The 72,089-nt window shown below is 42.4% G+C and overlaps 2 protein-coding genes across 2 annotated transcripts; both read right to left on the bottom strand.

Annotated features, from left to right (window-relative positions):
- Nucleotides 1–43,488: 43,488 nt before the first annotated feature.
- LOC117553774 (extracellular calcium-sensing receptor-like) lies at nt 43,489–49,551 on the bottom strand. The gene is made up of 9 exons (XM_034227846.1): nt 49,373–49,551; nt 48,611–48,905; nt 48,233–48,522; nt 47,697–47,992; nt 46,801–46,809; nt 46,344–46,549; nt 46,003–46,224; nt 44,469–44,592; nt 43,489–44,390 (listed from the first exon to the last, which is right to left on the bottom strand). The coding sequence occupies exons 1-9, from the start codon at nt 49,477–49,479 to the stop codon at nt 43,489–43,491; spliced, it is 2,451 nt and encodes an 816-aa protein (XP_034083737.1). The 5' UTR covers nt 49,480–49,551.
- A 17,459-nt stretch (nt 49,552–67,010) lies between these two features.
- On the bottom strand, nt 67,011–71,964 carry LOC117553775 (extracellular calcium-sensing receptor-like). Its single transcript, XM_034227847.1, has 8 exons — nt 71,786–71,964; nt 71,040–71,334; nt 70,663–70,952; nt 70,123–70,418; nt 68,763–68,968; nt 68,424–68,645; nt 67,990–68,113; nt 67,011–67,912 (listed from the first exon to the last, which is right to left on the bottom strand). The coding sequence occupies exons 1-8, from the start codon at nt 71,890–71,892 to the stop codon at nt 67,011–67,013; spliced, it is 2,442 nt and encodes an 813-aa protein (XP_034083738.1). The 5' UTR covers nt 71,893–71,964.
- Nucleotides 71,965–72,089: the final 125 nt, after the last annotated feature.

A 72,089-nucleotide genomic window follows, 5' to 3' on the forward strand; every position in this document is an offset into this window, starting at 1 on the left:
TAGGTGCATGTTTGTTCATGACATCAGTGAGCTCTTTATGCAGAAAATCCCAAGCATCTTGTACAAAAGGTATTAGTTGAAATCTGTCCCAATTAAGGGCAACAACATCATTAATCAATAAATCAACATTCAATTTTTTATATTGTCTGATTTTGACTAGTTTTGGAGGTAGTTTAATTAATTTGATTTTCCATACGCAATAAACAATTGAATGATCGCTGAAGCAATCCGACATGACACCAGCTTTTAAGATTCTGTCAGGGTGTGATACCAGTATCCAGTCAAGTAGAGATTGGGTTCTAAGAGTGATACGAGTTGGCTCATTAATTAGCTGTTTAACATTTAGACTACTGAAAAGTTTTTTCTCTCTATCAGATGATTTATCCAACCAATTTTTGCTGAAATCACCAAGCAAGATTATTTCATTTCTGCAGGAAATGGAGTTGATAGTGTCAATTATATGGTTAAAAGACTCTGCAGGTGAAGAAGGTGGCCTATAGATGCTACCAATAGTTAAGCATTTATTTTCATGAAAAATGCATTCAAAATGTAGAGGCTCTATAGAAGTAGCAATTAGCTCAGTCACAAGGTCAGAGGAGACATAAATAGCCACACCTCCACCTCTGCTGCATCTATCGGATCTGTAAAGCAAATAATTTGTGATTTGTAGTTCACTATTGGAAATGTTACTATTAAGCCAAGTTTCAGAGAGTGTGATGATTTTAGGTTTATGTAGAACAACCCATATCCGAAGTAAATCAATGTTGGGCAATAGGCTCCTGATATTCAAATGAATGATTTGTATACCCTTTAATTCATCCAGTCTGGAAATAATAGCAAATAATGTTCCTGTCACTTGTTACGCATACATGCGATTCATGATTGTAAAGATTGCTAGATTCAACCATTAATGTAAAACAGACATACAAAACATTCAAACACAAAAAGAAAAATACAGAAAAACACAAAACAACCTTTAAGAAGATGTAAAACGATCCCGATATTAAACCATAAACTCCTGCAGTAGACATACAGACAGCTGTAGCTCGCAGGAGGAGACCCGCTCAAACTGACTTGGATGTTTCAAATATGAACGACAGGCGCGGACAGTTCTCATTGGCAGGTTTCTTCGATGACGTTTATATTAACCAATCAGGAGTGTTGTGGACTCATTCCAAACATGCCTGACTTGTCTGCCGTGTTTTGGCTGAATTCTATTTCAAGTGCCGTAGCTCTGGCTGTCGGCCAGAATCCGAAAACCATACATTATACTGTAAAACTAAGGTTTATTACTGTAAATTGACCAATGGAAGAAAAAAACACAGCAACATAAATAAAACAAGGATAACTGTGACTTGTTGAGTAAATAACAGTGTGTGTTTTAAACCTTGGTCCTCCCTGCAGATATTTCTCCACTTTCTATGATTTTAATTTGTTTTAATGATATTGTCAACTGTAGATGTTTACAATATAGTAAGTTAGGAATTTCATGAAAACATATTTATTTACTTTTGTTTGTTAACATTGTATATTTTGTGTTTGTGGTGGATTCAATCGAATATTGAGAAAATGATTTATGTAAAAATATTTTACTTACATTTTACGTTTTTTTTAATTTTACGCTTTTTTAAAAAAAAATTTTATTACAAATAAAATCTTAAAGTCTTATAATAGTAATACACTTTTATATTACGAGTTACATATTTAATTACAGATAAATTGCAAAAATACTGTAAATATTATATAGTAAATTTACTGTAAAAAAAAAAGGAAATAAACGTTATTTGTTGTTATTGTCAAAATACTTAAAATAATGTTTTGGGTTGTTAATTTATAGTTAATATCTGTCATTTTACAGGATTTTGCAAGTTATTTAAAAAAACATGATAATTACTATAAAAAATTACCATCTTTTTTTACAGATGCGGCTTAGGATCAAATCAAATCAAATCAAGTTTTATCTATATAGCACATTTATAAGCGATTTTTGGTCGAACCAAAGTGCTGTACATATAATAAAAAAAGCCTACAGTAGAGACACTTTAAAGCACAGATTGTTCAGAATATCAGAATGAGAAAAACGACACCCTCTATCCTTAGACCCTCACATCGTACAAGGAAAAACTTCCAGAGAAAACCCACAGTTTAAGGGGAAAAAATGGGAGAAACCTCAGGGAGAGCAACAGAGGAGGGATCCCTCTCCCAGGACGGACATACGTGCAATAGATGCCGTGTGTAAATCGAAGAGATAATACATTTTACAGCATATAGACCGAATGTTAGGAAATGCATGTGTCTGTAATAAGAAGATGAATCCACGAGGATGTCAGCTCCAATCCTGTGGAAGCCATCAGGGAAGCAGCATGACGAGACCCAAGGCAGGAGAGACAGATTCAGTCACGACTTAATCCAGAACTCAGGATAGAGGATCCAAGACACAGAACTACAGCAAGAGGATCAGCCTCGACTCCGGATCCCGGCGTAGATATAGATACAAAACAAGAAAAAAGATTTGGCTAGGTTAATCGGAACAAGAGAATACACAGACACAGACAGAGAGGGAAAAGGTCATTGGATAAAAGTTATTCTTGATAACCCTCTAGAAAGATCTCATGAACTTCCCCACTCAATCTATCAAGACCCGAGCAGTTCTAGATATAGATAAGAAACAGAGATAGAGAGCACAACAACCTATCTCTTCGTCAGATACACTCCCCCGCTTATCTAAGCGACTCTGTACCCCGTTACCCTCTACAAGACCATAGACCAGCAGAGAGAAAATGGGGGGTGGGTAAGGGTTTTTAAGAATAAACCACAAGGGTCTAAAGGGAAAAAAATATGAAATATAAGGTATATGTTAAGTAATCCTATCTACTATTCCTATATTCGAATAATATATAAACTATTTTAAAAATACTTTATGAAATCCTATGTTATGTTATAAATATTAAAATAAAGAACTAAATGAATAAATAAATAACTAAATAAATGAATAAATAGATAATTAAACAAAAGCCAGAGAGAAAAAGTGAGTTTTAAGTGTTGATTTAAAAACCCCCAGGGTCTGGGCCGACCTCACATGGAGGGGCAAAGTATTCCAGAGCCTAGGGCCAGCCTCTGCAAAAGCTCGATGCCCTCGGGTTTTAAACCTGGTCTTAGGCACTATCAACAACAGCTGATCAGACCTTAAGGCTCTGCCTGGGGTGTAGCGATGGAGGAGTTCAAAATGCAGAGGGAACAGCCCTCCAATCACAACATCCCCTCCTGACTGCAGGGCCAAAGGCTCACTGTCCGCCAGTTTCACACACTGAGGTAAGATTGATTCAACAAATCTCACTTGATCTACAGCAGCGGTTTTCAAAGTGTGAGGCGCGCCTCCCTTGGGGGACGCCAGAGAGCTTCAGGGGAGGCGCAGCGTGACAAAAAAAACAAAAAACGAGAAACAGTGAAATCTAGCTGGTTAATTTCAGCTAACTTTATGCGAGCGGCAACATGCAGTGTGCGAAAAAGCACACGTCCGATCGTCCGGGACGTGTTATTTATAATATCGGACAAATACATAATTCCATTGACGTGTCCGACTGACAAGTGAGGTTTTTCGCCCATAAATGTTAGTTTTGGTTCTGCTTGTCGATTCCTAATGTAGCAGGATGAGAGTCCTAATCCCTTGTAAAGCATATTCTCCTCGTTTGGCTCTTGTGAGCATATCACCACCAGGGGGCACCCTATAAAAGGGCAAAGGTTTCTAGCTGGCTGTCTCTTGTTTGTTGGTACCACAGTCCCGCCCCACTTGCGTGTTTGCTTCCGCCACCGGTGCAGGTATGTTGCAGTAGCATTGATCGCTTCAGGGAAGGTTCTGCAATTTGCCAGCATATTAGGCTGCGTCTCAGGTCGACTATTTTCATTTCCTCGCTCCTCTGTATCACCGGAAGTTGATTTGTCTGCGCCATCTTGAGTAGCGTCCCATGGCTCTTATTTCTGCCGGAGGACCGACGATCGAGGAGCGAGGAGCGAGGAGTGATAATAGAGGAGCAATAACTGAGGAACCACCAGACCATCCCCCGATGAAATCCTCAGATACTCGCTCCGCCCCCTTACTTTGTATCGCTCACTGATTGGACGATGCAGCGCATGCACTGATCTGATGCTTCTTGACATGAGAGCAGTAGGCTACCCCAGCGGAGTGAAGAAAATACATGAAACTCACGAGTCACTTGCTCCTCAGTCTATACTGTGTTTTGTTTAAATTAATGTATCATTTAGTTACAAATATGTGATATATCTGAACAACAAAGTGGTCAAAAATCATATTAATCATTAATTGGAAACATTTTCATGATCGCTTTTTTCGTTTATGCATTTTAAGAATGGCGTTTATCTTTTTGAGAATGAGTTCTTATGTTATTTAATGTATTTGGGTCTACAACAGATGATACAAATGTTTGTGTCAGTACATGTGTACTAACAGAGGCGGGGGTGTTTGTGAAAATAACGGGGACAGAGCTGGCTGCTGTCAGAGGAACAGCTGTGCAGCGTCATCACAAACGGACGTCGCTTCACGTGACGCTCCGGAGGAAAGGACCATGGCAAAGGACGTCCCATTGCTCTTAAAACTCATTTCCCTGCTTCTCGTGGTTTCCTTGCGTCCCTCCATGCTTCCCTGGTTGGAGGGACTAGACGCAGGGAAACGACGCAAGTGAGGGAAGCAAGGATTTAATTTAACCGACCTGAGAAGGGGCCTTAGCCCTGCTTTGCCTCACCTAGTGGAGGATCCTCCGGGTGCAGCCTGTCAACGCAGCCATAAAAGCATGAAGCTCTCCCCTCTCTGCGTCATCGATAGGAAAGCCTGATCGGTATGTGCGCTGTACGGCGATCTATTTAGTCAATCCACCTCATTACTTATATTCAGGGGTGCACATAACTTTTTTGCCCTGGTTCTCAAAGGAGCACCTGGAGATGTTGCTTGGTGCTCATCCTTAAAATGAAATAAACCGTAACTTTTGAGGGGGTCTTGACTTTATTTGCCAGACACACGGCACTGAACACACATGCAGAGGTGAACACAGAACACACATGCAGAGGTGAACACAAGACAACATTAGCACGACCAGTAATCCTACAAGCTGTCATCACTACCCTCCTGACTGTTCTCCTCACTGTCTTCCTCTCTGTCAGACATGGTAGCTGATGATGTAGGCCTACTACTTTCTCTCTGGTTGAGTCTGATTAGCTGCTTGCATCCACAAGTCAACAGCTGGTTTTGGGTCGAAAGTCTCTGTTGTCATCTTAGACAAGTGGATGTAATCAAATAAGTATGTGAACATAACCAATAACCTACCATAGCCAATAACAAATTAATGTAACTTATTTTATTTATGTTGTCCATTCATATCTTATTTTAACTTAACATTTATTTATTTATGCATTTTTTTGTATCTCTCCAGTTTTAAAGGATATGTTTGGTTACTGTCCTATAGTATACATTGGAATGATTTCAAACCTGTTTATCCCAATAATTATAAAGGAGTGCCTTTGAATATGTGTTTACATAAATTGTGATCAAAACGTTTGAGACCCACTGAGATAACTTAGACTAAAGTCAACTATCTAAACACCCAGAGTCCTTTACCTCACTGAGCTGTAGTCATCAGCCTCAGACTGGAGAGAGCTCTCCTCCACATTATTGTAGAAACATCTTCTTCTTATATCCGTTAGAGCAGCTAGCACCAGATTCTAATAACAACTGCGCCGGAACCGGTGCACCCTCCCTCTCTCCCTCGCATTTTGGCTGTGAGCTGCGGGTGCCAGATAAGCCAACATCCCCCATTTTCATCACTTACAGCGCCCATTGTACAGGGCAAATGAAACGTGTAACCGGGTTGAAAAGGGTGTTACATCTACTTAATTATGAATGTTGTTACATCAAGATCGAAAATTAGGATGAACCCCAACGGTCAAAAATGTTTTTTTCCCTCCCAGAACTGCCAGCGCAGCGCCTCCACAGATCTGGCGCCCGAGGCGAACATCAATAACGCCACCGCTACGGCCCTGAGTTCATATGCAACTCGCAAATATCTTTCTCTCTCTCCTCTCTTCTCTCTTCTCTCTTTTCTCTTCTCCCTCTCTCAATGTTGGTACGCAAATGCGCCTTTTTTAAAATGACCCGGTGCTCTTTTTTTGGTGGAGGTGCGCATGCGCACCTGCACACCAGTTATGTGCAGCCCTGCTTATATAGACATATGCTCTAGGCAGCAGAGTAGGATGTGTGTGTGTGTTGCAGTAGCCATCTGGCTGTATCATAACTGCTCAATTATACTGATGCTTGTGTTTTTATTGATTTATTTCTGTTTCATTCTTTCATGTTGTGAGTACTAAATTGCCACAACTTTGTGAGTAGTTGGCTTAAATGTGTTTAAATTACTTATGTGAAATAAAGGAGCAGGTTGGCATGACAGGAGACTGGGGATGTGGGGAGAGGACACATTCTTATCTAAACACAGAATGCCAAGTAGCTAGAACATACATGTCTAAAATATATGTGTGTGTTTAATTACTTTGTATTAATAATAATAGGGAGTTGGAAATATGAGGAGTAAAAACCATTATTTAGAGTAAAATGTGAGCAGGAGAATGCCCTTATTTGAAGATAGCTCAGATCTCTGAAATGAGTGTGCGTTTTCTGTATATGTTATGAAGGGTCCGTGCAGGACACCCAATGTGTCTGTGTTACCTTAAATGGTAAAAGAAGGGAAATGAGTGTGCGTGAAACCTTTTGAAATACCAGATGTTTTTGCTTCAAACTGAGACTGTTTTCGGGTCCTCTGCTGGCACGCGCTGATTCGCTGTGACACAGCATCTTTTGCATCTCCCAATGAGATGACCTGAAAAGATGACCAGCTGACCCAACCCCTCCTGTTTGTTTTCTTGCATGAAAGCCTGTTGAGGCCTGGTGTCCGTTCTCTTTCCTCCAGCTGCCAAGACGAGTAAGTAAGAGTTCCCAGCGGGAGGACAGGGCCGGAGTAATCCGGATTACTTCGTGATGATATTGTATTTGTACCTTTTACCATTAAATCAGCATATTTGTTATAACCTTACCAATGGTTGCTGTGAATTCTTCCTCTGTTAATCTGACCCATTCACAAAAGGATGCGCGGAGGCAGAGGGGGGCCTTAGAGCCCCCACCAAAGAATGACTGTCACAACAAGCTGAAGGAGCCTAGGAGCGTCCCAACTGCACGCCTCGGGACCCTGACCAAGCGTCGCTCCTGGACGTTTATGGAGTGAGAGTGTGTTGCTGAATTAGCAATGGTGTAGCTATGGAGGGAGAGTTACAAGAGTTGAGGGATTTAGTTGCCCAGTTAAAAGCAGACAATAAGAGGCTGTTGCAGGAACGGGCTGTGGAGGTGCCTGGTCCTAGTGCTGTACCTTAACTGCTACTGTTCCCCCTTCTAATCCTTCCAATGCCAGTGCCCCTTCAGCGGATAGACTGGATTTTGTGCCCCGAGATAGGAAACGTCCTATGTTTAGGGGGAGATCAGAAATAGGGTTGAGTGAGTGGATCGAGGAAGTACAGGCTTGTATGAGAGCGCGCCGTTTGGCTGCATCCGATCAGGCATTTTACTTGTTTGACCATCTTGAAGGAGAGGCCCGTGTTGAGAGAAAATACAGAGCAAGTGCAGAGCGGGAAGACCCTGTCTACAGTATGGAGTTCAGGGTGGTCCTCAGGCAGTGGCGCCGGATTCATTTCAGAAGTGGAGGGGGGTAAAAGTACGTGTGTATGTGACATACTTGCCAACCCTCCCGATTTTCGTGGGATCGAGACTCCCGTTTTCCTCCCGGGGTCATATTTATCCCGCATTTCTCCTGATTTCTGACTAAATCTGATATGTTTCATTCTAACATAACGCACCAAATGTTACTGTTTCCACTCGGACTTCAATACAGCTACACCATTGTTTGGTTTACATGGTAACGTGTCTCTTTAGTAGCGCGAGCAAATGAAAGTCTGAGAGGGTGTTCAGGAGGAAGATAGTCAGAGAAAACAGAACAAGAATGGACAACTCGACCCTCTGCTCACTCCTTTCCTGTAAATTAAACTAGGTCCAGCACACACATGACAGCGCAGTGGCTCCATCATTCCATCTCTTATTTTTCCCTGCTACGCTCTTGTTTGACAAGCTGAATGTTGACTGGTGTTTGACTGAAGTAAGCTCTGTGAAAAGTTCCAGTTATTAACTCGGTATTTACAAAGCTGTCATCTCCACATTTGGAGAAAGTTACAAGCCGTTTGACAGCAGCAAATCTGCATATTTCACAGAAGGCTCGTTTAGTGGTTTTGCAAAGAATTAACCACTCTCTGTTTTTGTACCATTCTGCATTGAAGTACCTTTCTCTTTGCCCAAATAAGCTTTTATTTGCCCGTCACAATGTCCCGACAACAAACCTCCATGCAGTCGGAACCAGCCTGTTTCGGTTCAACGATGCCGGCGGCAGCGGTTTTGACAGTTTATGCGGCCGCAGAGCTGCTGCTTTTGGGTTCATCTGGCTGCGCTGGTTCTATGTTTGAAGGACCAGGCTCCGGAGTTGCGGATGTCAGGGATGTGACATTCAAGTTGTTGAATTTCAGTTTAGTTTGACAGTATTTTGTTTTCTTATGCGCCGGTTCTTCTGACATGTTTGCAAGTGTATCTAGGTTAACGGCTGACACACACAGAACAATGTAGTCTTTATAACAAATAAACATATCTAAGCTTTTTTATTGGTTGTAATTTAGCCGACAGTACATGGATACATTTGAATGGTGTGACAATGTCCTATTTGATTGGATTACAATGTACATATTTTTCCTGTTATGTCTGCCTGCTTTATTTTACCTAATGCAAAGTGACCTGCTGCTCCATCGAAATCAGTCGCATTGACCCGAAGACACATTTTGAGTTGTGTTGGAAAGAGGAGATTCCTAGCTTTCTAATGATATCAGGATTGTTTTTGTAAATAAAACAAATATTAAGAAAAATATGTCACATTATATAATGACTGTCACCGAGTCATCATTTTGAGAAAAAGGCCTTCAAAGTTTCCTCTTCTCTGGATCGATCTGATTGATTATTAGCGGAGCAAATTATCAAAATAGTAACGGAGGGAAGATATTTTCGTTTGGATTACTGGTCTGGGGGAAGCTTGCGAGTGTGTGTGTATACGTGTGTGTGTGTTTGTGTATTTTTGCATTTGTGTGTATTGTGTTTGTTTCCCAGGGAAAACACTCACGAGAAACACCGGCTGTTGTTATGCCTGCAGTGACGTAAAGTTACTCCATTCTCCGCTTGTAATTAAGCCGTCGCAAGCTTCAAAGTTGTATTTATCATCTGAATTTGCCGAAACAAGTTTAATATTCTGAAAGCCAAGACTTTGTTTATTTCAATAAATCAATCAATCAATCAATGTTTATTTTAGGGCTGTCAGTCGATTAAAATATTTAATCGCGATTAATCGCATGATTGTCCATAGTTAATCGTGATTAATCGCACATTTTGTATCTGTTCTAAATGTACCTTAGAGGAATATTTTTCAAGTTTTTAATAGTCTTAGTATCATATGAGTGGACAAATATGCTTTATGCTAATGTTTATTATCATTTGAACAATGACAAATATTCTCATGAATATTAAACACAACAACCTCTGAACATTACAAATATTCGCCTCAATTCAACCTGGAACCTCTCTCATACAATAATACAAGTGTGTGTGTGTGTGTGTGTGTGTGTGTGTGTGTGTGTGTGTGTGTGTGTGTGTGTGTGTGTGTGTGTGTGATGGATCGTTGGAGCTATAGGCGCATTCACACCGCAGTACTTTTCCCACAAAGGTTCATGAGAACTCTTTTGTCGCGTTCACACCAAAAAGAGCCGGTACTAAAATTAGTTCATGAGAACCTTTTTACCCCCACGAAAGTCCCTGCTAGAGAACAGGGACTTTCGTGCGGCTCTCTTGTGAGAAAAGAGCTATATTTCTGATTTGCTGGGCGGATTGCAAACCACGCCCCGTAAAACTCCCAAAGTAGAAGCTGCTGGGAGTCCCAGCAGCTTCTACTGAAGCCAGTCCCCAACTCCGGGAACTTCCGGCCGGGGACTTTGGGCGGCAGTATACGCCGTGAAGTGGTTTGCGGCCTGCCAGTAAACCCAAAGCAGAAGAAGAAGAAGTGACGTCAGCGGCTTCATTTGCCTAATCCACCCTCAGGGACTTATTTTGGTGTGAACGCGATCTGTACTTAGTTCATGAGAACTAAAGAGTTCTCATGAACTTAGTTCTCATGAACCTTTGTGGGAAAAGTACTGCGGTGTGAATGCGCCTTATGTGCAACTCAAGGCATATGCTCGAACGGGAGCTGCATGGACGCTGCAATCATGTTGAGCACTATCCGTGCTGAGTGTGCTGACTTTTTGTACAATGTCCCACTGTCTGGCTTCCTGCATAAAGTCAAGTGCTCGGCGCAGTTGTGGCAAAATGTCGCTCCTCTGTTTTCATTTAAACAGCTCCATATCCGTTAGCGCAGCTAGTTAGCACCAGATGCTAACAACAACAATGCACGTAAGGTCTCTCTCTCGCTCGCTCGGGCCACACATACACACACCCTCCCGGTCCTCCCAACAGCCAGTCGGTGCCTGCCGGTGAGCGTGGAAGTGTGGTCTGCCACAAGCGGGCGGCAGGAGCGGGGCTGTCAGCATCAGCTTGTAGATGGTATTTTAAACTCGATGCGCTCTGAAACTACGGGGCGGCCGAGGACAAAAAATACACATGCGTTAATCGCGTTATAATAATTAGTGGCGTTAATTTTTTTTTTGCGTTAATGCGTTATTAACGCGTTAACTTGACAGCCCTAGTTTATTTATATAGCCCAATATCACAAATGTTACATTTGTCTCAGTGGACTTCACAGTTTGTACAAAATATCAGTATGACAATACGACACCCTCTGTCCTTAGTCCCTCACATCGTACAAGGAAAAACTTCCGGGTTTATTTGAAATCAGATGAAAACAAACTGACCCTGCCGTGTTATCTATGATTACTATACGCCTTACATTCATAATTTCAGCGGAAGGAGGGGGAGCGGCGCTGTGGAAGAGCAGAGTGGCGAGTGAGAGCTGTCATCTTCCCTTTACAAGCTTAAAAAATGCCTGTAGCTAATGAGATTGAATATAACAATCAAAAATAACAAAATATACACAGCTAGATCAGATCACGTTTTAGACGCAACTTTAGAGTAGAGGGGAATTATTGAAACAGGATTTGTACAGTGTTTCGTGGCATCCGCTGCTGCGAAAATGTGGGGCAGGGCTGTAAAGTGGGGGGGTCAATGGCCCCCTGGCCCCCCCGCTTGCGGCGCCCTTGTCCTCAGGTGGTGACTGGCTCACAGGTGTCTGAACTGAGTGGGATGAGAGAGATGCTAAAACTCCAGCAAGTGCAGCTTAACACGCTTACTCAAAGCATTTCTCGTTTCCAGGGCTCTCAGCTGCGCAGTCGCCCCCCCTATAGTGGCCCCATAATTTGTAGACGTTGCCAGCTATCCGGTCATTTGGCCAGAGAGTGCGATGGGGTACGTGCTGGTCCTCGTGCTCGGCCTTCCTCACCTGTCTAGCGGGCAGCGCCGTTTCACTCAGCCATCGGAAAACTAGCGCCTGCCAAATTACGGAGCCACAGTTCGGGGGGTGGAGTCACAGGCTCAGGAGAAGCTTCTAAGCTCATGTCTTCTTGTTCACATTTAGATGTAAGCATGGGTGGAGTTAAGGTTCATTGTTTGGTAGATACTGGGTCCATGGTGTCTACAATCACAGAGAGCTTTTTCCATCAGCATGTTGAGCCCTGGGGCCAGGAGAGGCTCCAATCTTGTCACTGGCTGCAGCTCAGAGCAGCCAATGGGTTGGCCATCCCTTACATTGGCTACTTGGAGCTAGACGTTGAGCTTTGTGGAAAGGTAATGGCAAGCTGTGGTGTGTTGGTGGTCAATGACCCCCCCAGGTGGTGTCTCTTTTGCAGTCCCTGGTACTCTGGGGATGAATATAATTCGCAGATGTTACAAAGAGCTCTTTGGCCAGCATGGTTTGGCCTTGTTTTCTTTGCCTCCTGTATCGGAGGCCCCTGAATCATTCATTCAGGCTTTGCAAAAATGCCATCAGGCCAGTGTGCAGGCCCCTCCTGACATTTCAGGAGGAGTAAAAGTGTGTGGAAGGAAGGCTTGTCCTATCCCTGGTGGCATGATGAAGATTGTTGCAGCCACATGCTCAGAGCAGTACTCAAGTGGCGCTGTGTTATTTGAGCCCTTGGATTTGGGTCTTCCGGCTGGATTGCTTGCCTCTCCAGCTCTGGTTCGGGTGGAAAGGGGCACTGCCTACATGCCTATTGTGAACGTAGGCTCCGCAGACGTGTTGCTGTATCCCCGCACACTGGTCGGCACACTCGATGCAGCTGGTCAACTTGCCTGTTGGTGTCACCAAAGTACCATCCTGTGTGGCCAGAGTGGCATCCCAGGCTGCCTTTCCCTCTGTGCCTGACCAGCTGGATGCTCTAGACCTGTCTTCCTTGCCTGCTGAAGAACAGGTTAAGGTACAGTCTCGTTTGACGAAGCACACATCTGTCTTTTCTGCTCACGAGGGGGACTTGGGTTGCACCACCTTGATCTCTCATGACATCCCTCTTCTTGATGACGTCCCCGTGAAGCAACGCCATAGGCGCATTCCCCCGTCTGAGTACAAGGTAGTGAAGGAGCACATCAACCAACTTCTTGAGTCACAGATCATAAGAGAGAGTTGCAGCCCCTATGCATCCCCCATCGTGCTAGTGAAAAAGAAGGATGATAGCCTGCGCATGTGCGCAGACTACAGACAGCTGAACAGCAAAACCAGGAAAGCTGCTTTTCCTCTCCCTCAAATCGAAGAGTCCCTTGATGCGCTGACGGGTGCCCGCTGGTTTTCCACCATGGATTTAGCCAGTGGGTATAACCCGGTACCAGTTGTAGAAGCAGACCGGACAAAAACGCCGTTTTGCACCCCGTTTGGCCTCTTTGAGTGAAATTGGATGCCCTTTGGACTCTGCAATGCTCCTGGCACTTTCCAGCGGATCTTCGGGGTCCAACAATGCCAATCTTTGCTTTTATACCTTGATGACATCGTGGTATTCTCTTCCACCGTGGATCAACATCTTGAGAGGTTGGAGGTCGTGCTGAGAAGCCTACAGCATGAAGGCTTAAAGGCTAAGCTCGCAAAGTGTGCTTTCTTCCAGCGAGAGGTGCGTTACTTGGGCCATGTGATTTCTGACCAGGGTGTCTATACTGATCCCAGCAAACAGGAGGTGGTAGCCAGTTGGCAGCCCCCCACTACCATCTCTAGACTGCGGTCGTTCCTTGGTTTTGCCAGTTACAACCGTAGGTTTGTGGAGGGCTTTGCCAAATTGGCGGCCCCTCTACATACGTTGGTGGCTGAGTTGGGAGGCACCAAGTCCAAAAGAAGATCAGAGCGTGAAATCGCTGGGAACTGGACTGAGGAGTGTCATAGGAGCTTTGAGGCTCTCAAGACAAAACTCGCCACGGCACCTGTGCTTGCCTCTGCCGACTTCTCCCTCCCATTCATTCTGGAGGTCGACGCAAGCTTTGGTGGCCTCGGAGCTGTGTTATCACAGGAGCAAGGTGGTAAGGTCAGGCCCATAGCTTATGCCAGCAGAGGTCTGAGGCCCACTGAATGCAACTCTGCCAACTACAGCTCCATCAGGCTGGAGTTCTTGGGGCTCAAGTGGGCAATGACCGAGAAAGCTTGGAGCTACTGAACAACGTTGGGCAGCCCAACTTGCGTCTTTCGACTTTGAGATTAAGTACCGCTCTGGTAGAAGTAATGGAAATGCTGATGCCCTGTCCCGTCAGCACCCACCAGGAGTGCAAGATCTTGAAGCCATGCTCCCTTGCACGTTGCTCCCCTTGCCTTTACGGAAAGCCTTGCCAGTAGCAAAGGCAACACAAACGGCTGTAATAGCCCTGCCTCATCATAGACAGTCTGATATGGAGGCACTTCAGCAAGCGGAGAAGGGGGCAGCGTCCTAGCAATGATGAGAGGAAGCAGTTGTCCCGGCAAGCATTGGCACTGCTCCGCCAATGGGACCGGTTAGTTGAGAGGAGTGGGGTCCTCTATCGCCAGATCTTTCACTCTGATGGGGCTGAAGCAGTTCTGCAGCTGCTTTTGCTAGCTGCTTTGGGAGAGCAGGTGCTCACTGAAGTCCACCAGAGGCATGGCCACCAAGGTATTGAAATAACTTTGGAGCTACTCAGGCAGCGATGTTACTGGCCAGGAATGTCCTCTGAAGTGGTACATTGGTGCAGCAGTTGAGATGTGTCAAATTGCAATGGACACTCAACCAGCTCGTGCTCTCATGGGACACTTGCTGGCTTCTAGACCCAATGAAATGTTAGCGATTGACTTCACTGTCGTTGAACCCACCTATAGTAGGTTGGAAAATGTCCTTGCAATTACAGACATGTTTAGCAAGTACACTTTGGCCTTTGCCACCCGTGACCAACGAGCCTCCACTGTGGCTCAAGTTCTGGTCACAGAATGGTTTTGAAAGTTTGGTGTCCCAGCCTGTATACATTCGGACCAGGACCGAAACTTTGAGAGCATTCTTATCCAACAACTTTGCAGCCTCTATAACAGGGGTGCCCACACTTTTTTGGCTGGTGAGCTACTTTTGAAATGACCAGCTCACCGAGGTCTACCAACCAAAAATAAAATCCCAAATTGCAAGGGTTGCTGAATAACACGTTTTATTTATACATGGGATAACTACAATAGGGCTGCAACAAACGACTCATTTGATAATCGATTAATCTATTGATTAATGAAACGATTAATCGACTATTCGGACTATTACTGTATGCCTTGCACAATTTCTCAAACGCTCTTATTTAGCCATCAACTTTTAGATTTAGCTTGAGGTTGTTGTAGCGACAGCAGGAAACAAACTAAGTCGCTGAGAGGCTGAGGCTGGGCCTATTTGCTGTTGTATGACACGCTAAAAAAGTACTTGCTGATATCCAAAGCTCTGTTTCGTAGTATGGTAGTTAAATGAAAAAACTCTGTTCTCAGACATATACATTGTTATAATCGAAGCAATTGTAATCTTGCGGTCAACAAAAAAGTACAACGGCCCCGTGTCACCCTCTCTTCCACACACTCACACCTCACACAGGTGAACAGGATTATAATGAGTGCCACCCATACCCATGTGACCCAAGCCAACCAATCAACAGCGATCATGGCTCCTACAGTTGTTTTAGGCATGTGGAAACTAGCAATGAAGACAAAGATGAATACTTGATTCAAAAATACATATATTATTAAATTAACTTAACAAATTGTTTACAAAATTGTCATTGCTTTTTATTTAAATTAAATAAATAATATTTCACATCAAAAGAAACAGCAATGTTTTAACAAATCATATTAAATAATCTGATGACAGAACTGTAAACAGAATAGCTGAAACTTTAACAAAATAAAGAGCAACTCAGTTACCTCTAATCATTAACCCATGTTTGTATAATTGTGTTAACTCCGTGTGTTGCTGCTAGTATACATAATACCTGACGTGGAAACGTTCCTCGTGGATGGGGCAGAGCCAGGGGCGGACTGGCCATCGGGAATACCGGGAGTTTTCCCGGTGGGCCGGTGCTGTGCGTGGGCCGGAGGGCCAAAAAAAAAAAATCCGGTAGGATTTATGCAAAAAAAAAAAAAAATCTTTTTTTTTTTTTGCCTAAATCCTACCGGCCCACATTTGTAAGTGTTCCGGCCACTCCCTGGAGTGTGTGCACCAGATTGATGCATTTAACTTCAACATTTAAAAACAAATCTTCCCGGGGGAGCATGCCCCCAGACCCCCCTAGGGGAGGTGAGGTCCACCACCTGCCCACACCCCGTGTTAAATTGTCTCACCCATATTGAGGATGTTGCCTACGCCCATGTTTTATTCCATGTGTCAGGCAAATTGGGTCCAAATGTTATTGCATCACTGATCTGTTAACATTAAAATCACTAAATATATGCTGTAACTATTTTGCTCTAGGCAACTCAAGGGCTCAGGTAATGTGATTACTATATGAATAATGGTCCAAAATAACATAAAATGCATAGGGTTTTTTGTTAAGTAACATACTTTCGTCGCCGACCGGCCGATACATGCCGCACATTAAGTGGGCCTGTCTGTCAATTAATCCCCGGGCCACTTTTTTCCCCCAGTCCGCCCCTGGGCAGAGCTACTAGAAACACAGTCGAACCCGGTGCATTTCTCCGTCTGAATGTGGTGCACTTTTGCTAAATGTTTAGACAAATTGATCATGTTACCGCCCTCACATGCTAAACACTCTTGACAACGAGCATTGTCCACCTCAAGACGGGTAACATTTAACCACACCTTGGAGCGCTTCTCTCCGCCATCCCCGCCGTGTGTTGCTGCATGGAGCAGCTGCGTGTGTGTGTAAACTGCCCCGCCCCCTCGCACACAGACGGGGGAGAGAGATCTACTCTGGATCGGAAAGATCGAAAATACACCGACCATATACCCATTTGTTTGTCTTTTTGCATATTAGAAACGAGTTGGCGACACTAAGACTGCGAGATAATGTTTGTGTAGCAATAATACATGACCTTTCTCAACTCGCTACTCGGAGGGAAGTCGCTGTCATATGCCTTGTGAACACTCCGATAATGCCTCTCCACTTTACCTTTCTTTGGCAGAGCGACGCTTGCTTTACAAATAAGGCAAATAACCTTTGAATGTGACATCACAACAAAATATTCTTCCTCCCATTCTGGGTGGAAGTGGTATGTCTTGTTGAGGAATTGAGGGAAAATTGAAGTAACTTGAAAGTTTGAAGTGAAAGTTTGATACAGCGTATTTTTGGTATATTCATCTTAATGTCCCCTGATATATAAGAAGTGTGGTTTTATATATTCATGTGTGTACTTAATTACTTTGTATTTAATAGTAGCAGTTTATATGAACAAGAAGCTGGAGATATGAGAAGTAAAGTAAACAGATATTGTTCTAAACTGTAAAGTAAACAGGTATTATCTTGAAATGTATTGAAGTGAACATGTATTATTTGGGACTGTTTTAAAGTAATCATATATATATAAGCCTTCTCACACTTACACTCAATGACCCAGATACCCTGCTACACACACATACACCTCTTTACATCAGCACACCACACACGCACACACACACACACACACACACACACACACACACACACACACACACACACACACACACACACACACACACACACACACACACACACACACACACACACACACATACACCTCCTCTCACCAGCACACACACATGTTCTTTTCAAGGTTCTTTCTGGGGCCAATATAATCTCAAGCACCAATATATTTGTGTACAATGTTTGATTGTTTGGGAAGGAATAGTTTGTGTGAAATCTTCCTTGGGAAATTAAAGGAGTGAAGTTAGGTGGAAGATAATGATTGACTCTGCCTTTGTCTACTCACGCTCTGTTCAGAAGTAATGTACCAATATATCTGTGTACAATGTTTGGTTGTCTGGGTAAGAATAGAGTTTGTGTGAAATCTTCCTTGGGAAATTAAAGGAGTGAACTCAGGTGCAAAAAGGAAGTGAAGTGACTCTCCGCCCCAAATATGTCTATATATACTGTTGTTTATTCATGCAAAATGCCCCCTGTTTCTGACTGGCTGGTCCCGATATCTGTATCGCACGGCAGTAGAGCGGGGAGCCCGGAGTGCTCTGTTTCAGGGCACTCTGTATTTCGTATTGTGTTTTTTACCATTAAAATCAGATTATTGTTATAACTTTTATGCCAGTGTTTTGAATTTATTTTATTAATCTGACCAGGCTCATCTAACGGACGGCGCGGCGCAGAGGTGAGCTTTAAGCCACCACTACTGTGTTTGCTTCTACAGAAGTGGAGGGGACAGAGAGGAAATACCCTTATATAGACATATGCTATCGACAGCAGAGGGTAGAATGTGTGTGCGTGAAACCTGCTGAAATACCAGATGTTTTTGCTTCAAACTGAGACTGTTTCCGGGTCATCTCGTCATCATCGTTTGTAAATGGGCCAATAGATGACCTGTATGGGAGGACAATGCACACAGCTCTTCCTGTTGTTTTTACAATATCTCCTGTTGAGTCCTGGTGTTCGTTCTTTTTTTCCTGCTGCCAAGACAAGTAAGTAAGAGTTCCCAGCGGGAGGAATCAGGGCCGGAGTAATCCGGATTACTTCGTGAAATGGTGTTATTGTGTCTGTTGCCATTAAATCAGCATATTTGTTATAACCTTACCAATGGTTGCTGTGAATTCTTCCTCTGTTAATCTGACCCATTCACAAAAGGACGCGTGGAGGCAGGGGGGGGCCTTAGAGCCCCCGCCAAAGAATGACTCTGCCACAACAAGTAGTGACCCCGACGCGGGTGAAAAGGGTTGTTTAGAGGAAAACACTAGCAGCCAGCGGACGGAGGGAGATGCCTGGAATGATCTCTGACAACTAACGGAGCGTCCACACAGCAGCGTGCGTTGACGCTTGGAGGTGGGCGTGTCTGAAGCTTGGAGATTTTTTGGGAGCAACGCGACCAACAACCAATCACCTGAATCTCCCGCCCCCGACATACAAAGCAATAGCAATGTTAAAACAAAGTAAACTGGATATAAAATCCCCAAACAGGCGAAAACCTACCAGTTTCATCCACTGTCTCTGCCACCTCCCTCCATGCCTCGCTCCTCCGGTTTGTATCCCGGTAGATGAACAGAGACTGATCATACAGCACCGGGTGATTCACTACCGCTACAATGAATTTTCCCTCCATTTTTTGGAATATGAGAAAATGACCTGCGTAGTCTCTCCCAGCTTACATGCGGTTTGATTGGTTAGCGCTTGTACTGGCAGATTTGCATAAACAGGATTTAATTGGCTGACGCCTCCGTTGAGGCGTCAAAAGTTGAACATTGCTCAACTTTTGACGCCAGCAACGCTCCACGTCGCTTCCCAAAATGCAGTTCGGCTAAAAGTGACGTCACCCCATTCAAAGTGAATGGGCAGAAGCGTTGGAAGCTTCAACGCACGCCGCTGTGTGGACGGGCCGTGAGGATCCTACAACTGAAAGGTAAAACAGACGCCTGTTTCTATCGAAAGTCTGTAATTGGCTCAAGCTAAATTTTAGAGTTGTCAAAGATATTTCCAAGTGTCATTTACGGTAAAGAATGCAAGGCATAGTTTAGCATAGGTAGGTAAGTCATAAATAAATAACGCAACGGTTAAAAGCTTCGTAGATTTTTCAGAATCATACGGCTAAACTCGTTAGCTACAAGTGAAGCAGCGAAGTATTTTCAGCGTCAGGTATTGAGTCTCTGGCGATTTGAAGGGCATAGCGTCTTTAGCTTAGTCGAGATATTGAGTTCTCACAGGCTGTACTTCCTGGGGGGGTCAAATGGTTGTATCGAGTCTCCATCCGTGACCAATCAGAATAATGCTTTCCAGTGTCATAGGTCGCTGCTGTTGGTATTATATGTAAAGATCCAAGCGCAGAAACGCGAACTTCAAAAACCATTGAAATTAACGGATTTCTCACTTGTTCTGTTGGGTTTAACGCCCATTCTGTTGAAAGAAATATCGCATCTTAAAAGCTGAACAGAAAGCGTGGAGGATATATTTATGTGCTTATGAATAAATACAATATATTATTGAACATAGAATAGCCTTAGTCAGATAAAGAAATGCGAAGTCATAATGGAAGGATACCAGAAAAAAAGAAAAAGAAAAGAAAATCCCCCCTTTCTCCACATTGCTCTAATTGCTGTGCAGCAGCCCGGAGCCAGACTGCTTGCTCTCATCTCTAATGCCTGAAAAATGGCTGCTGAGCGTTGAATTTAAAACAAGGAGTGAATAATCAACGACTGATCGGAAGTTGGAGTGAATAACATTGAAAATTAATAGATCAATGTGGGATTTGGGGTGGTAGATATTTAAATAAATAAGAAACTATAATTTGTTGTTTTTAGCATAGTTTTTGTGGGACACAGTTACGTCACATTGGGTTTTTTATGAGAAGTTGAGAACTGATTGTTACTATTGCATTGCATTGTGAATTTCGTGGTATTTGTCATTAACTGAGAATTGTACTTAATTATATTTCAGAGGAATTTAATTACATACGGTAACGTTGAGGGAAAGTAAAAAGAGGGTTGTGTAACTTTGTCAGTCAGAGGGAAGCTGTTAATGTTTAAACATTACAGAGGTTCTGCACAAGACTAAAAGCCATCTCACACGGTTTGATAACACATGGAGGTGATTGATGAGAGAAGCTTGTGGACAGCTGCAGGGCCCAGGGAGAGAGAGAGAGACAAGGAACTATGATCAATAGTTGGAGTAAAGATGTACACGAACAATGAGAGTAGATTAAGTTGTTTTGTTTTTCATGCTTTTCACCAAGGCTCATTTGAGTGGTTATTGTTTTAAGGCGAGACACGGCAGGCAAAAACATCGTTTTTCAAGTACTGGTCAATTTTGAGATTTTGTGCTATTTTGATTCCATAACATGTTTTCTTTCAGGCTTTTGGAAGCAAAACGTACAAAATACACATTTAAGTGTTTATTTTACTACAGTTTGTCTATTTGCGTCTGTAGATTTCTCCTAAATTCACCAAAAGTTAGCATTCTAATGTAACATAAAATACCGCGACCGCTGTGTGCACCATGTCAACAGAGGTATCGCTGGAAAGCTGTGTCTCTCCTGCACAATCTCATCGGATCCAAATATGGTCATTTCCTTTGTATCAGCAACCAATCGTGAAAGCACAAAGGGGTCTTAAACCAAGAAACGAAATCTCATTGTCTGGTGTCAATTTCTGACAACGTGATTCGTTCAGATGCGTCACGTGGTGTGCTAAAACACTTCCTGGTTAGCTTTCAGCTAGAAATTGAAATCTCAAAATGGCAAAAGAACGGCGAAAAAAACGTTCACAGAGAAGATGACAACAATTGTCACTTGCACGAAGCAAGGTTATAAAAAAAAAATGACCCTGAACATGAAATACCTTCACGGAGTGCGTCGATGCGCAAGCTGTCATCCAAAGAACAGGAGGGTTTAGCTAGCGCCTCACTGCAATCTTTAAAGGTCGTTTTCTCAAAATGAGTTTTTTCTCCTACTCTGAGTTCGAAATTTCAACTTCAGTAGCACGTAGAGACACCAAACCTTCCAGTTATATTCCTATCAATATTATGAAGGCTTTTACAGAAGGGTTTGTTCATATATAATTCATAGCCTGAATTATACAACATTGTATACCTAAAAACATGGCGAAAATGGATATTTTAGGGCTGTTGACAGTATTTTCTGATTTATGGAGTGATAAAAAGAGATATCCAATATCCCTTCTGTAAAAGCCTTAGATACTAATATGACTACAAAATTAAACAATAATTTGGAATCTGGCTATATCAAAAGTTCATATTTCGATTCCTGAAATGTGTTAAAATATGTGCATATTTAATGAGATAATGGATAATTTGCATATTTAAACATGCTATTTCAGAAAACTTGTAATACAAAAGACAATTGCCTTATTGTAAGTAATTAACTGGAGACATTTCTAGCTGATACCTTTAAGTTAAAAAAAATACCCTATTCACCTGGGGTGTCTCGCTGTTGTTTTGTGTTATATTGTGTAAAATATAATGTACCCACACGCATGTGGTTTATTTGTCACAGTTCATTTTAAAGTCAATCACCTCATGGCTAGATCTCATCTCTGAGAGTCCATTGTGTTAATGAGTAAGAGGTCCTTTTGTTCTTCAGGCCACATGTTCAGGATGATCAGCATCCAAGTTATTTGACCCCATGAGGTCAAGAGTCATTCTGTTAGACCACAATCTTGTGTAAGACAAATCATTGTTCTTTTGTCACATTTTGAATTACATAAGATTTCATTTTGCTAAATCAATTTATCTATAAATGTTGTAGTTGGAGTTTGGTGTTTGCTAAAAATGTTAGGAACGACATAGGCCTACACTTGGGTCAAATTAAATTACTGTGATCTGATTAGTGTGCTCTGCTGTTACGGTTATCTGAGAGAACCCAAACGCAGGACACGGCAGTGTGTTACAAAGGTTGTATTTGGAGGAGATCATCCGGCTGGAGAGTATCCACTGGAGCGTAATCCACTGAAGAGTATCCTCCGGAGTTTTAATCCACTGGAACGTAATCCACTGAAGCGTAATCCTGGAGCACAAGAAGAACAGGTAAGAATATATTCAGGTGTAGCGAAAATAGTCACTATACTTTAAGAAGGCTGAGAAGGCTAAGAGTTTTACCACTGGGGTTTAACAACGATCTGGCGCTGACAGGTTGTGGAGCCTCCGCTGATATACCATCCGTAATGGATGATGGGAATCAGGTGTGTCGCAGAGGAGAGTGCTCAACTGTTTGCAGCTGGTGGAGATTTGAGCTGGGAGCCAGGAGTGACAGGCACCACGCCCACACAGACAGGGAAAGGGAAAACACACACACAAGGAAGGTGGCTGGAGAATGCAACCACCACAGTACCCCCCCCTTAAGGGACGCCTCCAGGCGGTCTACCAGGTCTACCAGGTCTTCCAGGGTTATCCCGGTGGAAGTCCCGTATCAGAGATGCGTCCACGATGTCTCGCCGGGGAACCCAACACCTCTCCTCTAAACCATAGCCCTCCCAATCCACCAGATATTGGAATCCCCTTCCACGGCGACGAACGTCCAACAATCGCCTGACGGTGTAGGTTGGATGATTATTGATGATGCGGGGGGGTGGGGGAACACTCACTGGAGGAGACAAAGGACTGCTGGCAACAGGTTTCAACAGAGATACATGAAATGTTGGATGAACCTTCATGTGTGAGGGAAGTTTGAGTTTGACTGCAGATGGATTAATAATGGAGTCGATGATGAAGGGGCCGACATACCGTGGGGTAAGTTTCTTTGACTCTGTCTTGAGTGGGAGATCTTTGGACGAAAGCCAAACACTCTGACCTGGTAAGTAGTTGGGGGCCTGGGTCCTGTGGTGGTCTGCGATGAGGCGGTTGCGGGCAGCGGAGCGGAGCAGGGCTGCTCGGGTGTCCCTCCACACCTTACGACAGCGACGAAGGTGGGCCTGAACGGAGGGAACAGCAACTTCCTCTTCCTGGGCTGGAAACAGAGGTGGTTGGCAGGGAGTTGTGGGCATACTCGATCCATGGCAGATGTGGGACCCATGATGAAGGGTTCTTGAAAGCCACACAATGAAGGGCCGACCCCAGATCCTGGTTGGCCCGTTCTGTTTGCCCGTTCGTCTGAGGATGATAGCCAGATGACAGGCTCACCGATGCTCCCAGAGCCTGACAGAAGGCCTTCCAAACGTGGGAAATTAACTGGGGGCCCCGGTCAGAGACGATGTCAGTGGGGATCCCATGAAGTCGAACTACATGGTTGACCAGAAGATCTGCAGTCTCTCGGGCAGTGGGAAGTTTGGAAAGAGCCACAAAGTGTACCATCTTTGAGAATCTGTCCACAATAGTTAGGATGATGGTATTTCCTTGTGAAAGTGGAAGTCCAGTAACAAAATCCAATGCCACATGCGACCAAGGGCGACTAGGTACTGGCAGTGGGCGAAGCAGTTCAGCGGGAGGCTGGTGGGAGGACTTGGCGCGGGCACACACTGTACAAGCAGCAACAAAGGCCCTGGTGTCTTGAGCCATGGAAGGCCACCAGAAGCGTTGTTTGAGAATGAACAGTGTGCGATGGACACCAGGATGACATGAGAAACGAGAGGTGTGTGCCCACTGCAGGACCTTGGAGCGAACAGGGGTAGGCACAACAAGACAATTAGCTGGGCAGTTACCTGGGCTAGGCTGCGCTCGCTGGGCCTCCCTGACCAATGACTCAATCTCCAAGGTAACAGCCCCCACCACGCAGGAGGCAGGCAGGATAGTGTCTGGACCGGCAGCTGGTCCATCGGAAGCGAACTGGTGAGAGAGGGCGTCAGGCTTGAGGTTCCGTGACCCTGGACGGTAGGTGAGGGTGAATGAGAAGCGGCCGAAATACAGGGCCCATCGAGCCTGACGGGAGTTAAGGCGCTTGGCAGATTGGATGTACGCCAGGTTCTTGTGGTCCGTCCATACAATAAAAGGGAGTTCAGCTCCCTCCAGCCAGTGCCTCCACTCCTCTAGGGCAAGTTTGACAGCCAGCAGCTCTCTGTTACCCACGTCATACTTCTTCTCAGCTGGGGTTAGGCGGCGAGAGAAAAATGCACAAGGATGCAATTTTTGGTCTCGTTCCAAGCGCTGGGAAAGAACTGCTCCTACCCCGGTGTTGGAGGCATCGACCTCCACAACGAACTGGCGAGAGGAATCAGGGTGGATGAGCACAGGGGCAGTGGTGAAGAGTCTCTTTAGCTCTGAAAAGGCTGCATCGCACTCTGGGGTCCAGGAAAAGCCAGTTGTGGGGGAAGTGAGTCTGGTTAAAGGACCCACCACTCTGCTGTAGTCCCTGATGAAGCGCCGATAGAAATTGGCGAAACCAAGAAACTGTTGAAGCAGTTTGACTGAGGTTGGTTTGGGCCACCCCACCACCGCTTGGATCTTCTCAGGGTCGGATCTAAGCTTTCCTTCCTCAACGATGTAGCCCAGGAATGAGACTGTGTTGACATGGAATTCGCAGTTCTCCGCCTTTACAAAGAGTCTGTTCTCCAGGAGTCTCTGCAGCACCTGCCTGACATGGATAATGTGCTCCTCCTTGTTACGAGAGAATATGAGGATGTCATCCAGGTAGACAAAGACTGACCGGTTGAGGAGGTCACGGAGCACATCGTTCACCATTGACTGAAAGACTGCAGGGGCATTCGTCAGTCCAAAAGACATCACCAGATACTCGAAGTGACCGAGTGGTGTGTTAAAGGCCGTCTTCCACTCGTCCCCTTCTCGGATTCTGACGAGGTGGTAGGCATTGCGGAGGTCCAGTTTGGAAAAAATGGTGGCTTCCTGGAGGGGTTCAAAGGCGGAGTTAATGAGGGGTAGTGGGTATTTGTTTTTTACAGTAATGGCATTGAGACCCCTGTAATCAATGCAGGGCCGCAGTGAGCGGTCCTTCTTGGAGACGAAGAAAAACCCAGCACCGACCGGGGAGGAGGATGGCTGAATGACACCAGCAGCCAGGGAGTCATGGATGTAATTTTCCATGGATTTTCTCTCAGGGCGAGATAGGTTGAACAGACGTGAGGAAGGCAGAGGGGCCCCGGGAAGGAGGTCAATGGGACAGTCGTAGGGTCGATGAGGAGGAAGAGAAAGAGCTCGCTGTTTACTGAACACCTCTCCTAGGTTATGATATTCAGTGGGAACAGATGACAGGTCAGGCGGCTCGATCTTGAGTGGTGGAGAGGCGGCCTCTGCTGGCGGTAGGGCAGACTGCAGGCATGAGGATAAGCAACAAGAACTCCAACTAATGATTTTGCCAGTTACCCAATCAATCTGGGAGTTGTGAGTTCTTAACCAGGGATGGCCCAACACTATGGGGGCCTGAGGTGAGGAAATTAGGTGAAACTGAATAAACTCACGATGGTTTCCAGACAGAATGAGGTTTACTGGCTTGGTGCGGTGAGTGACTTGGGCCAGGAATTTTCCATTTAGAGCATTAGCACTAAGAGGTTAATCTAACACTTCGCAGGAAATTCCTGCCTGAGCTGCAATGTCAATGTCCAAAAATGCTCATCCGCCCCCGAGTCCACTAAGGCGAGCAGGGGTAGGGACTGTTGGTTGCAGCAAAGCATGGCTTCTAGCTGTGTTCTGGGTCGGGGGTTGAGAGAGGAGGAAGGGCTCGCCAGAATCCCCACAGCTACTGACGAGCCTGACCTTTTGGCAGACTAGGACAGGAGGAAACGAGATGACTGGTTTGGCTGCAATAAACACATTCCCCAGCATGGATCCTTCTAGCACGCTCAGATGGTGAGAGGCGGGCCCTTCCCACTTGCATGGGCTCCTCTCCATGGGATGAGGCTGAGTAAGGAGTCGGGAAAGATCGGGGAATAGGGGTAGTGGCAGTTCCAATTTGGGGATCAAGTGAGAAGTCGCTGGGATTGGAGTGACGGCTAGTCCTATCCCTACGTCTGTCTCTGAGGCGATTATCAATCTTAATGGCTGTGGCAATTAAATTATCCAAGCTACCTGGATCATCCCTAGCCGCTAGCTCGTCTTGAATTGCTTCGTTCAGCCCCTGAAGAAAAGCATCCTGTAGTGACTCGTTATTCCAGCGTGAGTCGGAAGCCACTGTTCTAAACTCCACTGAAAATGTGGCTACACTACGGGAGCCCTGCCGGAGAGAAAGAAGGCGCCTAGCAGCATCCCTCCCCCGTACCGGGTGATCAAAAACTTTTTTCATTTCGGAAATGAAAGTATCATATGACCAGCAAATGTGTGGCTGGCTCTCCCTAACAGCTGTAGCCCAATCTAAAGCCCTCCCCCTCAACAGGCTCATTACATATGCTACCCTAGCCCCATCTGTGTGATAAGTACTAGGCTGCTGCTCAAAAACTAACGTACACTGGAACAAAAAGGCTCTACAGTTACCCAAATCTCCAGCGTATCGTTCAGGTGTGGGAATGACAGCCTCTCGTAGCTGATGGAGGAGTGCGGCAGGAGGGGGGGAGGGGCTGTCGGCTGTGCAGCGTGCTGCGGAGGAAAAGCCTGTGAAGTGAGCAGTTCTACCTGCGTGCCGATCCTTTGCACATTAACGGAGAGGTTCCGGAGAGTCTCCAATGCCTCACGGAGAACTGTATCATGATGCCCCACGAGAGCGCCTTGACTGGCCAGGGCTTGGCAGAGTTCGTCCGTAGTTTTGGCCTGGTAGCCGGTGTCCGCTGGGTCCATACTGGCCAGATCGTTCTGTTACGGTTATCTGAGAGAACCCAAACGCAGGACACGGCAGTGTGTTACAAAGGTTTTATTTGGAGGAGATAATCCGGCTGGAGAGTATCCACTGGAGCGTAATCCACTGAAGAGTATCCTCCGGAGTTTTAATCCACTGGAACGTAATCCACTGAAGCATAATCCTGGAGCACAAGAAGAACAGGTAAGAATATATTCAGGTGTAGCGAAAATAGTCACTATACTTTAAGAAGGCTGAGAAGGCTAAGAGTTTTACCACTGGGGTTTAACAACGATCTGGCGCTGACAGGTTGTGGAGCCTCCGCTGATATACCATCCGTAATGGATGATGGGAATCAGGTGTGTCGCAGAGGAGAGTGCTCAACTGTTTGCAGCTGGTGGAGATTTGAGCCGGGAACCAGGAGTGACAGGCACCACGCCCACACAGACAGGGAAAGGGAAAACACACACACAAGGAAGGTGGCTGGAGAATGCAACCACCACATCTGCAGGTTTACTATTGTTCTAACCAAGCAGTGGGATTTTTAAGTACAGGGAGGTTCTTTCATAGTGTGTGAAATATGCGATGCTGGAAACATGTGGTTGTTGAAAAACTTAGTTTGAGTAAATATGTCACAATGGATGAAACGATTATTAGAGGGAGTTTTTGTAATATCATTAGTAGACATTCATTGTGTTGTTTAGATGGCAGTTAACTACTAACACCAATAGTATGATTAGAAAGAGACAGAGTGGAAAGGGTTGGATTTATTTAACCTCAGTGTGCTAGAATTTCTAATGCGTCCCGAGACCTGGACTCTCTCTCTCTCTGCCCGTCAGACGGCTAAGACCCCGATCCGCTGAGCAAACAAAGGCCTATCCCAACCAGGAGACTGCTCATTCTTAATAGACCAGACAGAGAACCAGAGCTGAACCAACAACTGCATCCAGAACTATCTCCACCTGTGGCATCCAGAACCAAACAGCTTGCTGACAGGCAGAGATCTACTCTCATCAGTCCCTCAAGCAGGGCATGAAGTTCCAAGCTGAGCCACGAGATTTGGCACAAGAGCAAAGTGTGGGACATGAGAGCAGAATCCGCCCTCCATAAAGCAGCAAAGAGACTGTAAAGGAGGAGATGAAATGCAAAGCAGTACAAAAACCACGGCATGATGGAGGCTGCAGATGTAGCTGGGCAGATGGCTGCCTCAAAGAGTTACAGCTGATGGATAAAGGGGGAGGAGTCAGAATCAGAGGAGTTGGTCGAGCAGAAGGTGAGGTGGTGAGGTGGCCGGGGTCGCGGATTGAGATAAACCAGAGGAGAGGGGAAGGGAATCAACGGGAATGAGTGAGTTTACACATAAACACACTTATTATAAGCGCACATTTGAAGAACTTGAATTTACTTGATAAATAAATGAAGAAAAAAGTTGTATTAACCATGAATTAATCAATTGGCAAATTAAAAATAGCAGTACAGAGGAAACTATTAAAGTAAAATGAGAATCATCCTAAAACACACTGAGGGATAAAGGGGGAGACATGACAGAGTATAACCATATGCTTCAATCTTTTCATCATGTTAACAAATCATTCTTCAAGAGATTTGTATTCGCCTGTGAATAAAGTACTGATCTCATTTGTTACAATATTGATCACCATTAAAAGGGTAATTTTAGGAACCACTCTATAAGACAAATATTTATTTGTATGGATAAGGCTAAAGGGAGAGCTGGTGCCAAGCCAAATATAGTATTCCAATCTATAAAGTATTGATTTCACCATTGTGCCATAGTTATTACCATAGGATAAAGTAGGGAGTAATTGTTGCATGTTCGGACACCCGGGTTTCCACACACTGCTAAAGAATTTAACATTGTTTTTAAGTAGACCAGAATTGAAGATAAATGTGTATAATGACTTATGAAAAGCTACACAGGTCCTAGTAATGGTTTGACTCAAGATAATAATTATATGCACAAGTTTCTGAAATAGATCTATTAGACATTTTAATATAGATTAGGTGTTAATAAACTGCAGTAGTAGTACAATAAGGAAGTGACATTTTTTTTGGCTAACACTTTTCAGGGAATGTGGGAAACAGCTGGTCCGATGAAAGGTTAGAGATATCTGGAAAATTATAGTTGTAATCGTGAATTAATAAATGATGGCGCTCCATATATACAGATTTTTGTAGACAAAGGATACTGGCCTATGCTGAAATATCAAAGTCTCTGCAGAGCACGACACATGGCCAAAAAGACTGAGACCAACTGACCTTTGACCCTGACCGACAGTGTAACTTGAGAAGGCACTGTCAAGGACTGACTCTGGGGTGTACCTGACCAAACTTGACTTTACAACCTGACAGTGTGAGTGTGAATGTGAGTGTATGTCTGCATGTGATCAGTGCAACTGCATGATTTAAAACAATGACTAATCAAGCATGCTTTTGGACTAACACATTCTGGGGCTCTGTGGGCAACGAGAGGTTTCCTACAATTCCACAAAAATTGGAAAACCGTAGGCCTACAGGTGACCCATTTCTAATCTATTTGATATTTCACTCCCACAGGAGGTGGCAGTTTGCAGAATGTGAAACTCAAACTAAAACATGAAGATTTTGTTTCTTTTAGGACTGAATGATGGAGAGAAACACTTCATTTCACTGAAGTGTTTACTGTGGAAATGATGGATGTACATTAGGGAAAAATGTTTGGTATTGTCTTATAATCCATTATTACCTGAAGGTTTTCTTCCCATACAGGATTTTGGTTACACATGAGTTCATGTGTAAACAGGGGGAGTGTAAACTTCACAATCTACATTTTTCATTTAGGGACTGAAAGGAACCTGCTGCCCCAACTCGATTGTTCAATCTGACCATTGATTGACAGTTTTAGAATTGACCTGCTCCATATCTGGGGATAAGATACTGTTTGATGAATGTTGACATGTCTCTAATATTGATTGAGTTATAACAGGTAACACAGATGCAGAATCAGTGGCCAAGGGGCTACTGTGAGAGATGTAATTCCAGAATGGAATACTGAAGAAGTTGACCTGTGATGATGAAACAATTGTGTAATATTTCAACAGGTATGAAAGTAACTGAGGTTTAAAATGTAGAAAGAACATATTACAGTTAAAGCTAAAACATAGTAATGTAATGAGACAGAATTTAATTTAGACAACATCATGTAACTAGCCTGGTAAAGAAGTAAAATCCATAGACTTTATTGTTTAGGTCATTATGGGGATATACATTTCATCTAAATTCATAATAGAAAGACATTTAATGACAGTTTATTGGAATTCTGTATTCATTTTTTCAGCGTGATAATATCTAAGCACTGACAGGTAAAAGCAGTATCACCAGGTAATCATTCACTTTGTTAGTATCGTGATTTTGGTTGTTTTTGAATCCATAACATTAGTGTGTTTCTTTACCAGAAACATTAGCAGTTCATATTATATTTAGATTTTAAATGGGATCTCCAGGATTTCATTTAAAAATAAACACAGATGCTTGTCAGAAATTCAGAGCTATTGAAATATGTTATTTAGTTTACCTAAAGATGTTGGGGTTCTTATTTAGTTGGCACAGTCCAAGTATTAAGATTCTGAAGCTGCACTGGCAGATAGGAGGTCTACAATTCATTTAGAAAACAGCTCGTACCACGGGAGCCAGTGTGCGGCGGGGAAACCACCTGCTAGGACCAGGGGACGACATCAGGACGGACGTGGCCCTCGCAGAGGAGGTCGACTCGGAAGCTGTCATCAGTGGACTGGACGAGAACGACCTCAGAGACATCCTTACAGCAGACTACTCGGAAGCGCTGTCAGCGGGCTGGGGGACTTGTCGAGGCAGCAGAGGAGTCTACTTCTCTCTGATCAGTTCCACCCGTGAAGGGAAAGCTGCATCTCCCCCTCCCTATCAGCTGTCCTTGTTGGCTATTCCTCCGAGGGGGGGGCTGATGATTCACCACAAGGAGACTGCTTTCTAGCACTCAGGTTACACCTCTCATGGTTCCTTCACTGCCATGGAAAGTGGTGTTCTGTTCCCAAAGATTTCAAGTACTTTGGGTTTCAGTTTCTGATAGATTTATACAATGTTGGGAGACGGACACAGTAGAAAAGAATGACAGGGGATATGTTTCAAAATGCCTTGTGTAAATGTATCTCTTGAGAATGAGATAAAAAGGGGGAAATGAGGGAAAATTGAAGTAACTTGAAAGTTTGAAGTGAAAGTTTGATACAGCGTATTTTTGGTATATTCATCTTAATGTCCCCTGATATATAAGAAGTGTCTTTTTATATATTCATGTGTGTACTTAATTACTTTATTTACTGTATTTAATAGTAGCAGTTTATATGAACAAGAAGCTGGAGATATGAGAAGTGGAGGGGACAGAGAGGAAATACCCTTATATAGACATATGCTATTGACAGCAGAGCGTAGAATGTGTGTGCGTGAAACCTGCTGAAATACCAGATGTTTTTGCTTCAAACTGAGACTGTTTCCGGGTCATCTCGGCTGGCGCGCGCTGATACGCTACGAAAGCCCATCGTTTGTAAATGGGCCAATAGATGACATGTATGGGAGGACCATGCACACAGCTCCTCCTGTTGTTTTTACAATATCTCCTGTTGAGTCCTGGTGTTCGTTCTCTTTTTCCTGCTGTCAAGACGAGTAAGTAAGAGTTCCCAGCGGGAGGAATCAGGGCCGGAGTAATCCGGTTTACTTCGTGAAATGGTGTTATTGTGTCTGTTGCCATTAAATCAGCATATTTGTTATAACCTTACCAATGGTTGCTGTGAATTCTTCCTCTGTTAATCTGACCCATTCACAAAAGGACGCGTGGAGGCAGGGGGGGGCCTTAGAGCCCCTGCCAAAGAATGACTCTGCCACAACAGTCTTTAGCTTCTTGCTCGGTCCCGCACTCATGTTGTTGTTTCTCTCTTGTTCGTCTCTTTAATTTAATTTGAGTTTTCCCGGCACTTGACTGATTTTGTATCGCTTTGCATTCTGGGTTAACAGACTGGAAAGCGTTAAGTTGCTTTTTCTGTCAATCAAGTAAACTCCTGAATTAAGTGGCAGGGAGGCCGAGGGAGGAGGGATCAAAACCTGTTTTGTCTATTTTAACGGAGCTGGATTTTTTTTTTTTATGAATGACTCGCGATCTACCAGCATTGCCCCCGCGGTCGACCGGTCGACCGCGTACTGGGCACCTCTGCTCTATAACATCGAAAAATCTCGCACTACTCCCTACCATCCGGCGGTCAATGTGAACGGTTCAACCGAACCCTTCACAACTTGTTGCGTACTCTGGCTGTGTCTCGGAAACGAGATTGGAACTCCTGCTTGCCACAACTACTGTATTCTTACAACACTACTCCCCATCGGTCAACTGGGGAATCTCCATTCTTGTTAATGTTTTTACAAGAGCCAAGGCTCCCAGTTGATTTTCTGTTGGGTAGAGTCCCTGATCCAGTCGGTGGTCCTGTCCATGAATGGATTCAGGAGCATCAGGCAAAATTGTAAATTGCCTTTGAAGGAGCTCAAGAGGTTAAAAACTGCAGCAGAGCGCAGAAAGAGGTGCCATGACCATATGTCAAAGATGTCCCATTGAACGAGGGCCAGTTAGTTTGGTTGCAAGATTGTGGTGCAAGAGGGCACCATAAGATCCGGGATATTTGGAGTTCTGTCAGGTATATAGTGGTAAAAGCACCAAAAGGTGGTTCGGTGTACACCGCAGTCTGTTGAAAGCTGTGGTTGGAACACACTCTGCAGATGATGTCCCTGTCCCTCTCTCAATTCCTCCTGACTCACCAAAGTCAGATGGTGAGCTTTCCTCTGATGGTGACCTATGGGTTTCAAGAAATGAAGCTCCGAATCCTCCTTCAACCAGATCAGCTGTGGTGACCCAAGAAACCCTTTGGTTGCTGTTTCCTACGGTGGCCCTGAAGTGCAAGACACCACAGCATTTTACAAAACACAACAGCATTTCAGAAAACACTACAGCATTTCACAAAACACAACAGCATTTCAGAAAACACAACAGCATTTCAGAAAACGCCGCAGCATTTCACAAAACACAACAGCATTTCACAAAACACAACAGCATTTCACAAAACGCCGCAGCATTTCACAAAACACAACAGCATTTCACAAAACACAACAGCATTTCACAAAACACTACAGCATTTCACAAAACACAACAGCATTTCACAAAACGCCACAGCATTTCACAAAACACTACAGCATTTCATAAAACACAACAGCATTTCACAAAACTCTACAGCATTTCACAAAACACAACAGCATTTCACAAAACTCTACAGCATTTCACAAAACACAACAGCATTTCAGAAAACGCCACAGCATTTCCCAAAACACCACAGCATTTCACAAAACACAACAGCATTTCACAAAACTCTACAGCATTTCACAAAACACAACAGCATTTCAGAAAACGCCACAGCATTTCCCAAAACACCACAGCATTTCACAAAGCACTACAGCATTTCACAAAACACATCACCATTTCACAAAACACTACAGCATTTCACAAAACACAACAGCATTTCACAAAACGCCGCAGCATTTCACATTGGACGGAAAGGGTATTCCTTTAGGGAGAACACTTCTTGTTTATGATTGGACAGAGCCAGCCAGAGAAGCACTGCTGTGATTGGTTGTTTTTGCTGCCAGTCAAGAAATGACGCTTCGTGATTGGTCAACGCCCGACAGCGCAATATGTCCCAACCGGTCCCGTCCCAACACATCAGCCGTTAGCACACACTCAGAGCTCACAGCTCCTCATATCTGTTCAGAAACTGGACAAAAGTTAAACATGTACAAACCACAGACTGTCTGTGTCATGGCGAATACAGTCGCTGCTTTATTTATGTCTGTATGACGTTGTTGTGAGTGTGGACGGAGCAGCTACAGGTTAGTTTAGCCTGATGGATCCGATTCCATTCAGAAAACACGCATTTTAAAAGCTTTTCGCCTGCCGTCTTGTCTGCAAACTTGTCAAAGCGTTAATTCATGGTTTTTACTAACCGTTATCAGTATGTAGTTGCTTCGGCATCACTTTGAAACATGTATCACCATTAAATCACGGTCAAATATGTTCATTTTGTTGTAGTTGGTATCTCCCATAGATTTACATGGAGATACGCCACGCCCCCTCTCCAGCGCGTCTTGTTTGAATGACAGGAGCAAACACAGCTGACAGCCGCGTGAAACTCGAGTGATTAGAGCGATGCGAATATTGAGTAGTCTACCATAGTATTTACATGGAGATAAGCCCCTTAAAAACCATGAATTAATCCATCCATCCATCCATCCATCTTCTTCCGCTTATCCGTGGTCGGGTCGCGGGGGTAGCAGTTCCAGCAGAGAGCCCCAAACTTTCTTTTCCCTGGCGACATCAACCAGCTCTGACTGGGGGATCCCAAGGCGCTCCCAGGCCAGCGAAGAGATATAATCCCTCCACCTGGTCCTAGGTCTACCCCTTGGTCTCTTCCCAGCTGGACGTGCCTGGAACACCTCCCTAGGGAGGCGCCCAGGTGGCATCCTAACTAGGTGCCCGAACCACCTCAACTGGCTCCTTTCGACGCGAAGGAGGAGCGGCTCAACTCCGAGTCCCTCCCTGATGACCGAACTTCTCACCTTATCCCTAAGGGAGACACCAGCCACCCTGCGGAGAAAACCCATCTCGGCCGCTTGTATCCGCGATCTCGTTCTTTCGGTCATGACCCATCCTTCATGACCATAGGTGAGGGTAGGAACGAAAATGGCCCGGTAGACAGAGAGCTTTGCCTTCTGGCTCAGCTCCCTTTTCGTCACAACGGTGCGGTAAAGCGACTGCAGTACCGCTCCCGCTGCTCCGATTCTCCGGCCCATCTCACGCTCCATTGTTCCCTCACTCGAGAACAAGACCCCGAGATACTTGAACTCCTTCACTTGGGGTAAGGACTCATTCCCTACTTGAAGTGGACAGTCCATCGGTTTCCTGCTGAGAACCATGGCCTCAGATTTGGAGGTGCTGATCCTCATCCCAGCCGCTTCACACTCGGTTGCGAACCGATCCAGTGAGTGCTGAAGGTCGCAGACCGATGAAGCCATCAGAACCACATCATCTGCAAAAAGCAGTGGTGCAATCCTTAGTCCACCGAACTGCAGACCCCCTCCCCCATGACTACGCCTCGAAATCCGATCCATGTATATTACAAACAGGATTGGTGACAAAGCGCAGCCCTGGCGGAGGCCAACCCTCACCGGAAATGGGTCCGACTTACTGCCGAGGACCCGGACACAGCTCTCGCTTTGGGAGTACAGAGATTGGATGGCCCTGAGTAGAGACCCCCTCACCCCATACTCCCGCAGCACCTCCCACAGTAACTCCCTGGGAACTCGGTCATACGCCTTCTCCAAGTCTACAAAACACATGTAGACCGGATAAGCGTACTCCCAGGCCCCCTCCAGGATCCTTGCGAGAGTAAAAAGCTGATCCATCGTTCCACGACCAGGACGGAATCCGCATTGTTCCTCCTCAATCTGAGGTTCGACAATCGGCCTGACCCTCCTTTCGAGTACCTTAGAGTAAACTTTCCCGGGGAGGCTGAGTAGTGTGATGCCTCTGTAATTGGCACACACCCTCTGATCCCCCTTTTTAAAAAGGGGGACCACCACCCCGGTCTGCCACTCCTTCGGCACTGTTTCCGACTTCCACGCAACGTTGATGAGACGTGTCAACCATGACAGTCCCTCAACACCCAGAGCCTTCAGCATTTCCGGGCGGATCTCATCCACCCCCGGGGCTTTGCCACTGTGGAGTTGTTTGACAACCTCAGTGACCTCCCCCCGGGAGATTGGTGTTGATCCCCCGTCATACTCCAGCTCTGCCTCTAACATAGAGGGCGGAGTTGTCGGGTTCAGGAGTTCCTCAAAGTGTTCCTTCCAACGCCCTAACACTCCATCAGTTGAGGTCAACAACGTCCCATCCTTACTGTACACAGCTTGGATGGTTCCCTGCTTCCCCCTCCTGAGGTGTCGGACAGTTTTCCAGAACAACTTTGGTGCCGCCCGAAAGTCCTTCTTGATGTCTTCTCCGAACTTCTCCCACACCCGCTGCTTTGCCTCGGCCACGGATGAGGCTGCTGCCCTTCGGGCCTGTCGGTACCTTGCAACTGTCTCGGGAGTCCCCCGGGATAACAAATCCCTGAAGGCCTCCTTCTTCAGTCGGACGGCTTCCCTGACCACCGGTGTCCACCAGGAGGTTCGAGGGTTACCGCCCCTTGAGGCACCTAGGACCTTGAGACCACAGCTCCCCGCCGCGGCTTCGGCAATAGAGGCTTTGAACACCGACCACTCTGGTTCAATGTCCCCAACCTCCACAGGAATGCCCGAAAAGCTCCGCCGGAGGTGTGAGTTGAAGGCCTCCTGAACTTGGGCCTCCTCCAGACGTTCCCAGTTCACCCGAACTACACGTTTGGGCTTACCAGGTCTATCCAGAGGCTTCCCCCGCCACTCGACCCAACTCACCACCAGATGGTGATCAGTTGACAACTCCGCCCCTCTCTTTACCCGAGTGTCCAAAACATACGGCCTCAGGTCCGATGATACGATAACGAAATCGATCATGGACCTTCTGCCTAGGGTGCTCTGGTACCACGTACACTTATGAGCATCCTTATGTTCGAACATGGTGTTTGTTATGGCCAATCCATGACTAGCACAGAAGTCCAGTAACAAACCACCACTCCGGTTCAGATCAGGGGGGCCGTTCCTCCCAATCACGCCCCTCCAAGTGTCTCCATCATTGCCCACATGTGCGTTGAAGTCTCCCAGCAAGATTAAAGAGTCCCCTTCAGGAGCCCCATACAGGACTCTTTCCAGGGTCTCCAAGAAGGCCGTATACTCTGAACTGCTGTTGGGTGCATAAGCACACACAACAGTCAGAGTGTTCCCCCCCATAACCCGCAGGCGTAGGGAGGCGACCCTCTCGTCCACTGGGGTAAACTCCAACAACGAAGCACCTAACCGGGGACTTGTGAGTATCCCCACACCCGCCCGGCGCCTCACACCTTGAGCAACTCCGGAGAAGAATAGAGTCCAACCCCTATCCAGAAGTAAGGTTCCAGAGCCGACGCTGTGTTAATAAAGCATTAATTCTGTGTTTACTCCTGTCATTCAAACAAGACGCTGGAGAGGGGGCGGGGCGTATCTCCATGTAAATCCTATCAGAATCGGATCGATCAGGCTAAACTAACCTGTAGCTGCTCCGTCCACGCTCACAACAACGTCATACAGACATAAATAAAGCAGCGACTGTATTCACCATGACATAGATAGACAGTCTGTGTTTTGTATATGTTTAACTTTTGTCCAGTTTCTGAACAGATATGAGGAGCTGTGAGCTCTGAGTGTGTGCTAACAGCTAACAGCTGATGTGTTGGGCCAATCACGAAGCGTCATTTCTTGACTGGCGGCAAAAACAACCAATCACAGCAGTGCTTCTCTGGCTGGCTCTGTCCAATCACAAACAAGAAGTGTTCTCCCTAAGGAATACCCTTTCCGTCCAATGTGAAATGCTGCGGTGTTTTGTGAAATGCTGTGGTGTTTTCTGAAATGCTGCGGCGTTTTGTGAAATGCTGCGGTGTTTTCTGAAATGCTGCGGTGTTTTCTGAAATGCTGTGATGTTTTGTGAAATGCTGCGGCGTTTTGTGAAATGCTGTGGTGTTTTGTGAAATGCTGCGGCGTTTTGTGAAATGCTGTGGTGTTTTGTGAAATGCTGCGGCGTTTTGTGAAATGCTGTGGTGTTTTGTGAAATGCTGTTGTGTTTTGTGAAATGCTGTTGTGTTTTCTGAAATGCTGTTGTGTTTTCTGAAATGCTGTTGTGTTTTGTGAAATGCTGTGGTGTCTTGCACTTCAGGGCCACCGTAGTTTCCACCATCTGACGAAGCCTCCATTGAGGCTGGCCCTTCGGTAGCTCTCGCTGCCATGCCAGAATTGCCTTCCTCCCGGTTGGCTATCCCTCCAGCCACTTGCCCTGATTCTAGCGCAGCGACATTGCGACGGACAGCACAGTCAACCGCTGGGCAGCATCCTAATGTCCATCATCTCCCGAGAGCGTTGGGAGAATTTGCGCCTGTGGCCGAAAACTCTCCTGGTCCTGTGTCTAACTCCGTGTCGGTTATCTTTAGACCTTGGAATTAGGTTGGCTAACATTGGCTTGGATTCGTTCATCGTCGGGGCGACGATACAAATAGGGGGGGTAGATAGTAGCAGGATGAGAGTCCTAATCCCTTGTAAAACATATTCTCCTCGTTTGGCTCTTGTGAGCATATCACCACCAGGGAGCACCCTATAAAAGGGCAGAGGTTTCTAGCTGGCTGTCTCTTGTTTGTTGGTACACAGACCCGCCCCACTTGCGTGTTTGCTTCCGCCACCAGTGCAGGTATATTGCAGTAGCATTGCTCGCTTCAGGAAAGGTTCTGCAATTTGCCAGCATATTGATACTTAGCCCTAGTGATGGCGAGATGAAGCCTTATGAAGCTTTTAAGCTTTCCAGCCAATTGGTTCGCAAAAGGGTTCATCTCATGAGGCTTCATCATGGGCTTCATTTGAACACAAACCCCCCTGTTGGTCAAAGTGTGTAAAACAGGCAGATTGGACATCTCAACAGTGTGCTCTCTCATACCTAGTTCCCAATGAGTAAAGCCTTAGAATACCTCTAAACAACGAACATTAAATCATATTTTCATGTTAACAATATTGTATTTATTCCAGTTTAATGATTGTGATTGAAAAGGAGGCTGGTACACATTGCAAAGAGGGATTTGTATTCCTTAATAATATTCATAAACGTAACCATGTTGTAGCCTGAGAAAGGCTAAACCATATCAAAGAATACATGTATTAACTACATTATCTAATTTAGCTGTAGCTTTTATAAACAACAAAAAATACGTATTGTTCAGTCGTTGAACCAGGGACCCTGCGGTCATGAGTCAACTGTTTTCCAGTTGAGCCACAGCACACACACTAAAGCTCCCTGAAAACACTGCAAGATATGTATTCCTGTATTTATTCATGTTTTTATTGATGTTTTTATTCCTACATTTATTTATGCTTGTATCTATTTATACTTATGACATGTTCCGACCTCTATATAAGTGAGGGTCTGAGCTCTCTTGATTCCATCGTGTCACCGGGCCCGGGTACAGGAGGGGTAATATGGTTCTTGTTATACATCCATGGGTATTATGAGCGTTATGGTTCAACGGTTCAACCGATCTGAATCACTTCCTGAAGCAGTCACGTGGTATCGACAGGCAGCGAGGCTTCGTTTGTCATCGATGACGTCACTGGCCCAAAACGATACAAGCCTCGATACATGCTTCACATAAAGCTTCGGGGATTACTCGACACACGCTCCGAAGCCTCGGCGCAATTATTTCACACACACATACGGGTTTTGGGCCGAGGGCGACACCGTACTTCCGGTATCAACCATTTCACACGAGGTGCATACAGAATATCATAGTCGATTGCCTTAATCAATATAGTCAACTCAAAAATACCACATATATGCATTGGCATGATAATATTATTGTGACAAGTGGGGTATTCACCTGGTGTTTCCAGAAGATAGACGTAGATGCAGCCAAAATCGACCGAAGGCCACTTTTGAGGGTCGTAATTCCATACATTGTACATCCAACAACCCACACAGCTCTAGTTTACGCTGGTAACGACCTAGAGCACACCCCTCAAGTCCAGAGATGTAATCCGAAGACATGCAGCGATTTATTCGGTCGTTAATTCAGAAAAAAACCTAGTGCGCTCTGCCTGGCAACATAAGCTAGCTGTTTATATTAGCATTACCTAGCATTGCCAGGATTTTTGCACCTCCAGAAAAATGGCGTCTTTATAAAAAAATATATGGCGCGCGTTGCATTGTGGGTAGCTGTGACGTCACTGTGTGTGAAAGAATACGTAACATCACTACTTAGCCCTGCTTTGCCTCACCTAGTGGAGGATCCTCCGAGTGAAGCCTGTCAACGCAGCCATAAAAAGCATGAAGCTTTCCCCTCTCTGCGTCATCGATAGGAAAGCCAGATCGGTATGTGCGCTGTATGGCGATCTATTTAGTCAATCCACCTCATTACTTTTATTGATATTAACGCTGTATTTGTATTTATTCATAAACCTAGGGCCAATCCAATGGTTAAGGTTCAAAACTGGCCCCGGTAATGGTACAAATCTCAACCTGTCGTTCAATGGACAGCTTCCCCCCCCATCTATGTATATACTCGCATTTTAGACTCTGTTACTAACTGTATATCTGTAGACTTGGTATGTCTTAAATGTCCGGTTAGGATGTATTAGAACGAAATCTAAAATGAAAATTGTAAATAAGCAATCTGTATGTAAAAAACCACCTGTATGTAAATTGTAAATAAGCCATCTGTATGTCAAATATGTCTTATATGTCTTAAATGATATGATGAATTGGAAATGGGGGACCCTGATGTAAACAAGACGAAAGTCTTTCTCTGGTCTGCATCCCCTTAACAATTGTATGTTTTGAGCTGTACTGTACCCAATATACAAGCTGTTAATAAACTTTTCAATCAATCAATCAATCAAGGGACATCTGCGGTTTTGCATCACCGGAGAAAGTGTGTTTATCGGCAGTAACGTCACAACTGCTGTTGATCCTGCCTAAATGTTTGGGCTACCACTACCACATTGTTGCTTCTGATTGCTGCTTCTGGCCAGCTTTGCCTACTGCGGAGGCTCGCTCACCAGTTAAAGTGCTGCTTTAACTGCACGCCTTCCTGCTGCCTTGCTTGGGCTGACACTGGAAGTGCGGAAGTCACTAAACTATGGGGCTAACTCCCCCTATAACTTGTCCTTACTTTGGCCAACTTGATTTAAATTAGTTTGTTTATTTTATTCTAGTTAATTGTTTATTTTGTTTAACTGAACCTTTTCTCTTGTGATTTGTTTTATTGTTATCATCTGCTTATGAGAACATATTTCATATTGTTTTATTGTTATCATCTGCATGAGAACATATTTGATATTGTGTTTGTTTATTACTTTGATTTACGTATTTATCGCCCATTAACTGTGTTTCACTTTTTGTTTCCCTATAGTTACTGAGAGCTGAAGGTGGTGGTGCTGGTGTCCAAGGTGGTGGATTTCCTCTCTTCTTTTGTGTGTGATGTGCTCCCCCGGGATTTGATTTCCTGCACGTATGGCTGGGGTGATTTAAGTTTGGTTTGTTTCACTCACTCGTCGACCCTATCCCCTCACCGGTAAGCCTCAGCCCCTAATTAATGTTTCCCCTTTGTGCTACAGCCCTGTGACATTTTAACTATTGACTTGTGCTAAATAAAATGGTATATTTTTGATAAATTGAAACCACGTCTCCTGCTCCATTAGTATTCTATGTGTCCTCTCTATAACTGAAAAACGTGTTAATATTTCCTTGGGTGAAACTCCCAAGGTGGCGTTGTCGGAAATGTGAATGGTGTAATCAAACCAACTTTAATAAATACATTCACCTATCCTCCCCTCTGCGGCTACTGCCACGCGGGCGGGACGTGTACCACAGTGGCAGGGTTGGGAACATAGGTTGGGAAGCAAAACTCGGTTCCGAGTAAGAACAAATACCAATTGTCCAGTCCCGGGAATAATAAGAGTTGTGAGGACGGGAGGCGGAGGCTGAGCCCCGCGGACCGTAGCTCTCTCTCTCTATGCTCCGTATCAGCTGATCGCTGCATGGTGCAGCTCGGCGCCTCTCTCTCTCTCTCTTTCTACACACAGCGGATCCGCTGCCCGTTTAACAGCCTCATCTTTGTCAACCTTTCTTATGTTCTTTCTTTAACAAGTAATGAAGGTTATTAAGCGTTTTAGCTCCTGTGTTTTAACATTGACCGCCATTTCCTTTATGAAGTAAAGCAGCCTCCCTGTCTGTGTCCTCGATCTGTCCTCACATCCCTGGACCCCCAGACTCGGAGGAGCACAGGGATGTCAGTATTGTTTATGAAGCAGGGTAAAAAAAGTAAATTATTGAAATGAAAATACTATTTATTTACTTTTACAAACAGTGAGTAGCTGGGCAGCTGCAGCATGTATATTGCAGGACATGTGTCGTTGTAATCTGTCTCAAAGGCAGGTTGCAGTGTAACATCAGAGACTGGGACTCAGCACGATAGATTCAAACACAGAGACGAGACAAGAAGAGAGAAACAGTCGGAGTAATTTCAAATGGCTTGCTCAAAAAAGAGAAAGGTAGACGGCAAAAACAGAGCATTTAATGAAATGTTCTCTTACAGGAATTCTTTGAAATGCAATTGAATGCTCTTGCATTAGCAACAACAACAATAATAATAATATGCAATAATAATTGGGAGGGGGGGCGCGGCTGTTCTTATGTTCTCTGAGGGGAGGCTCACCTTCCCACACTTTGAAAACCCCTGATCTACAGTATTCCCAAACTCCTTTGTTTCTCCACTACAGTCTCTTCTTAATTCGACACACCTCTCTCTTAATATAGTTATTTTGCCTACTTCCTATCACACTTTTTGGAACATTAAAAACAACTGGAGAAACCAGGTAACAAATAAGCAGCCAGGCAGGACCTCCGGCAAGGACAAATTGTAGTGTACATAATGACCCCATAAAGGCCCATACATATTTGGTTTAATCAATCACAATGAAAAACAATTAGATAGGTGAAGACTACGGACGGCTCGTGTGAAATGTGTTTGGAGATTGACTATTAATAATGTGATTAATTATTAAATGAATTTCAAACAATAGTGTTAAAAGGTTTTTAAGCATCTATTACTAAGACTGGAACAATTCCATGGTACTTTTGAGAATATACATTAAAGGATGATACAAAATGTACTTAATGAAATTCCATTTGAACAATTGCATTTTATTTTAATTGTTGCCTTTTAAGACTCAGATGATTCAGAAATATCAGATTTATTTTAGACCAAACAAACCCAGACCTACCACCTATGGGTGGCTACATCATATTGTAAAGCTAATGTGCATTTTATAATGGTGTGTATGGTGTGTCCCAAAAGACGCATTCTATGAAAATTGTTATATTTTAAATATAATAAAAATATACAAAACTCATTTTAAGAACTTGTTGAAGGATTTGTGGACTATGGGATGTTGTATTTTCCTCTTTGGCAATAATGTTATAGCAATTCAGCCAGCTTTTCTTACGATTATGCAGTATTTAATATTTTTTTGGAAATGTTTATCAAGTAACACACACGGTCTGAATGTTGACTTTATTTATTCACTTTATTTGATATTTTCAGTAACTGATAAAAATGTATTGTAAAATAGGGTATTATTAGTAAATTCACAAAATACAAAATACAATTAGTAAAATATTGAGCATAAAAGACACTCCAATATGAATATTTAAATCAACAAGGATAGCATATTTGAATGTGCACAGTATAAGCTTTATAAAGCCATCTACAGTTTTCTACAAACCCCTGCTCATTAAATATTTCTTGGTGTTTTTCTCTGGCTTAAACAAAATGATAAAACATTTTGGAGCGAATATACACGTAATTAGTCCAAAACTGGAGGCCAGAATGGCAAATATCTCCACAGCCACAGTATATTTCCCAGGAGAGCTGACATATGCTGGGATAAATGTGATCCAGACAGCACAGAATATCAACATGCTGAATGTGATAAGCTTGGCTTCATTAAAGTTATTAGGTAGTTTCCGAGCTAGGACAGCTAACACAAAGCAAAAGACAGCCAGTAAGCCTATATACCCAAGTACAGCCCAGAACCCCAAAGCTGATCCTAACGCACACTCAAGGATGATTCTCTCCTTGTATGTCGTGAGGTTTTTCATTGGAAAGGGGGGACTAAGAACTAACCAAATAGTACATATCAAAACTTGAATAAACGTGAAAGACACTACAGTCAATCTTTGCTGTGAAGGCCCAAACCATTTCATCAAATTACTACCTGGTAGTGTAGCTCTGAAGGCCGTCAGAACTACTATAGTTTTTCCAAGAACACATGACATGCAGAGGACAAATGTGTTCCCAAACGCTGTGTGGCGCAGCATGCAGGACCATTCCGAGGGTGCTCCAATGAACGTTAATGAACATAAGAAACATAGAGTCAGGGAGATGAGCAGCAAGAAGCTCAGCTCAGAGTTGTTGGCCCTGACAATTGGTGAGCTCCTGTGACGATAGAACACAGCCGCTGTTATAATGGTGAGACAGGCACCACCGATTGAAAAAGTAGCCAAGACGATTCCAAGGGGCTCGTTGAAGGAAAGAAACTCTACAGGTTTGGGAAGACATGTATCTCTCTCTGCATTAGGCCAGAATTCCTTGGGGCAAGGGAAACAATCAAAGGAATCTGAAAAAAAAGGAAAAGAGCTTTAAGCAGTTGGAATTTATATTGTATGTTGTAAACATGCATTAGAAAAACAAATACCTGTAGTATTGCTAATCTCTCCCTCTGGACACGGTGTACAGTCATAACAGCAGATGGGTTTTCCTTTCTGAAGCACTTTACGAGTTCCTGAAGGACAGATGTCAGTGCACACTGACACAGGCACCTGTCACATATATACAAATTAACTCACATGTAGACAGGTGTGCCCTGAAGCTATAATGATAAAAGCATAGATTCATGTTTTTTTCTTCACAATGTTTTTATTTGTGTCTTTCAAAAAAAAAGTAGTAAGTAAACATGTATTTTAAACAATAAAACTTAAATGTCATGTTAAAAATACTCTCTCATTATTCGTAACATTGGAATTCTAACCTGTTAGAACCCAAACCTGTTTTTCAGGTCTCAGGCTCGAAAATGACATTTCCAGAACAAATGACCATAACTACATTTCTAAAAGGGGAAAATTAATAATATTTGTTCTCAAAGTAATGATAAACCTGTGAGCTGGATGTAGAAAAGTCAGAATCAATATAGATTTCCTTTTTTTCTTTTAAAGAAAATTCAGATTGAACATAGTAAAAAACTGTAAATTATAGTGTCCGTCCAAAAAATATGTTTTACTTATAGTGAAAACTACCCTTGGATGTTGGGTTAGTAGACTAAAAGCTTTAGGAATCCAAAGTAAAACATATAATAAGTACCCTGTATCAAGATTGATGGAAAACAAGTGACATTTGACCTTTTTAGAGAGATGTAGCAACAAAAAAAACACTTTTGGGGTCATTTGTGTGGATTTTCCATATCTCTGGCCCCCCTTGGTCGATTTTGATGATTGACATCTCTCTAACCGTCAGAGCCAATGGAATCGAGGGAAAGTTCCACATAAACATACAGGTTACCAAATAAGGAGTGATAGTGACGCGTAGAAAAACCGGAAGCTGCGCTAGCCTCTGGTGGCTACCATTAGCAGCTCATTTTTCTTCTCTGATTTTTGCATACAAATGGATTTTTGGATTATCAATAATGTTTGCTATAACCTATGGATTAACCTTCAGCCGCGTTTTTTCTCGTTGTAATGCCATTGAACAAGACTTTTGATCAGAATAACAGCTAAGGTGAGCATATCTCCGTGTTTTGCTACCTAAAGCTACTCGTGTGTTGTCTGTATTTGCTTCCCCTGTCACGAGTTCTGATCGCTCAGTGATGATCCTTATACTTCTATAATCTCTGGAATATCAGGAAGTTATCTAAGCTTGTTTGTGCAGATCCAATAAGTATATAGATCGGTATAGCTAGAGTTCTGTGCTAACGGCCTTAATATATTTTTGCCCGTGGCTAATTCAGAGGCTCAGCGTTAGCTTTGAGGTTTTAAAAAAAAAAACATGAAGCATTCATAGTTTATTAAATCTTAAGAAGCCCTCAGACACTTTTGCTTGCAGATGTTGTGATTTCGGCCCCTTCGGTTGGTCCGTGGGGCTTAAGAGGCTAATGAGGTACCGAGGTATGAGACATTATACCCTTTGAGATGATGTGAAAATGTAGCATGTTAAACTATTGCTTTGGGGCTCCTCACCTGTGTGCCACCCTCCACCCAGGTGAGGTTCCTGTTGATAAGGAACTCCTGGCCCACCGGCAGTGATGAATCGTATTGCCCCACAGTCACCAACTCAATGCTGCCACTCTCATTTCTTTGCCAGTTTACCAGCTCATATGTGGCCACAGGATCCCCGTTGGCATCAAATGACACATCATAACCATTTTGGGAAAAATTTACTTTTTTCAACTGATTAAGAACCTAGGGATGAAGTAAAGGAAGACAGTGAAGGGGATAAAATAAATAATTAAAAAGTTAAAAGAGCATTCATTTGATAACATAGACGTGCAGCTTAAAATAAGATCATTATTTGTACTGACCTCTCTGGCCTCTAGCTTAGTGAACTTATCACACTGTGTAGTAGAATCAGTTTTCTGACACACTGCGTTATGAATGGCATGCGCTATTGCATAGACAGCCTTGTACGCCATATTAGTGATTCGAAGTTGAGATGTGTCAGTGTATGAGCTCTGTAGCGTCTTTATATATTCAGTTCCATCACACACACTCCTGTCTGTGGCTTCACCTAAAAACACAGAGACAGAGGGAGGTGTTTTTAGCCATGACGATTACATTCATTCATTCTTTGTGTGTATTGTGTTATTCAACCTGCCAAACATGCATTGCAGGATTTACATCACATTTCAAATCACTGTTTTGTGGACATGTCTGTTTTTTACGTTATTAGTTTATTTTAGCAGCTCATATTTACACAAATCAGTCATCAGACAAATACTTATTGTATAAGGCAAAATATGTATTCCTTTTATTTAATACCGACTTGCCCTGTTATAATGATGCATGATGGACACTAGAACCAGCAGTAAAGGATCATCAGAAACCCTTATCACACTAGAAATAAACTGTCTGCCCTCTGCTGTCTAGTAGACTGTAACACACTAACAGGCCTACACAGCTTGATTCAACACACAATAAGACTGCTGAACTCTTGAACTCATAATTTTGATACTGTCCCTCTACATTTAAATACTTGTACTTACTCTTTAACTCACCAACATTATGTATGTACATATACCGTATGTAAGTGGCTTTGGATAAAAGCGTCTAACAAGTAACATGTAATGTACCGTATATTACTTCTCATAAAGCATACATTTACTACATTCCTTTTTAAAGTTCATCTTTATTTTACAATGACTGTAACCTGTCAACAAATATATTCCACAATTTATATATATATATTTGTTACAAATATTTTAATTCTGCACTATATGTTTTGGATAACCATATTCTAGAGCGTGATATTTTTTTTCAGCATTTATTTTATGACCATTTTTGTAGGGAGACTTTCCCTAAATTGTTGTGCATAGAGGAATAAATAGCTTTCATCCAAACAAATAAACAGTCTGGAATCACTGCATAATAGCCTAAGTAGAATAATGTACATGTATGTTATTTGCAATATATTAGACAGCATTGTTAAGAAACATGATCTGAACATCACATTGTAAGATCATTCACCGAGATGCACCTTATGTCCGCCTCATGTATTTCATTACAAATATTAGATTTCCATTTAAGTCCAAATCTGGGGTTTTTAACAGGCTGATCAATTCAGGGAGCTTCACTTAGACAGAAAATTAAAAAAACTAACACAATCAAGACACTACCGTGAGTATCACATTTGTTTAAAATTGGCACAACTTTCTCACTTTTTACCAGCCTGCAGTTGAAAGCTTCCTCCCAGAACATGGTAAGCAATGGGGAGTCAGCCACTTTAGACGGAGAGAGATCCAGCAGGAAGTCCCTCAGACCAGGGATGACAGATTTTTCAATGCCAAATCCGATGGCTCCAGCAAGGAAGCTGAACCTCAGCATGTCTGGGTCGGTTACCCAGGCCTCACTACCTATCCACTGGCGAGGTGGAGAAGGCTTGCTTGACAGCTCCTCCAGCAGAATTCTCATATCTCCAGTGGGAATAAATGCCACAACAACCTTAGCCGTTGACCTGGAGGGACGTTCAATGACATATACAAACAATAGTTATAATATAAGACTAATATTGTCTTTTATAACAATATCATCATAAGTATGAAGAAAAACAAAACATGAGAGATGATAAACAGATATATTGGCACATTTCCTATTGTAATAAAAACTAAATCACTTTTAGAACTTGTTTTGGTTTTTCTGTGCAGACAGTCAGTTTCAGCACAGGGAACTAAAGGAGAATCAGTGATATAGAAACCTGCGGATAACATCAGCTACTCTCTGGATCCGGCTACGTGGGTGGGTCCGAGAGAAAGACTCGGAGTATTCCACACAGATCCCCTCTTTACGTGCTGCATGCAGGAAAGATGCCATGCCATTGTTGCCATAGTCAGAATCCGACCGGACAGCACCTATCCAAGTCCAGCCAAAGTGCTTTACCAGCTTGGCCAGCGCGTCAGCCTGGAATTGATCACTCGGGATTGTTCTGAAGAAACTCGGGTACTGCTGCTTATCAGACAGGCATGCACACGTGGCAAAGTGGCTCACCTAAAGAAAACAACAGTGATTTAACGGGACAGAGGCAAAACAAGTAATGGACTCAAACACAGTTTGCAATTTAATTCTTAATATTTACTTGAGGTATGTTGAAGGGCCCGATGATGCGCGACATACTGATGGAAGACGTGGACCCAGATGTACCAACGATGCCCATCACCATACCAGACTTTGAGCATTTGTCGCCGGTGTTGAACACCGGGTCCAGTCCCCCTGAAAGCTGAAATGCAACATGCACCGCCACGGACACCGAGGCACATGTGTCATAGATCTCATAACCAAGCTTGATCCCCGGAAGCAGCTCCGTGCTGTTGTTAATCTGCTCGATGGCGAAGACCATTGCACGTGAGAAGCGCAGTCCACGGGAGTCGATGCTGCACACAGACATCGGTGTTAATGTTAAAACTTTAAGATTTTAAAATAAATAATACGTGATAGACTACAAGATGACTGAAATTCAAAGATATGGTCTGGATAATAACTAATAGCATCTCTGTAGGCTTTATAGGAATTTCATCAATTGTCAAAAACCCAAACACATGATTAGATATATATACAATATTCACAATAACTTTGATGAATTGATGCAATGGTCCAATAAATCATAAGTTTCACATTTCTCCATTCAACACATGGTTAAGTATGTATACATCAGTTAAACTATTGCCTTTTATGAAATAGAAAAAAAATCCACATTATGTAAAAAACTAAAATATTTATAAATTATTTTTTTGGTTTTTTTGTTTTACATACAACACAGTACATTGAAACACACATTCACAATATACACATCAATATACTGTAAATGCCCACATTCTAGCCTAAATCTCCCTGTACTAACCTCCCTGCACAGCTTATTGGCTCGGGCATGGTGGTGTAGTTATGCTTCACAGTGTGCATGTAATAGTGTATGGAGAAAACACCCCCAATGACATAGTCACCGTCCATAGAGAATGCAGGTTGATGAGTGGTACCTTGTAGCTTACATGTCACAGATGAAGCATTAGTGCTAAGCAAAGCAGCAGTCCTGTCCCCTGTAAGCCCAGCTGCTTGTTTCACACCAGCCCCAAAACTATTCAGAACATGAACTGACTTCAGCTCACACAAAGCTATAGACAGTATCAGACCAATAAGAGACATCTCCATCATCAACTGTCGCCAAGTGGGCAAACTGTACTATGTGTTCTCACTGGTTTATAATGTTTTTCAGATGCTTCCCTCCTTCTACCATACGTCACTTTGCTATTAGAGAGAGAGCATGCCCATGCCCAGCGCTGACAAGATGTATTTATATTATTCTATATTTTATATGTAACTTTCCTTCAAATAATCATCATTGACAAAGTCATGCTGTTTGGATGGATGCCCAAATACCCTAATCTAAAGCCATCACAGCAGAACTTGCCCTGAAAAGCCAGACATGTCCTTAAATGGCCAATATACTGTACGTGTTTTATGTTTTTCTAGGATCAGATTTTCAGAAAAGGAGGTGGGTGGATGATTAGAAATAATCTTGTTTTGCTCATTGTTCCCCATCTCTTTAAGCTGTAAGTTTTTTTAAAATTTTTAAATCAAAGATCTTGGCTGAGATTCTTGTGACTATTGCTTAGTGGTTTCAGAACAATGCTGTTTGTTGTGCTGTGCTGATCCTCTGAACCAGTGAAGGCTTTTCAGCAGCACCTTTATAGTTTTCAGAAGTTGCCCCTTTTACAGAGTTTGTTTTACCTAAAACAGGCCTAAACATGGAAAAATAATTGTTTTTAGAGTCTGATTTGTAACCAAAAGCATCAACAGGGGCCTGTATAAGATATCATCAGTATCCTCACACTTAAGGTTCAAGGTTCAAGGTTCTTTATTTGTCATACGAACATAGCTACAGAGTAGTTATGTCGATGAAAATCTTAAGTCACAGGCTTCTCTAACAGTGCAACACAATAATACAGAAAAACAAAAAAATATAGTGCAAGTAAATATTAAAAAGTAACTACAAAATGAAAAAAAGTGAAATAGTGAAATGAGAGTCTATATGCCAGCTATTTGGATGTTATATTACATACATAGATACATAATTACTAAGTAGCATTACCCACTAGGTTTGAGCTGGGGTTTGCCGTGGTAGCTGTTCTGCTGCTTAAGAGCCACAAAATGCAGAGGGAACAGCCCTCCAATAACAACATCCCCTCCCGACTCTAGGGCCAAAGGCTCACTGTCCGCCAGTTTCACACACTGAGGTAAGATAGATGCAACACCTCTCACTTGATCTACAGTATTCCCAAACTCCTTTTATTCTCCGCTACAGTCTCCTTAATTCGACATACCTCTCTCTTAATAAAGTTCTTTACTTCTTATCACACTTTTGGGAACATTAAAAACAACTGGAAAAACCAGGCTAAATAACGAACCAATAAGCAGCCAGGCAGGACCTCTGGCAAGGACAAATTGTAGTGTACTGTACATACTGACCCCATAAAGTCCAATAAATATTTGGTTTAATCAATCACAACGAAAAACTATTGCATAGGTGAAGACTACGGACGGCTCGTGTGAAATGTGTTTGGATATTGACTAATAATGGGATTAATTATTAAATTCATTTCAAACAATAGTATTAAAAGGTTTTTAAGTGCCTATTACTAAGACTGGAACAATTCCAGGTTACTTTTGAGAATATACATTAAAGGATGATACAAAATGTACTTAATGACATTCCATTTGAACAATTGCATTTTATTTTAATTGTTGCCTTTTAAGACTCAGATGATTCAGAAATATCAGATTTATTTTAGACCAAACAAACCCAGACCTACCACCTATGGGTGGCTACATCACATTGTAAAGCTAATGTGCATTTTATAATGGTGCGTATCACCCTGTCCTCCTACAAAAAACGACCATATAGGCCGATTATTCATGCTCTTATTACGACCCAGAGACACGTTTTAAAGTATATGTTGTTTCTTTCACGACCACTAGAGGTGCTCTAGTGGTCGTGTAAGAAACAACATGCTCCCGGCCCGTTCATTGCAAACGCTCCGGAGGGACGTTTATTCACAAATAACCCTCTCTGGAAAATCCTAAACTGTGGAACAGTTTGGCCATTAAAATGCTTTTTGATTCGATTTCTGGCGAGAAGTGTATATTGTACTCCACGTCCAGTCGATGTGTAGGATCTATAGTTTGATAGATATTACGAAGATGATATGAGGTCTCGCCAGGATAACGTGTATGCAGCTTCCATGTAAAGTTAGCGTGGGTGAAAACAGTTTTTCCGGTCTCGAAGTTTTCATAATAAAACCGGATATATTCCCCTCACTGTTAAATGATTACACAGTGATATCTGCATTACTCATCCACTAAAACACATCAGTTTATCCTTGTTAATTACACAATATTGATTGGTTTAAATTGTGTATAATGCTTTTGTATTTTTAACCTTCGATTCAGAGAAACAAATAGTTTTTTCGGAATTTAGACACTACAGTTTCCGAAGACACTACACTACCCAGAATCCCCAGCTATCGTTTGGGACTACAACATCCGCCTTGCTTTACAAACCCCGTGATTAGTCATCAAGCCCTGTGATTGGATGTTGGAGGGGCAGTGCGACAAGGTTACGCTGAGCGTCAAACAGCTATACGAAATGGAATGGAACCACAGCAGACTTTCCAAAACTGGAATTGGAACTACACATGCTGGCTATTGTGTGTTTCGCAACATGTTCTATGGCACGTCTTTTTATAAGACGTGTTCGTATTTCCCACGATTAGAAGTTGCCAGTATTAAAGTGCGAAACACAGTGGTGTTATCAAATTTAAAACATATAATTAATAAATGGGTGAATTAATATACCCACATCATGACACCTAAGGTCAGAAGAGCATTATTTAACAGCTGGTCTTATGTCTGTGACCCCTCCTGTTGTTCCTTGATAAGCCTGAAACATGCACTTGTCAAGGTTCAGAGGCAAATTTTGCAAATATGGCATGAGCCATCGATCATCTTAAGATAGGATAAGATAAGATATACTTTATTGATCCCAAGTTGGGAAATGTTTTTGTTACAGCAGCATACTACTTTGTTCTACTCCACTACTAGGTTAACCTGGTATTTTTACTCCACTACATTTATTTTAGTTACTTTGCAGATTCTGATTAATGATGTGAAATATAAACAACCCTTAAATCAGACTTTAGTTAAACCTGAGTCAAATTCAGGGAAGGTGATTGTCAAGTCGGAGTTAGAACGTGGAATGGACTTCACCCAGACCTTTCAAGTATTACTAGTCATCAACAATTCAAAACTAAAGTAAAAACAATTATATTTGCAGATTACTCCAGCTAACAAGTATTTGATATTCCCAGTATTACTTATATATGCATTTACTTGTTTTCTTGCCCTAACTTTTATTTTTATTTGTATTTGTTTTCCAGTTTTCATTAGTTTTCTTTATTTTTTTTGTACTCCTTAATTTCTATACGTTTTTGACGAAATAAGTGCCATTATTATTATATTGATGCTAATGATGATGCACAGGAGGGCTACTCCCCATAACCAGTTAAGCCCGAAGGTCCCCCCAGTGGACCCCTCCCACAGTTTTTTTTTTCTCACATGTCTCAGGGCTTCTTAACATTTATGAAACTATTAATGTTTCATACCCTTTTAAAGGTAAGAAACTCCGCTAACTGACAATAAGAACAATTGTTAGCTAAAAAAAACACGAGTAATACCAAGCCTTTGAATTAGCATTGAGCGAAAAAATGCTAACTAATGCCAACGCTTTTTTACACACAATACACGGTAGAAATGCCCTTATTACTATCTTAACTGCACAAACAAGACAAACGATTTAGAGCTGAGACTCCACAGATTCCACACATGTAATGTCATCACTGTAAGACCTCGAATTCCTGGAGCTATCAGCCAGAAAAGAGAAAGTAAACAACATCCGGTTCCAAAAATATTACAATAATTACGTCTTACCTTTTTTGATTTGTGATCAAAAGTTGTGTTCAACGGAATAAAAACGCATCTCAAGGTTAATCCAATGTCTTTGTGTCACGTAGAATTTTTTACTGATAATCAATCATCATATTTATGGCAATATACTTGGTATAAAGTATTGCCGTCCAGGCTTGCACTTTCAGATATGCTTCGTTTGCTTCTCTATTACGTCCGCTATGGTAATGTTTACGTAGATTTGGGAACGGCCCATCGATTCTATTGGTTCTGATGGTTAAGAAAAAGGTGTAAATCACACGAATCGACCAATGGGTTACAGAGATATGGTCCTGCGTAAAGTATAACGAATGCCAGCCAGCGTAACATTACGCAGCCGACTTAATTTATTGTTTACAACGTAACGAAGCAGGAAATGCAGCAGGACCCAGAGCGCACGGAGCACAGAGCGGACAGCAGATAACGGAATTGCAGTTTTATTGCTTATAGATTATCAGAACATTTCAAAGGGGACACAGCCCCATTGGATATTAATCTATGGATTAACTACATCATCGTTTTTATCGTTTTAATGCCATTGAAGACCAGTTTAGACCAGACAACGAGGAAGGTAAGTCATTGTTAGCCTAGCGCATGTTAGTACCACTTGATTTGATGTACGTTTTTGTTGATAACGTCGCGAGTTTGTATCTTTCAGTGTTGAGGTGGGCACCGTTAGATTATGTGTCTCCTTGCGATCATAAACAATGTGTTGGATTATTTCACACACACATACGGGTATTGGGCCGAGCGCGACACCGTACTTCCGGTCTGCGCCGTTTTACGCGAGGTGCAAGGACATTATAATTTACATGTTTTTACTATGTTCCATCTGAATTTACTTTAAAATAAAAACATCTATATTGATTCTGACACTTCTACATCCAACTCACAGATGTAACCTTGCTTTGAGAAAAATAATTATTAATTTACCCCTTTTAGAAGTGAAGATATATCATTTGTTGTGTTAGTGGCATTTTCGAGCCTGAAACCTGAAAAACAGGCTCAGGGCTTAACTGGATAAGCTATGCTTCAGCCCTCCCGCTTCTACTAATTGTGTTCATTTGTGTGTATGAATTATACGTTTTTGTTTTTGTATGATTTTAGTAGAATACATTTAAAAAAAGTGCCAAAATAAACTATGCCATATATTGGACGTTAAGTACTTTGTCAGACTTCATAATTATCTGTGGATAACCCCAACGTTCTTATTCAAAAGAAGACCTTAAATTAAAGTATTCTTTAATGTTTTAATAAAGCCTTATTAGTTTGTCTGTTTTGCACATCCTCCTATTAATATCTTTGGACATCCTGCACTAAACTGTTTTATTGTAGAGATCACTACAGTATCTTCTTGATATTTTCAATGTTGTATGTAGGCTACTCTTAATATTTAAATGTTTTCATCAAATAAAACGTATTCAACAACAAAATTCAATAACGTGCTTTAACCACTAGGCAGTGCGGGTTAATCAGTGGTGTAGTTATAAAACATAATAATATCAAACATGATTCACTTTATTGTGAAATTAAAACAGAACGGTAAAGAAAAATACAGTTCCAGTCTCTCGATTTGAAGCTTGTGCATTGTACCATGAACCTGTATAGACCTGTAACAGTCAACTGCATGAGGAGTTGGACAGTTCAGTAAATAATATCTTTAAAAACTACAAAAAATCCCTTTCTATCAGCTGTGCACAGTTGTGGTGTAAATACAGGGCTGCCCCTGGCCAACTTGGGGCCCCAAGCGACATTGTGAGATGAGGCCCCCCCCCCCTCAACCGACAGGAGTGAAAACATTTTTTTTGGAAACAAAGTAAGTTACTTTGCAAATATAATTCCTGTTTATTATTATTATTATCAACACAGTTACTTTTGTATACAGTGAGGTAAATGGTAAATGTGCATGTATGTCGTTCAGTATGCGTTTACAGGTGAATATGTCTGCATTTCCTGCCAAATACTAGCCTCAAAAAGATTAAAATATAATTAATGCAAATAAACTACTTCTACTTCTACTAATAATAATAATCATAATCAATTCAATAATATAAATTCTATATTATTTTATTATAATCAGTGCTTGAATTGGAATGAAAAAGGTGCCAGTACTCTAAAATCAGCAACTTTTTCAAGTCAATTTTATATATACAGCCCACAAACAAGAATTTGGCTACTATAATGCTGGTGGGTTTGTCTCTTTACTACTGTATATTTTAGAAAGGTTCACTGTACTTAACATTTTATATGATAGGCAGCGGATATGGCTAAAGCTCAGTAAGGTCAATATTAACTGAAAATATAGCAATCAAAGTCTAGATCTTCTGCTGAAGACACATGAAGCAGAGACCTTTCAGGTGAGAGCCCCTCTGGTGGTGTTCAACATTAATGACAAGGAAACAAAGCTCTGGTCAGAAGCATTTTTATAAAAAGCTTTAACAAAATTAAGTATTTCTGTACATTTTGAATGCAATCTAACTTTCCAACTCAGAAAACGAAAAACGAAAAAGTGCCAAAAGTCTTCTCACATGGCTGAGCTGCTTTGCAATATACTTCACCACTGAAGAATACAAATATGTATAAAGTAAACTATGATGCAATCTAACTTTCCAACTCAGAAAAATGATAAAGAGCATGAACAAAGAACATGTAAAAACAAATGCAAAATGTGCACAATCTAAAATGAGAAACTGTAACTGCAAGTAACAAAGTCTGAGCCATGGTAAAGAGTTACATTGAACACCAAGCTGATCAGATAACTCCCTGGTTGGTCTGAAGTCCTTCTATCTCCAGGATCTGTACAAATCGGCACATTATGCCAAAAGTCTTCTCACTGGGTGAGCTGCTTTGCAATATACTTCACATTGTTAGAAAAGGCTCCAGAAGGCCTTGGGGACATCAGTATCAGGGGCTGGAGCTGGACAGGCTCTTTCATCAGCACTTCTCCTTCCCTTTGCCAGCCAGGACCTCACATACTGTTCCGGATTGAACTGTCCTAGTGATGGTCCATTACATTTAATGAAAACCAGGCTGGACAGTCGGCTGACAGAGAGAGCATTCCTTTTTGCAGTAAGGATATCGTTCATGCAGCTGAATGCCCGCTCACACTCACTAGTGGAGACAGCGATGGTTCGGACTGCTTTCAGTAGAGGCTCCATGGCAGCAGGTGTACGGGATGCCCTGGTTTCCTTGTATTCGCGAAAGCCCTGAACAGTCTCTCTTCTGTCCACTTTCAGCACTTCGCACAAACATAGCACCTCTACGTCCCCATACTGTACGTCTAACTCCTCTTCAGGCCAACTTCCAGGATGGATAACTTTCATGTCCTGGATTAGCTGATTGTCCCGGGCCTCCCGGCCATGTAATGGAATGTATCTTGTGCTGACATGAGAGGAGGTTGTGGAAGTCATTCTGTGTCTCAGATTCTCTACCATACTGCGGAAAAACTGACCTGCATGAATCTGTACAAGCCTGCCATTCTCACGCAGGGCAACACCCTTGAAGGACTTCTCAGCTAGAGCTGTATGAACTGTAGTCATGTGTGGGCCAGGCATGGTGACCATGGATTCAAAAACTCGTATTTCTCGAGTTAAGAGCCTATCTGCTGTAGGCAGTGTCATCTCTCTTTTTTGGAGTTGCCGAGAGAGGTCGCTGAGCTCTGTGAGCGCATCGTACATCAGTCCCAGATTGCTGACAAACGTTGCAGATGTGAGCACATCATCCAGGCCCTTGTACTTTTCTCTGTCTCTGGAATCCCTGCACGTGTCGTTTGCAGCATTTGTGAAGTGATCATGAAGCACTCGGTAGTTTTCCCAGACTGCTCTGACGCTCCTTTCACTTGAAGCCACCCAGCGGATGGACAAAACACGCCCTATCACCAGGAGACGCTGTCCGACTGCTTGCGCACACTGCGCTAACTGCCTCTGATTTTTGGGGGAGGCATGGAACAAGGAAAAGAGTTTGTCAAAAAAGATCTGGAAATGATTGAGCCCTGAGACCTCCTTGACCACATCCCCAACTGCCAGCTCTAGACGATGATTGGAGCAGTGCCACACAAACAGGCTTGGGAATTTACTACACAACTGGGTAGCAACGCCTGTTCTCTTCCCTAGCATGACTGAAGCCCCATCACATGCAAAAGAAACGAAACACTGACCTAAAAAGTCCTCGTTAAAATCTCTTCCAAGACACTCCATTAACGCCTTTGTGATGTCATCAGCCGTTGTTCCATCCAACTCGATCAGCTCCCAAAAAAACGTTTCGGGCTCAGCATCAGCTAATGCTGAGCGTAGACACACAACAAGCACCGTTTTACCACTAATAGTGGTAGATTCATCGACCAAAACACAGAGTTTTCTTTGGTTTTCTGTAATGTCTTTTGCCATTTTTTTTCTTCAGCTCATGAGCTATGTGGTCGATGATTTCGCCACAGGTTTTATTGGAGTGCAAAACCCTGCCCACGTTCAGCCCATTCAGTTTCTGTACCTTCAAATCAATTGGCATGTCCGTGAATGGCCGGCTATGTTTGCCAATTTTATATGCCGTTCGAAAAACTCTGATAGTGGTGTCTAATTCAGATTTATGCATAGACTGCACTTGATGTTGAATAGTTTCACGTGAAGCAGATGTAAGGATGTCAGCAGCTTTTACATGGGCTTGTGATTCTTTATGTTCTTTGATTTTTTTTCTCAGGCTAGCTTGTTGTTTGCCCTTGTCAACACCGAAATGAGACACTGCACACTCACCCCATTCAGTTGACAGTTTCAGTCCTTGTCCAGTGTGTATTCCCAAAGATTTGACATCTCTGCATATCCGACATCCTAGCTTCTTATCTTTAAGAAGGAGCCATGCATTGGTCTTGCAAAAATATTGCACCTGGTCCGTTGTCCAGCAGTCAGGTGCATCGCTTTGCCCGGTGTTGGTGGTGGCAGTTGCGCCAGCAGCAGCTAACGTTAGAGGCTCTGGAGGAGGCGGCGGAGCTAGTGCTAATGCTAATGCACTAGAACTTGGAGCAGGAGGATCAACCAAAGAAAGCTCCCCATCAGACACAATTTCCAACACAGGCACAGGATTCTCTGTATTTGAAGTTTCTTCCGGCGACAACCGCTGTCTTTTTGCACTTTTATTAATCCACGCTAACATTTTAGAAATGCTAATTTGTGACGTGACTTGCTTTCCTTCTCTCGGGGGCGTGCCTGCTCTGTTCTATCACTCTAACATAGCCACCCACTGGGTGGGAGTTGCACTGCATAAACACAACACACGTGCATCTAGGTATGTAAATTGTAAAGCATTAAAACATGGTTTTTACTAACAGTTTTCAGTATGTTGTTACTTCGGCATTATTATTATTATTATTTTGAAACGTGTATTACTATTAAATCACGGTCAAATAGGTTAATTTTGACATAGTCGTTTCCACCACAGTATTTACATGGAGAAGATAAGCCCCGCCCCCTCTCCAGCACGTTCTGTTTGAATGACAGGAGTAAACAGCTGACAGCCGCTGTGAAACTCCAGCGGTTAGAGCGATGAGAATGTCCGTTCGGCACCTCATGACGCATCTACTGAGTACCGGGCGGCTGTATATATATATATGGATGTATAATAAGAACGGCGGGAGAGTGTTGAGTACTGGCACGGTGCATGAGTACCGGAGTACCGCCAGCATGCCGGTACTGAGCAAGAAGTGCCGGTACTCCATGGGTCAGAACCAGAAGTGCCGGTACTGCGTACCGGTGAGTACCGGCCCAAGTCCAGCACTGATTATAATATAGTTGTAATATAGTCAAGACAAAACATGCTTATTACATGCTCAAAAACTGATATTTCTTAAATCTGTATTCAAATGTAATTCCCTCTGTCAGCAATGTATCAATAACTACACACACATTTCTATCAGTATTTCTCTGTGTTGTGGTTGACATGATGATGACTGTTAGGAGTTAAGGGGAGAGGCTGAGCATCACCATGAAATGTGCAAATTGACGTAAAAATGAATAAAAGGGGAAAAAATGCTCCATGTTTTTTAGGCTGTAAACTTTAACTGTTATGTAAGCCAACTAGACAGACAGTTTATCACTCTTCCTCCTGTACATTAGCAGATAAAAGGCATAATATACTTGAATGAATGGTAAATAAAGAATGCTGGAAATAACTGCATCTCCATTAGCCTATATGCTCTGCAGAGACTGCCTTCTTCATGTCGTGAATTGCAGCTGATGTTTTAATATGGCAATTGGCTATTTGACTTATACAACATTCGCAAGTTGTATATTTGACTCATACAATAACCCACCTTCGAGTGATGCTCTAGTTTCTTCATGTTTTGTTTTTTTCCTTCTTGCTTGCGCCAGACTGAAACTGTCTTTTCACCGACATCTCTTCACCTGCACTAGTGGCTGTATCAAAGCCGTGATTGGTCAGATGTTGATTCATTGCAAAGTTGTCGGGTTACAGACGTGCTCCCCTTGTCACCTCTCACTCTTGCGTGTCAGCGGGAAGGGGGGGGTGGGGGGTGCGCGGAGAACTGCTTGGAGAACTGCGCAGCAGCTGAGGCCCTCTGGGCGGGGCCCCCTGCGCAAGACGGGGCCCCATGCAGCCTGCGTGATTGGCCTGTAGGGAGGGGCGGCCCTGTGTAAATATAACCTATCTACCAATTGGATCAAATATAAAAGTCAGCCGAATTAGTGTTGATACTGCAAGGAGACGTATTGTGTGAAAATAAATGTAAGATGTTGTTTAATTGCTTATATATTTATGATCCACGTCACGTATTCAGTTTTGGCGGCATTTCTTACAGTTTGTCAAAAGGTCTTCTGATCAGGGCTCTATAAATAAATATCTACGGCAGATATGTAATATTTAATATAGCCGAACCGTGTATTACAATGCCGTTATGTGATGACTTCCAATGAGAAAAGCAAGAACACCTGGAATAAAGTATTCTTTTATTAAAAAAAAATGTTTTTCCGATTTCATATCGCAAAAACACCATATCCCGACATGCATTGCGGCTAAAACAATCGATCAAAACCTCTGAAAAAAGAAAGGTGTCTCTCAGAATCGAGAGAGAAAAACCTATGGGAAAAACACAAAAGCATTGTACACAATTTAAACCAATAAATGTCGTATAATTAACAAGGATAAACTGATGTTTTTTAGTTGATGAGTACTGCTGATATCACTGTTAAATCATTTGACCATTGGTTTTATTATGAAAACGTTGAGACCGGAAATACTGTTTTCAACCCGTAACTTTACATGGAGGCTGCCGCATACCTCAAATCATCTTCTTAATATCTATCAAACTATAGATACTACATATCGACTGGACGTGGATTCTAAAAGTACAATCTACACTTCTCGCTAGAAATCTAATCAAAAAGCGTTTCAATGGCCAAACTATCCTACAATTTAGGATTTTACAGAGAGGGTTATTTGCAGTGTTGGGCAAGTTACTTTTAAAAAGTAACTAGTAATAGTTATAGTTAGTGCTCTCAAAAAGTAACTAGTTACTTTATTAGTTACTAAATTATAAAAGTAACTAGTAACACGTTACTTTACTTTACTTTAAAAATAATAACAATAAAAATACAAGTTGTTGTGTTGTTCTGTGACACAGTAAGACAAAAGACAACTCCCCATCATTGTAGCAATTATCATTATGACATGTAGTGGAACAATAAAACACAAAAGATATGGTTAGACATTTTGACAGGCATCTTTATTGTAGCCTCAACAATCACGTTCTCAGTAGTGCACTTGTAGTGCAATGTGAAATAAAAACAACTACACTCTTTTGGCAGTGTACACATTAACAACAACTACACTATTTTGGCAGTGTAACAATGAAACAAGAACTGCACTCTTTTGGCAGTAACAATGAAATAAATAATAAACGGTCAGACTGACACTGAAGACAAACAAACTATTTTCAGCCTCACAAAAACAAACAAACAGTGAAATGATTTACCTCACATCTGGCCATTTAGCATACACAAAATCAATAATGGTGGATAAACTTAAGAAGAGGTGCTTTCAGCCTTATAAGTAATACCTTGAGATGCTTTTCAGTAAGGCTGGTGGTGGGCGTTGCCGTGTTTGTGTGTTTGTGTATTTTCCCCATAAGGCAAGACCCGCCCAACTCTGTCTCTGATTGGCTTACCCTGAAATGTTACCCTGCGTTAACCAATCATCACTCCTCTCTGGTCACTTTCACTTTTCCATGGTACTGTGAGAGGACATCACTGTATTCGCCTGTAAATTACATCCGCAGGGAGATTCGGTTCAGTTGGATCACATAATGTAACACAGTAACGCATCCCATTTAAATCACAGTAACTATAACGGCGTTACTGAATGGGAATAGGTAACTAGTAACGTTATTAGTTACCGCAAAATGTGTTGCGTTACAGTAACTGTTAGTTTGTAATGCGTTAGTCCCAACACTGGTTATTTGTGAATAAACGACCATCTGTAATGTTTGCATTCAACGAGCACTAGAGGGCGAACACTTTAAAACGTAATTATAAGACGTATTAAGCGCTTGAACAAACTACATATTTGGTCGTAATAAGGGCCAGAACAATCGGCCTATTTGGTCGTATGAGTTGGAGGACTTGTTGGTGCGTATGCTTACTGTATGTGTCCCAAAAGATGCAATCTATGAAAATTGTTATATTTTAAATAATAAGAATATTCAAAACTCATTTTAAGAACGTGTTGAAGGATTTGTGGACTATAGGATGTTGTATTTTCCTCTTTGGCAATAATGTTATAGCAATTCAGCCAGCTTTTCTTACGTTTAAGCAGTATTTCATAATGTTTGTGGAAATGTTAATCAAGTACCACACACAACCCAGTCTCATGGCATTTCGTGTTCACCAACACAATTTTTAATCTATTGATTCGTGTTCACCAACACGATTTTCCCCTTTTTTTCGTGTTGCACAGCACGATTTTAAAAGCAATGTATTTCTACTGATTTCTACTGGTAATGTGTTTCGTGCCTGCAGCACATATTTTTCTCCGGTCGGGTCATGGAAGACCGGAAGCTGTGTGGTTTATAAAAACCTGTTCTTACTCAATATCCAGCCACAATTATTGCTTTTATTTTAAATCGTATAATTTCAGACTTGTGTTGCCATCTGTGTGGAAAATAAATGGGGCTCAGAACCTCAGAATACTGAAATCTGCATTTTTTAAAATATTTTGTTCCTTCTAATTTGTTATACTTTTCAAAATAACACACTGTTATTTACTCACCAATAACACACAATTATCCTTGCTTTTATTTATTGGTTTAATTCCATAATCTCTGGCTTTTTTGGCGTCCGTCAGGAACTGAATTTCAAAATAAAAATAACCGGAAACAGACGTAGGCATTTCTGGCGATTACCCAAGATCCTCAGCTATGGTTTAAACTCGCTGATTGGATGTTTTAGCCGCAATGCATGCTGGGATTTGGTGTTTATATGATATGAAATCCGGAAAACATTTAAAAATAATAAAATAATACTTAATTCCGAGTGTTCTTGCTTTTCTCTTTGAAAGTCATCACATAACGGCATTGTAATACACGGTTCGGCTGCATTACATATTACAGATCTGCCGTAGTTCTTTATTTATAGAGCCCTGATGAGAAGACCTTTGGAAAAACTGGAAGAAATGCCGCCGAAACTGAATATTTGACGTGGATCATAAATATATCAACAATTAAACAACATCTTCAATTTCTCTTCACACAATACGTCTCCTTGCAGTATCAACACTAATTTGGCTGACTTTTACATTTGATCTAATTCATAGATAGGTTATATTTACACCATAACGGTGCACAGCTGATATAAAAGGACTTGTAGTTTTTAAAGATATTACTGATTTTCTTTGAATATAAGAATGTAAATACTGAGTCTGAAATAGTATAGCAATATGCTGTAAAATTATGTGAAAGCATGAATAAAACTACACATCTTCAGATGTTGTACATACACAAGTGTCCTACACTAATAATACAAAGTTATTATGGCTGTGTGTACCTTGTTTGCACCGCCTAGTGGTTAAAGCACGTTATTGAATTATTGTTTTTATGTGTTATATTTGATTAACAAAATATTAAGAGTACATACTTTCATAGGGGGAAAGTTGAAGGTCTGTAATAGAAATATAGAATATAAAAAATCAAGAAGATACTATAAGCAGGGCTGCACATAACTGGTGCGCAGGTGCGCATGCGCACCCGCCGCGAAAAAAGGAGCACCGGATCATTTGAAAAAAGGCGCATTTGCGCACCAACATTGAGAGAGAGAGAGATATTTGCGAGTTGCATATGAACTGGTAAGATAGCAGGGTTTCCCACACATAGACTTTACCTGGGCGGGCCACCCAGGTATATTAACGGCCGCCAAAGTATCATTCGTAAGCCGTTTAGGTTTGATTTTTTTAATCCGTCCGCGAGCACGACGGCATCTGTCGATCCCTCGCTCTACCCCCTCGCTATCGTGTGAAGGGTCTGCTTTATGCACTCCGCACAGTAACCCTGCTGCGAGGCTCTGGTGAACAGTCCATGAGCGTGCTCACTAGCGCAACTCCCCCCCCGTTTATAAAGTCAAGTACCCCTCAAAAGGTCCGGTTTATTTCATTTTAAGGATGCGCACCAAGCAACATCTCCAGGTGCTCCTTTGAGAACCAGGGCAAAAAGGTTGTGTGCACCCCTGACTATAAGTGATCTCTACAATAAAACAGTTTAGTGCAGGATGTACAAAGATATTAATAGGAGGAGGTGCAAAACAGAAAAACAAATTAACCTTTATTTAAACATTAAATAATACTTTAAATTAAGGTCTTCTTTTAAATAAGAAAAAAGCTTTGGAGGTATCAAAAGATAAATATTAAGCCTGACAAAGTACTTAACGTCTAATATATTGCTTTCCTGCAATGTTAACTATGTTGAAGCACTTATTTTAACTGATATTATACATATGAATTATACTCTTATGTATGTAGATAGTATAAGAAATGTGCAGAATATGACAGTTTAATGGTGGAGGTATACACACATATTGATAGATGTCTTTTAATGCGCTGTTGAGGAACCTGTGACCCAAGATTTTCATAATAATAATAATAATAATAATTTCAATTTATATAGCGCCTTTCACGAAACCCAAGGACGCTTTACAATGGGAAGTAACAAAACAAAAAGTAATAATAAAGAGACATAGGCTGAAGAAAACAAAAACAGGAACAGGTTGCTGAGTACTGTATATTAGTTGAGGCCAAAGGCCTGAGTGAACAGATGGTGTTTGAGGTGTTTTTTGAAGGTGTCCAGAGTGTCTGCATTCCTGATTGCACAGGGGAGAGAATTCCAGAGGGTGGGGGCTGCGACACTGAAGGCTCTGTTGCCAAATGTTTTCAGCTTGGAGCGCTGGATGGAGAGCAGCCCTTTGTCAGAGGACCGCAGGTGACGAGAGGGGGTGTAGGGCTGAAGGAGGTCAGAGATGTATGGAGGGGCTAGGGAGTGGAGAGATTTGTAAGTTAGCAGGAGGAGTTTGTACTGGATGCGTGACTTGACCGGGAGCCAGTGAAGGTGGATGAGGGTAGGGGTGATGTGTTGCCAGGGCTTAGTGTGGGTGAGGAGCCTGGCTGCAGAGTTCTGGACGTACTGGAGCCTGTCCAGGGCTTTGCTGGTGACCCCGAACAGAACTCCATTGCAGTAGTCCAGACGAGAAGAGATGAAGGTATGAATTAATGTTTCTGCAACGGGGTCGGGGAGAGAGGGCCGGAGTCTGGAGATGTTTCGTAGGTGAAAGAAAGCAGTTTTGACAGTAGATCTGATGTGGGAGTTGAAGGTGAGGCTGGAGTCCAGAGTGACGCCCAGGCTGCGAACCTCAGGGGAAGGGTGGATGGAGCCGCCATCGATGGTGAGGAGCATTGCATACACCGTGTATATGATATATGATATGTCAATAAACCTTTGAAAATCTTGAAAGGGATGTGCAAAATAGCCATAATATACAGTCTTTAATTAACTATTAGTAGAGAATAACGAGTAATGAATATACTTTATTACTCGTTTCCATTCATGTCAATTGCAGATAAATGGTTAGTCTTCTCAAGCACTAACTATCAAATATCTCTCCTGATTGTTGGCACTTGACAATCACCTTCCCTGAATTTTACTCGGGTGTAACTAAAGTCTGATTTAAGGGTTGTTTATATTTCACATCATTAATCAGAATCTGCAAAGTAACTCAAATAAGTGTAGTGTAGTAAAAATACCAGGTTAACCTCTGAATTGTAGTGGAGTAGAATTACAAAGTAACAATGAGCTGTCAGTGTCATGTGGGTATATATATTAATGCTGCGCATTATGGACACAAGCGATTTTCACCCATTTATTAATTATATGTTTTACATTTGATAACACCAATCTGTTTAATACTGGCAACTTCTAATTGTGGGAAAAACGAAAACGTTCAGTAGAGACGTCCCATAGAACATTTTGCGAAACACAATAGCCAGCATGTGTAGTTCTTGGGGGGACGTTCGATTCCAGTTTTGGATAGTCTGGTGTGGTTTTGTTCCATTTCAAACAGCTGTTTGACGCTCGGCGTAACCTTGGCGCACTGCCACTCCAACATCCAATCCCAGAGTTTGAAGATTAATCACGGGGACTGTAGTTCTAAACGATAGCTGGGGATTATTGGAATTGTAGTGTCTTCGGCCATCCTAAACTCTGAGAGGCCTACGTCTGTTTCCGGTTATTTTTATTTTGAAATTCAGTTCCTGACGGACGCCAAAAAAGCCCAAGATTATGGAATTAAACCAATAAATAAAAGCAAGGATAATTGTGTGTTATTGGTGAGTAAATAACAGTGTGTTATTTTCAAAAGAATAACAAATTAGAAGGAAAAAAATATTTAAAAAATACGGATTTCAGTATTCTGAGGCTCTGAGCCCCATTTATTTTCCTCACAGACGGCAACAAAAGTCAGAAATTATACGATTTAAAATAAAAGCAATAATTGTGGCTTGATATTGAGTAAGAACATGTTTTTATGAACCACACAGTTTACGGACTTCCACGACCCGACCGGAGAATAAGAAGTGTTGCAGGCACGAAACACATTACCAGCAGAAATACATTGCTTTTAAAATCGTGCTGTGCAACACGAAAAAAAGGGGGAAATCGTGTTGGTGAACACGAATCAATAGATTAAAAATCGTGTTGGTGAACACAAAATGCCATGAGACTGGGTTGCCACACATGAATGTTGACTTTATTTATTCACTTTATTTTATATTTTCAGCAACTGAACAAAATGTATTGTAAAATAGGGTATTATTAGTAAATTCATAAAAAGACATTACAATTTGTAAAATATTGAGCATAAAATAAACTCCAATTTGAATATTTAAATCAACAAGGAAAGCATATTTGAATGTGCACAGTATAGACTTTATAAAGCCATCTACATTTTTTACAAACCCCTGCTCATTAAATGTTTCTTGGTATTTTTCTCTGGCTTAAATAAAATAATAAAACATTTTGGAGCGAATATACACGTAATTAGTCCAAAACTGGAGGCCAGAATGGCAAATATCTCCACAGCCACAGTATATTTCCCAGGAGAGCTGACATATGCTGGGATAAATGTGATCCAGACTGCACAGAATATCAACATGCTGAATGTGATAAGCTTGGCTTCATTAAAGTTATTGGGTAGTTTCCGAGCTAGGACAGCTAACACAAAGCATAAGACAGCCAGTAAGCCTATATACCCAAGTACAGCCCAGAACCCCAAAGCTGATCCTAATGCACACTCAAGGATGATTCTCTCCTTGTATGTCGTGAGGTTTTTCATTGGAAAGGGGGGACTAAGAACTAACCAAATAGTACATATCAAAACTTGAATAAACGTGAAAGACACTACAGTCAATCTTTGCTGTGAAGGCCCAAACCATTTCATCAAATTACTACCTGGTAGTGTAGCTCTGAAGGCCGTCAGAACTACTATAGTTTTTCCAAGAACACAAGACATGCAGAGGACGAATGTGTTCCCAAACGCTGTGTGGCGCAGCATGCAGGACCACTCCGAGGGTGCTCCAATGAACGTTAATGAACATAAGAAACATAGAGTCAGGGAGAAGAGCAGCAAGAAGCTCAGCTCAGAGTTGTTGGCCCTGACAATTGGTGAGCTCCTGTGACGATAGAACACAGCCGCTGTTATAATGGTGAGACAGGCACCACCGATTGAAAAAGCAGCCAAGACGATTCCAAGGGGCTCGTTGAAGGAAAGAAACTCTACAGGTTTGGGAAGACATGTATCTCTCTCTGCATTAGGCCAGAATTCCTTGGGACAAGGGAAACAATCAAAGGAATCTGAAAAAAAGGAAAAGAGCTTTAAGCAGTTAGAATTTATACTTTCTGTTGTAAACATACATTAGAAAAACAACTACCTGTAGCATTGCTAATCTCTCCCTCGGGACACAGTGTACAGTCATAACAGCAGATGGGTTTTCCTTTCTGAAGCACTTTACGAGTTCCTGAAGGACAGCTGTCAGTGCACACTGACACAGGCACCTGTCACATATACAAATTAACTCACATGTAGACAGGTGTGCTCTGAAGCTAAAATTATAAAAGGATAGATTCATGTTTTTTTCTTCACAATGTTTTTCTTTGTGTCTTTTACATTTCTCTTTAGTTAAAAAAAAAAAAAAAAGTAAGAAAACATATATTTTAAACAATAAAACGTAAATGTCATGTTAAAAATACTCTCTCATTATTCGTAACATTGGAATTCTAATGAGGTACCGAGGTATGAGACATCATACCCTTTGAGATGATATGAAAATGTAGCATGTTAAACTATTGCTTTGGGGCTCCTCACCTGTGTGCCACCCTCCACCCAGGTGAGGTTCCTGTTGATAAGGAACTCCTGGCCCACCGGCAGTGATGAATCGTATTTCCCCACAGTCACCAACTCAATGCTGCCACTCTCATTTCTTTGCCAGTTTACCAGCTCATATGTGGCCACAGGATCCCCGTTGGCATCAAATGACACATCATAACCATTTTGGGAAAAATTTACTTTTTTCAGCTGATTAAGAACCTAGGGATGAAGTAAAGGAAGACAGTGAAGGGGATAAAGAGATCATTTAAAATAAAATGAGCATTTATTTGATAACATAGACGTGGAGCTTAAAATAACATCATTATTTGTACTGACCTCTTTGGCCTCTAGCTTAGTGAACCTAACACACTGTGTAGTAGAATCAGTTTTCTGACACACTGCGTTATGAATGGCATGCGCTATTGCATAGACAGCCTTGTACACCATATTAGTGATTCGAAGTTGAGATGTGTCAGTGTATGAGCTCTGGAGCGTCTTTATATCTTCAGTTCCATCACACACACTCCTGTCTGTGGCTTCACCTAAAAACACAGAGACAGAAGGAGGTGTTTTTAGCCATGATGATTACATTAATTCATACTTATGTGTGTATTGTGTTATTTAACCTGCCAAACAAGCATTGCAGGATTTACATCACATTTCAAATCACTGTTTTGCGGACATGTCTATCTGTTTTTTACGTTATTAGATTATTTTAGCAGCTCATATTTACACAAATCAGTCATCAGACAAATACTTATTGTATAAGGCAAAATATGTATTCATTTTATTTAATACTGACTTGTCCTGTTATAATGATGCATGATGGACACTAGAACCAGCAGTACAGGATAATCAGAAACCCTTATCACACTAGAAATAAACATTCTGCCCTCTGCTGTCTGGTAGACGGTAACACACTAACAGGCCTACACAGCTTGATTCAATACGCAATAAGACTGCTGAACTCTTGAAGTCAGGACTTTGATACTGTCCCTCTACATTTAAATACTTGTACTTTAACTCACCTACATTATGTATGTACATATACTGTAAGTCGCTTTGGATAAAAGCGTCTAACAAGTAACATGTAATGTAATACCGTGTATATATTACTTCTCATAAAGCATACATTTACTACATTCCTTTTTACAGTTCATCTTCTTTATTTTACAATAACTGTAACCTGTCAACAAATGTATTTCACAATTTATGTATATATATATTTTACATATATTTTGACTCTGCACTATATGTTTTGGATAAACATATTCTAGAGCGTGATTCTTTTTTTCAAAATTTATTTTATGACTATTTTTGTAGGGAGACTTTCCCTAAATTGTTGTGCATTGAGGAATAAATAGCTTTCATCTAAACAAATATACAGTCTAGAATCACTGCATAATAGCCTAAGTAGAATAATGTACCTGTATGTTATTTACAATATATTAGACAGCATTGTTAATAAACATGACCTGAAAATCACATTGTGAGACCATTCACAGAGATGCACCTTATGTCCGCCTCGTATGTATTTCATTACAAATATTAGATTTTCCTTTCAGTCAAAATCTGGAGTTTTTAACAGGCTGATAAATTCAGGGAGCTTCACTTAGACAGAACATTTTAAAAACTAACACAATCAAGACACTACCGTGAGTATCACATTTGTTTAAAATTGGCACAACTTTCTCACTTTTTACCAGCCTGCAGTTGAAAGCTTCCTCCCAGAACATGGTAAGCAATGGGGAGTCAGACACTTTAGAGGGAGAGAGATCCAGCAAGAAGTCCCTCAGACCTGGGATGACAGATTTTTCAATGCCAAATCCGATGGCTCCAGCAAGGAAGCTGAACCTCAGCATGTCTCGGTCGGTTACCCAGGCCTCACTACCTATCCACTGGCGAGGTGGAGAAGGCTTGCGTGACAGCTCCTCCAGTAGAATTCTCATATCTCCAGTGGGAATAAATGCCACAACAACCTTAGCCGTTGACCTGGAGGGACGTTCAATGACATATAAAAACAATAGTTATAATATAAGACTAATATTGTCTTTTATAACAATATTATCATAAGTATGAAGAAAAACAAAACATGAGACATGATAAACAGATATATTGGCACATTTCCTGTTGTAATAAAAACATGTTCCATCACTTTTAGCACTTGTTTTGGTTTTTCTGTGCAGAAGGTCAGTGTCAGCACAGGGAACTAAAGGAGAATCAGTGATATAGAAACCTGCGGATAACATCAGCTACTCTCTGGATCCGGCTACGTGGGTGGGTCCGAGAGAAAGACTCAGAGTATTCCACACAGATCCCCTCTTTACGTGCTGCATGCAGGAAAGAGGCCATGCCATTGTTGCCATAGTCAGAATCCGACCGGACAGCACCTATCCAAGTCCAGCCAAAGTGTTTTACCAGCTTGGCCAGCGCGTCAGCCTGGAATTGATCACTCGGGATTGTTCTGAAGAAACTTGGGTACTGCTGCTTATCAGACAGGCATGCACACGTGGCAAAGTGGCTCACCTAAAGAAAACAACAGTTATTTAACGGGACGGAGGCAAAACAAGTAATGGACTCAAACACAGTTTGCAATTAATTCTTAATATTTACTTGAGGTATGTTGAAGGGCCCGATGATGCGCAACATACTGATGGTAGACGTGGACCCAGACGCACCAACGACGCCCATCACCATACCAGACTTTGAGCATTTGTCGCCGGTGTTAAACACCGGGTCTAGTCCCCCTGAAAGCTGAAATGCAACATGCACCGCCACGGACACCGAGTCACATGAGTCATAGATCTCATAACCAAGCTTGATCCCCGGAAGCAGCTCCGTGCTGTTGTTAATCTGCTCGATGGCGAAGACCATTGCACGTGAGAAGCGCAGTCCACGGGAGTTGATGCTGCACACAGACATCGGTGTTAATGTTAAAACTTTAAGATTTTAAAATAATACGTGATAGACTATAAGATGACTGAAATTCAAAGATATGGTCTGGATAATAACTAATAGCATCTCTGTAGGCTTTATGGGAATTTCATCTGTCAAAAACCCAAACACTTGATTATATATCCAATATTCACAATAACTTTGATGAATTGATGCAATGGTCCAATAAATCATAAGTTTCACATCTCTCCATTCAACAAATGGTTAAGTATACATCAGTTAAACTATTGTCTTTTATGAAATAGAAAACAAATCCACATTATGTAAAAAACAAAAATATTTATAAATGATTATTATTTTTAGAGTTTTTACATACAACACAGTACATTGCAACACAAATTCACAATATACACATCAATATACTGTAAATGCCCACATTCTAGCCTAAATCTCCCTGTACTAACCTCCCTGCACAGCTTATTGGCTCGGGCATGGTGGTGTAGTTATGCTTCACAGTGTGCATGTAATAGTGTATGGAGAAAACACCCCCAATGACATAGTCACCGTCCATAGAGAATGCAGGTTGATGAGTGGTACCTTGTAGCTTACATGTCACAGATGAAGCATTAGTGCTAAGCAAAGCAGCAGTCCTGTCCCCTGTAAGCCCAGCTGCTTGTTTCACACCATCCCCAAAACTATTCAGAACATGAACTGACTTCAGCTCACACAAAGCTATAGACAGTATCAGACCAATAAGAGACATCTCCA

The sequence above is a fragment of the Gymnodraco acuticeps genome, unplaced genomic scaffold (assembly GCF_902827175.1).
Source record: "Gymnodraco acuticeps unplaced genomic scaffold, fGymAcu1.1, whole genome shotgun sequence".
NCBI lineage: Eukaryota > Metazoa > Chordata > Actinopteri > Perciformes > Bathydraconidae > Gymnodraco > Gymnodraco acuticeps.

What these genes read in the sequence shown, in the direction of transcription:
- LOC117553774 (XM_034227846.1), bottom strand. Translation starts at nt 49,479, where the DNA reads ATGGACGGTGACTATGTCATTGGGGGTGTTTTCTCCATACACTATTAC. An exon ending in CTAAGCTAGAGGCCAGAGAG is followed by an intron (nt 46,225 to 46,343) that starts GTCAGTACAAAT and finishes CTTCATCCCTAG; the next exon opens with GTTCTTAATCAGTTGAAAAA. An exon ending in GGGTGGAGGGTGGCACACAG is followed by an intron (nt 44,593 to 46,002) that starts GTGAGGAGCCCC and finishes TATATGTGACAG; the next exon opens with GTGCCTGTGTCAGTGTGCAC.
- LOC117553775 (XM_034227847.1), bottom strand. Translation starts at nt 71,892, where the DNA reads ATGGACGGTGACTATGTCATTGGGGGTGTTTTCTCCATACACTATTAC. An exon ending in GGGTGGAGGGTGGCACACAG is followed by an intron (nt 68,114 to 68,423) that starts GTGAGGAGCCCC and finishes TATATGTGACAG; the next exon opens with GTGCCTGTGTCAGTGTGCAC. An exon ending in AGAGATTAGCAATGCTACAG is followed by an intron (nt 67,913 to 67,989) that starts GTAGTTGTTTTT and finishes CCTTTTTTTCAG; the next exon opens with ATTCCTTTGATTGTTTCCCT.